This window comes from Poeciliopsis prolifica, unplaced genomic scaffold (assembly GCF_027474105.1).
Source record: "Poeciliopsis prolifica strain line A6 unplaced genomic scaffold, Auburn_PproV2 SCAFFOLD044, whole genome shotgun sequence".
Taxonomy (NCBI): Eukaryota; Metazoa; Chordata; class Actinopteri; order Cyprinodontiformes; family Poeciliidae; genus Poeciliopsis; species Poeciliopsis prolifica.
Genome location: NW_026562419.1, coordinates 2,938,759 through 3,005,000, shown reverse-complemented (window position 1 = coordinate 3,005,000; position 66,242 = coordinate 2,938,759). Strand labels below are relative to the sequence as shown.

At 43.5% G+C, this 66,242-nt stretch overlaps 6 protein-coding genes and 2 pseudogenes across 7 annotated transcripts; 7 read left to right on the top strand and 1 right to left on the bottom strand.

Moving 5' to 3' along the window:
• LOC129376595 (coiled-coil domain-containing protein 171-like) overlaps positions 1-7,647 on the bottom strand; it is a 13,934-nt pseudogene extending 6,287 nt beyond the window's left edge.
• A 503-nt stretch (positions 7,648-8,150) lies between these two features.
• Positions 8,151-11,606, top strand: LOC129376599 (WD repeat-containing protein 55-like). The gene is given in 5 exon segments (XM_055056194.1): positions 8,151-8,685; positions 9,173-9,279; positions 10,043-10,312; positions 10,381-10,656; positions 10,658-11,606. Coding segments are annotated over 5 exon segments (1,242 nt in total). The 5' UTR covers positions 8,151-8,154; the 3' UTR covers positions 10,716-11,606.
• A 1,060-nt stretch (positions 11,607-12,666) lies between these two features.
• LOC129376500 (hepatoma-derived growth factor-related protein 2-like) lies at positions 12,667-16,466 on the top strand. Its single transcript, XM_055056112.1, has 7 exons — positions 12,667-12,760; positions 13,456-13,570; positions 13,649-13,713; positions 13,791-13,926; positions 14,348-15,322; positions 15,417-15,572; positions 16,221-16,466. The coding sequence occupies exons 2-7, from the start codon at positions 13,487-13,489 to the stop codon at positions 16,464-16,466; spliced, it is 1,662 nt and encodes a 553-aa protein (XP_054912087.1). The 5' UTR covers positions 12,667-12,760; positions 13,456-13,486.
• A 601-nt stretch (positions 16,467-17,067) lies between these two features.
• Positions 17,068-18,171, top strand: LOC129376499 (uncharacterized). Its single transcript, XM_055056111.1, has 3 exons — positions 17,068-17,246; positions 17,886-17,974; positions 18,060-18,171. Exons 1-3 carry the CDS (start codon positions 17,079-17,081, stop codon positions 18,169-18,171), a joined length of 369 nt encoding a protein of 122 aa, XP_054912086.1. The 5' UTR covers positions 17,068-17,078.
• Positions 18,121-19,787, top strand: LOC129376774 (uncharacterized). The gene is made up of 2 exons (XM_055056343.1): positions 18,121-19,181; positions 19,276-19,787. Exon 1 carries the CDS (start codon positions 18,215-18,217, stop codon positions 19,022-19,024), a length of 810 nt encoding a protein of 269 aa, XP_054912318.1. The 5' UTR covers positions 18,121-18,214; the 3' UTR covers positions 19,025-19,181; positions 19,276-19,787.
• A 3,826-nt stretch (positions 19,788-23,613) lies between these two features.
• Positions 23,614-27,198, top strand: LOC129376432 (uncharacterized). The gene is made up of 3 exons (XM_055056070.1): positions 23,614-23,680; positions 25,429-25,791; positions 25,862-27,198. The coding sequence occupies exons 1-3, from the start codon at positions 23,614-23,616 to the stop codon at positions 26,050-26,052; spliced, it is 621 nt and encodes a 206-aa protein (XP_054912045.1). The 3' UTR covers positions 26,053-27,198.
• Positions 27,199-41,589: 14,391 nt separating this feature from the next.
• On the top strand, positions 41,590-45,694 carry LOC129376593 (intraflagellar transport protein 46 homolog). 2 transcript variants are annotated; one of them, XM_055056189.1, is made up of 5 exons: positions 41,590-42,044; positions 42,429-42,724; positions 43,481-43,574; positions 43,834-43,965; positions 44,046-45,693. In XM_055056189.1, the coding sequence occupies exons 1-5, from the start codon at positions 41,916-41,918 to the stop codon at positions 44,397-44,399; spliced, it is 1,005 nt and encodes a 334-aa protein (XP_054912164.1). In that variant the 5' UTR covers positions 41,590-41,915; the 3' UTR covers positions 44,400-45,693. The 2 variants fall into 2 exon arrangements, with proteins under 2 accessions (XP_054912164.1, XP_054912165.1); XM_055056190.1 differs by having other exon boundaries at positions 41,962-42,075; positions 44,046-45,694.
• Positions 45,695-45,948: 254 nt separating this feature from the next.
• Positions 45,949-53,290, top strand: LOC129376594 (RPA-related protein RADX-like; annotated as a pseudogene).
• Positions 53,291-66,242: the final 12,952 nt, after the last annotated feature.

Here is a 66,242-nt window from a genome sequence, read left to right as displayed (position 1 = left end):
TTGATTTATTCCCACAGGTCTGGCTATGAATAATAAGAACTAAACTGAAACTAAACAATATTTAACTAATAATGAAAACAGCCAGCATATTGTAAACACTACCTGAATCAGACGAATTGAGGCTCATAATGAAATAAAACTGAACTCTAATGAGAAACCCTGAAGTATTCACAGCCTGCGAGGTGAACTGACCCTTCCGGGCCGCCGTACGCGGCGCTCCACACACGCAGACGCTGCCGCCGCTCCTCTCCAGCCGCAGCAGCACCTCGCTCTCCTTCCTCAGAGCCGTCCACCGGTTCACCGCCATCACGGCGCCCGCGCCGCTCCTCCACCTCCTCCTTGCCCTCCTTCCCCCTCTCCTCCTCTCCTCCTCCGTCCGCTCGCCGCCCAGCGCGTCGGCCAGCTTCCGGACCTCCAGCTCCAGCCGCTCCCGCTCGGCCAGCCGCCGGCCCAGGACCGCCTTCTGCTCGGACAGGGAGCACGCAGCCGCGGGCGTGCCTCAGGGCGCCCGCCAGCAGGGCGCAGGCCGCCGACAGGGACGACCACTCCCTCCGGCTCCGGGAGAGGTCAGAGGTCAGCGAGGAGCAGTGGCGCTCCAGGAGGAGACGCGGTCCCTGTGGGCGTCGCACTGAGAGCGACACATCTGCAGGAGACGACAAACAAGAGATTTATGATCAAATCAATATTCAGAACAATCAGATTATATCAGATGATTTCATTATTCTTATTGTTGTAGCTTCTAATTGATTTAATTAGTTTCTAATTTGTCCTAAAGTGTCAAGAAAACACAAATAAAATGTGTTATTATTCAAACATGACGTAATGGTGGGCATTTATTGTCACATTGTCATCACAATAATCAATAAATTAACTAATCGTATGATAAACTGAAATGAGCTCAATAATTTCCATTTGCATGAATTTAATGTTTTGCTCCTTTTGTTTTGGTTATTTTTATTTATTTTGTGTTTTTGTTGAACGTTGGAATTTAATCTGCGGTTTTTGTCATGTGATTTGGGTTTTTTATTCTAGGCTAACTGACGTTTTTAATTAGCAAAGTCAAATTAAACAACAAACCGCAGAGAAATGATGACTGAATGCAGCCAGAGATTCTCAGAATGAGCAAAAATTAAACTAAATGTTTGGTTGTACAATGTTTGCATTAATTACATTTCAGACTTCCTGGACACCAAAATTTGACCAACCTTGCAGAAAATCCTGCGTTAGCAAAAAGCAACGTCAACTTTCTTCCATCAATCAGATTTTTGGGCTGAAATAATTTTCAGATGAAAAGTTTCTGCTGCAGGGAGACTCAGCTGACTGCACATCAGCTTCATCACACCTCCTGTGTGTGTGTGTGTGCGTGTGTGTGTGTGTGTGGGGGTGTGTGCGTGTGTTACCTGCAGCTGGTTCTGCAGCTGGTTGACGGTGTGTGTGCTGCTGGCTCCATGTCTCCTCTCTCCTCTTCATGTTTTCCTGCAGGCTAGTCAACACACACTCCTGGCTGCGCTTCAGCTCGCACACACACACACTCTTCTTCTCACAAACACTCTGCAGGTGAGCGATCTGCACAGAGAAGAAGAAACCGAACTGTTGAGCTGAAACGGTGAAAAGAAGCAAGAGAAAATAATTTGGATCCGTTTTGTCTGGAATCCAGTTCCAGCTTCACCTTGTCCTTGGCCTGATGCAGGTCAGAGGTCATCTGCTCCACCTGCTCGCTGATGACATCACACAGCTCCCTCCAGGTGAAGTCTCCCAGAATGCCGTGGGGCGGCTGGGTGAGGACGCAGCCGGTCAGCAGGCGCTGGTTGAGGCGGTGCAGGAAGGCCAGGCGGACCTGAACACACAGAGAGTGAAAACTGATTCTGATGGAGCCGAGTTCAAAGGTCAGTCTGGTTTTAACAGGACCACACAAGAAAAAACTCACCAAAATAAAAGCACTCCACTTTAAATAATTTGGTGATTTTTTTTTAAATATTGATGAAAACGTGCTTGTTCCATTATTTAGGATTATTTATCCTAGAACACTGAAAAAATGTATTTTATAAATTATATAATGTGCAAATATAACAAACTCTTTTGCTGTATTATTAAAAATGTGTCGACTGAAACCGAGATCCTGTATCTTATCAGATCGGATCCGTTCCTCCACAGAAAGCGTTTCTCCGCAGGAAATGAAACCGTTCTTCCGCAGGAAGCAGAACCTTTCCTGTACAGGAAGCAGAAACCGTTTCTCCGCAGGAAGTGGAACCGTTTCTCCGCAGGAAGTGGAACCGTTCCTCTGCAGGAAGTGGAACCGTTGCTGAACACTAAGTGAATCACCGCTGACTCCTTGTTGAACTCCTCTCTCATCTGTCGGATCTCCTTTCTGCTCTCCTCCTTCACTGTCTGCAGCTCCTCCTGCAGCGCTGCGTTCTGCATCGACCAATCAGAGGCCTCGTCCTGCAGCTGGCCCAGCGCCTGCTGCACCTCCTGGTGGACAGGGAGAAAAGTTCATCTTTAGCCTAAATGTTTGTCGTCTCCCTGAAACTTTAAAATACGTCTAGATCAGTGAAGTCCAACCAAAATCTTTTAAATCAGACTGAAAATTAATATCATCTGATTTTAATCCTCATTTTGACTAAAGAACTGACATAATAATGACAATCTGTTGTATTAAGGTAATTAAACCCGTAAAATGGTTTGGACCATAATTTGTTGCTCCAGAACCTCGTTATGTGGTCCAGTCAGAACCGACACCAGCCTTACACCAATTTGTTTCTGCTGCTTTGAGGTCAGCTGCTGGAGCAGCTGGTTCTCCTGGTGGAGCTTCTGGGTCGCCGCCAGCAGATCCTGGACCTGAAGGAGAAACGGAGATCAGGTTTCTGGGAGGAAGGCGGCGGGTTGCTCTGAGTGGACCCGTTCCAGACCTGGAGGGTGGTTTCCTCCAGTCTGTGCTGCTTGGTGCTCAGAGTGACCGCCAGCAGCTGCAGGATCTCAGTCGGACTCGGTTTCCCATCATGCTTTGCAGGTTGTGCTGTGCTTTGAGCCGTGGTGCCGAGCAGGGAGGTGATCTGCTGCAGGAAGCTGTGGAAGGCATCCTCTGTTTCAGAACGCTGCGCTACCGCCTGAAAAGAGGAAAACATGGCCGCTTTAGAGCCAGGGGTTCCCAACATGGGGGTCGGGACCCCCATGGAGGACGCGAGACACCAGGTAGGGGGTCAGGTTGTCCAAACGTCTCCAATCTGCTCTCTGTTACCTGCTGCAGCAACAACTGCGTTTTGCCAAGTTGACTCTTCCCCTCCTCAAGCTGTTTGGAGAGGTCAGAGGTTGCCTTCCTCTCGGTTTCCAAGGCAACCGCCATCTCAGTCTTGCAGTGATTGAACTCTGTCTGCAGGCTGCATAAAGGCCAATGTGGAAAAAATGTTATGGAAATAAATATTTAACAGAAAGTAAAGGTGATAAACTGTTTAGAAATGAGGGATGACTGAGGACACCTAGCATAGCAGCATGTAGCCTAGCAACAAGTAGCATAGCAGCATGTAGCCTAGCAGCAAGCAGCGTAGCACCATGTAGCCTAGCAGCAAGTAACATAGCAGTGTGTAGCATAGCAGCAGACCCTTACAGGTGGTATAGCAGCATAACTAATTAGCGTAGCCTAGCAGAGTGGTTTGGCAACATAGCAGAGCGACACAGCATAGCAGCATAGCACAGTAGCGTAGTGGTGCCTCCATGCTGCGGCGCTCACCGCTCCAGAGCGTGGTCAGTGTGACCCCTCCTCTCCCTCTCCAGGCTGTAAGCTCTCTCCAGCTCTCTGAAGTGCGTTCGCAGCATCTCCAGGTTGCACTGCGCCTCCTTCTGGCTGGACTGCTCCACTGCTACCGCTGCCTCCAGGTCCCGAACCTGCAGCTAGGGGCCACACAGAGGCAGTCAGACAGATAGGACGTCTATAAACCTCTGCATATAGTCTCTATGTACTGGAGTCTGTAATTAATGAATCACATTTTAACCTGAAACCACAAAAGAAGCAACATTTTTAATTCAAAAACCATTTTTGCTATTATTATTCAGGCAGTAGTTTAAAGCTTTTTAAGCTGCTTGTTTTATTGTGTTTCATGTTTCTGTTGCTACCAGAGGAAACCTTTTCCTCAATGACTGACACCAGCAGTCGTTTAACCTTCTGACCTCCAGGTTGCTCCTGGACTCCAGGTGAGCCGTTCTCTCCGCCTCCATGTTCGCCTCCAGATGCTTCACCTTCTCCTCTGCGATCTGGAGGACACCAAACATGATCCTCCATCTTTGTCATCCTCCATCTGCAGAGCGGCAGGAAGCGTCGGTCCGCCTCACCTCCTTCTCCCTGCCGCTCCTCTCCTGCAGCGTCTTCAGCTCTTCGGCTAGCCGTCTGTTTTCCTCCGCCTCCTTCTGTCTCTCCCGCAGCAGGTCGGTCATTTTCCTCTCAGATGCCTCCACAGCCACCTGCTGGTCCTACAGAACAGAACCGACCGTCTGAACATAAGCAGCTAAATCCTGGATATTTTGGTCTCTACTAGAGTTACTTTTGTGGTTAAATTTTACGCCACAGCAGCTTCAAATGTTTTATGTTTCTGTCTCTTTGAGAGAATTTTCTGTTTAGAGCTAATGGTCTAAAAGTCAGTTCAGTTTTTGGTTTTCAGGGATTAGTAATGGTAGGAATGAAGTACATCCTTATGCAGACGACATCATGATTTAATATTATCTCTGTTGCCTGGATGTTGAGATGTTAACACCAACAATCTTCAGTCAGAGGCTTTTACAAATTTGCTGCAACACAATTTTTCCCAAGAAAACTGCAAAACAGAAGAAACATTGAGTTCCTTTAAATCAAGGCTAAAACTCACCAGTGTTATCTCTGATTAATAACTGGAACATTAACCAGCATATTCGACATGTTTTTGCTTTATAATTCAGATGAAGGCTTTGGATAAAATGCAACATTACTTGCTTGTTTCATAATTGCTGACTGCATTATGTTTTTATACCATAAAGCACTTTGAACCGACTTGTTCCTGAACAGCAGGACTGGTGTATTCTTCTTCTTCTACTACTACTACACTACTCAAAGTGGTTTGAGTTTCCTCTGCTTCCTGCACAGTGTGAGCTCTTTTTCTGACCTGGAGCAGTTGGTGCTGCTGCTGGTTTTCTGACCTGGAGCAGTTGGTGCTGCTGCTGGTTTTCTGACCTGGAGCAGTTGGTGCTGCTGCTGGTTTTCTGACCTGGAGCAGTTGGTGCTGCTGCTGGTTTTCTGACCTGGAGCAGTTGGTGCTGCTGCTGGTTTTCTGACCTGGAGCAGTTGGTGCAGCCGTTGATTTTCGGAGCTGAAGTTCTGGATCAGCTGGTCCCTTTCCTCCACCGCCTGCTGGTCGTCCTGCCTGGCCTGCTGGCTGACCTGCAGAGTTTTCCGCAGCTCTGCGATGGTCTGCTGCAGCTCTGCTGATTTCTCTGCAACATGAATAATAATAAACTGAACACAGTCAGAAGTGCTGCAGCATGTTTTCGATCATCTGAGCTGCAGAAGGTGTTGCTGTCCTCCACTTCTGTTCTCTTCCTTTGTTTGATTTGTTCACCTGTCAGAGCGGTTCTGTCCCGGTCGAGCTCGGCGACCCGGTTGCTCTCTCTGCGGCTGGCAGCGAGCTGGAACTGCAGCTTCGTTCGCTGAGCCTCACCGCGCTCCATGAAGGAGCGAAAACGGGCACCTCCGCCTGCAGGAAACACACCTGAATACACACACACACATAAACCAATAATATAAATGTACAAACCTGATATTCTGGTAAATCACTGGAGGAAATGGACCCAGTAGCAGAGAAGTGATGATGTATGTAGGCTAAATAACACCTACATGACCAACAATAAAATAAAATACTCAATTTTTTCCTATTTTTCTGCTTTTTAAATATTATTTTCACAGAAGGAACAGTAGAAATGATTTGTATAATAAGTTTTCATGGTGGCAGAGTTCAGTTTTTGCTGATCTGTTATTCTTATCTCGGCCACTGGAGGGCGCTGCAGCCTCACCTCCTGGTTGTGGCGCACTGAAAGCTTCAGATTCTCCTTCTCCAGCTGGTTGAGCCTCCATCTGAGCTCTCTGGACTCCTGGCTGATGTCCCTCCTCTCTGAGGACGCGCTCCTCTCCCTTACGGTCCTCTTCATCACTCCTCCTCCGGCTCCTTCCTCTTCTCCTCCTCTTCCTCTCTCGCCTCCTGAAGGAAACACAAAGCTTATATTACCTTATTGTATATCCATTTTTCAATGACTAAGTAAAAATATTTTCAGATCAATGTTTGCTTGAATTAACTTGAATTGATCAATTTCAAATTAATTTTTTAGGTATTTTTTTTTTCTTTTCATCTGTTTTAAACATCTTAATTTTAACAGCAGTTTGTTGTGTATTAATAAAGTCTGGGTTAATTTTGCCTTGGGGTCTTTGGTTCTCCTCTATGCTCTCTGGCTCCAGTCGGGCTTTCTGCTCCGATCTGCTGGTCTGCGCTGCATGTCTCCAACACAATTATTTTCCTTCTGCAGGCAAAATTTAAACAATAAGTGGAGTAAGTAGCGAAACTGTAAAAAAAAAAAAAAGTGAGATGCATAATGTTTTAAAAACCATCTCCACAGCAGGAGACTGTGTGCAGGCAGAAAAAACATACTGTAAAGTAATTAAACACAAATGGACTGCACAGCAAAAGGTCACAGGTTCAAATCCCAGCCTTATGCAACTTATAATTGTGCTATTATTGGTCTAAAATACATTTAAAATATAGATAAATCCTATTTATTGTAATCTGATTATCTAAAAGTCAAAATCAAAGTTCCCAGAGACACTTTGAATATAAAAATAATAATAAAATTGTCACTAACAGCGGGGTATTTAGATAGTTACGTTAACCTCCCTGTGGGACTGTACTATTTGTGTGTTTTTTGTCTGTTTTTCCCCTGGTGTGGTTAGTGATATCCAGGATGAACAGATCCAGTGGCCATCAGCTGAAATGCTCCAGTTTTCCCTCCCAGAGGACTGACTGACTCCATGTTTTTTTTTTTGACTGACTCCATGTTGATGTTGTTGCTGCAACCTCTGAGACCCAGACGGCACGGGATTGGCTGAGGCTGCCGTTACCTTGGCAACAGACTGCCAACTTCGAACGTCTCTCTGCAACGATCTCCATTTAAAAAACTGCGCTATAAGAATTAATCACTTTATAACTCTGGTTGTGGAATAGATATATTAAAAAGAGACTAATCTACTGAAGGTTTCTGATCCGCTGTTTAATTCGGCGATAATAACGAGTTTCAATGCGGTCGCCATTTTTACCTGAAGGCTAATCACTGCGCTCCTGAACGGTTCTATGTACCACGAATAAATCTCAACATGTTAACTTTAATAATAGCTTTTCTAACACTTCCAGTTGTAACATGACATCAAATAAATGTATATACTTGAATTAAGAAGTGGTGATAAGGTGAAGTGAAACGACAACACAAAGTTTTCGTGGATGTTTGGAACATTAAACCGCCTTTTTAGCTGCTATCGCCTTTTACAACCATAAACCGCCTCATGTCTATTAACATTAACGACACACATCATAACTCAGCCCCTGTAAGCCGTAAGAAACACTTACTGTAACATTCAGCTCGGGACGGTTGAAACTCACGCCATCTTTGGCGTCCTTACGTCATTTCCGTATGAACGCGTTCTTTGTCAGAGCGGCCAATCAGGCGCGACCAAATTGTTGCCTTGTTTGCTGGAGATTTAACAACTGAAAAGCCAAATAAACAGATCAAATATTAATTCATTGAAATTCCATCAAAACTTAAAACTACTTTAGTGGGAAAATAAATCTTGTTATAACTCATGAGGTAGCTTCAGACTAAAGTAAGAATAAAGTTGTATTTTGGAAATAATAATTATTGCAACTTTATTCTCCTGGTTGTGTGTTCTTCGTGTATACTCCGTGGTAGAAACAAAACAATAAATAGTAGACAAAACTTTTCAATGAAAACTTAAGGAATTTTACATTTTATCTGTTCATTTTTCTTTGCTTTAATGATGTTTTATTGTTGGTCACTAGAGGTCAGGATCAGGGGTTGTTCTCGGAAACGCTCCTATTTTTAACCGTAGAAGAAGACACAAAGCAAAACAACATGGCGGCCTCCGCACAGCACGTTGGACCCACTGCTGAGGAGGCAGACCCACCTGAATGTAACCGAACAGAACCGAATAAAGACCCCGGAACATCCGAATCAGAGTCGGAACGACTGGAGGAAGATGCGGAGGAGGAAGAGGAGCCTCCCGGCCCGAAGCTCCGGGAAACCCCACAGGACATCCAGCTGGAGGCCATCGCCAACACGGTGGCTCTGCACCCCAGCAGGGACATCTTGGTGTGCGGGGACGTGGACGGGGATGTGTACGCCTTCTCCTACTCCTGTATGGAGGGAGAGAACCGGGAGCTGTGGTCGTCCGGACACCACCTGAAGTCCTGCCGCCAGGTGCGCATCTCGGCGGACGGGCTGAAGCTGTACAGCGTGTCCCGCGACAGGGCCGTCCACCTGCTGGACATGGAGCGGGGGCAGCTGGTGTCCCGGATCCGGGGGGCCCACGGGGCTCCCATCAACAGCCTGCTGCTGGTAGACGAAAACATGCTGGCCACCGGAGACGATGGAGGCACCCTGAAGGTCTGGACATGGAAACTGGACAGAAAGGCTGGGGGGAAAAGTATTTACCCCCTGCAGATCTACTGTGTTCATGAAGGAGAGTTAAGATAAAAGGAAAGCAAGATGAGTCAGAATATTACCAGAAAAAAAGCATTCAAATACAAGAATAAGGTTGTAATAATTCAAGAATAAATTAATAAATACCAAATAAATTCATAATAGTAAAGTTATCTGGTAAAATAAAGTTATTATTTTACCAGAATAAAGGTAGAGTATTAGGAAAATGAAGTAAGGCTGCAATTATGTTAATAATCGATTATTGTATCAAGCATTGTGATAATTATTCTATTAATCAGATATAAAAATTGGCACCTGCAGATTTTTCATGCAACCATTTAAGCCTTTTTTCATACAATAGTAGAAATACATTAGAATATGCAAATAAAAAATAATTCATCGCTTTAAATAAGAAGATAAACATTTTATTGCGTAACATTTTCCTCTGCAGGTGTGGGATATGAGGAAGGGAACAGCCATCATGGAGATGAAAAACCATGAGGATTATATCAGCGACATAACTGTGGACCAGAACAAGAGGATTCTGCTCACTGCCAGGTAATTCGACGCTTATCTGGACCTGGATCGCAACTCCAGTAGTTTGATTTTTAAAAGTGTACAGTATATTCTGTTGTAGTTTTTCACAGTATCTTATTAATTTTGGGGCCTTTCCATAGCAATGCAGATACAATGCTCAAGTTAAAACATTTGCATAGTGCATGGAGTAAATCATTATTAGTCAACATGCTAATGATAACACTCATCATTGTTGTAGTTTTACGTAATAGTTACTCTATATGCTAATGATATAGCCTAATGCTAACCTTAGCCTGGAATAAGCATTCCAGCTAATTTTTAGTGAAGTAAATGGAGTAAGTGAAAGTAAGTCCACATGCTAGCTACAGAATGTAAGCTAACCATAACTTAGCTAATGTTAGCTTATATACTATATTTGCATAATAATGAGTAAGTCCATTTTGGTTAATATGCTAACGATATCCCACATTGTTGACTACATTTTAGCTAATATTAGCATTGTTGCTAATTTCAGCATCAGAATCCCTGGTGGGACACGCCCTTTTGAATTTCTTCAGAAAGTTAGAAGTTATTACTGTTATTAGTTTAATTGTTATCATTGTTAATACTGGTTTGTTTTAACACTTTAAGAACTTTTACTATGTGAATCTTATTTCTACTCTGGTCAGGTTTAGAACCAGGACAGATTAATGTAGGTGTTGCTGCTGGAGTTGTTTTTGGTTTCTCTGAATCTGTGAAAGCCTGATTATTATGCTGATGTCTGCTGTGACTGCCGGGTCCTCAGTGGGGATGGCACCATGGGCGTCTTCAACCTGAAGAGGCGGCGCTTTGAGCTGCTGTCGGAGTACCAGAGCGGCGATCTGACCTCGGTGGCGGTGATGAAGCGAGGGAAGAAGGTGGTCTGCGGCTCCAGCGAGGGAACCGTTTACATCTTCAACTGGAACGGCTTCGGCGCCACCAGCGACCGCTTCGCTCTGAAGGCGGAGTCGGTGGACTGCATCGCGCCCATTACAGAAAACATCATGTGCACGGCGTCCATGGACGGATACATCCGGTTAGTTGAGTTATTGCAAATCATCCTTTAAGGGTTTAACCATTAACATGGCCCCCGTCTCCTGTCAGAGCCATCAACCTTCTGCCCAACCGGGTCATCGGATGCATCGGGCAGCACGTTGGCGAACCCGTCGAAGAGATCGCCAAGTCCTGGGACTCCCGCTTCCTGGTCAGCTGTGCCCACGACCAGCTCATCAAGTTCTGGGACATTTCTGGTTTGCCCAAACTGAGCGTGGACGAATACCGCAAGAGGAAGAAGAAAGGTGGGCGGATGAAGTCGCTCACCAAGAAGGCCCTCGGCGACAATGACTTCTTCTCTGGACTTGTGGAGGAAACTGAGAAAAAAAGAAGAAGAAGAACAGGAGGAAGGTGATGACAGTGACAGCGACAGTGGGAGTGACTGAAACTCCCACTGCTTCATACTACAAGATGCTTCCTGTAGCTGTTTAATTCTGTGAAGACGGACCACGTTATATAATGTTTCTGCGCTGGCAGACATTTTGTTCAGAGCGTGGAGAACTCGTGAGCTGCTGCTTTGGTTCAGTCCAATAACTGAGTTAAATGCTGGGAAAAGAAATGACTTTAAACTTAATAAATATCTCTGCCAGATATTTATTAAGGTGACTCACGTTACGTTGTTCAACTCTGGTGAATCTTCATCTTGAAAACATCAGTACCAGTGTTGACCTTTATGCAAAAGAAAATAACACTGCCGTTATTCCAACAACTCAGAGGAGTTTGTTTTATTTTATGTTAGATAATCATAAAGTACTTCATAACCATAAAATGGAATTAAGATTATACATGTTTTCCAAAATATTTTACCAAATAAATCTGAAAAGTTTTGAGGTTTTTTTTTTTTATTTTAATCCCTCTGAGTCATAAAGTTGTTGAACTTCACTGTAAGTGTTTTGGTTATGTTCCTATCAGTTTTATCCATATAGAGCAGGGGGGTTAAAACTGAGGGGTGCGGGCCATTTTTGCCCTCTTAAATGATCTTTTGTGGCCCCCAACTGCAGAAACAACAGATTTGTTTATTTAACATTTTTAGTCAAGGGGAAATTATTACTGAGAGTATTTTCTTTCAATGAAAAATGTTAAGCATAAAAAAGTATTCATATTTTTCCAAACAAACTTTTGTTAGTAGAACCATGTAAATCCACAGACTTTAACTGAACGACTCTGGATTTTGCTGCACCCAAACCAGCTTATATTTAAAGTATTTAATTCAGCTGAATATAGCAACTGAGAACTAACTGTCAGTTAACCCCAAATAAATGTTTGGATCTCCTGCAGTTCTTGGATTCATGTCGGTTTCCTGCTGCGCTCTGATCTGTTGTAAGACGAAATTTCTGCCCTGTTCTGAAGAAAAGATTCTGAGGAAAAGTTTCTTTAAAAGTTTTTACAGCATGATAAAGATCTGCTTTGATCCATTTGTTTTCTCTGGTTTGGAATACTGAGTTAAAATTAGGGCTGCACCAATTACAGTTTTCTGGCCGATTACCCATCTTTTAAAAATCTTAACCTGCTCATTCCAATTTTGTTTGATACCGATTTTTGAAAAGTTGCTCAATATAGCAAAAATGCCATTGAGTTGGCAACAGTAGAGTCACTATTGTTAATTTTAAACTTGCAGACATAATTTGGAGTCTGTCAGTCAAACCTTCCTCACTAAAGAGCAAAAGAGGACAGTGGTTGATTCTCAGACCTTTCCCAAGATAGATAAGATCAGCTTCACATGCAAAAATCGACCGATTTCTCAAAACAAAGGTAAATTGTTGCCAACTTTTTAGAACTCAACTCAAAAGTTATAAAAAATGGTCAGACACACAAGGTTATGGAGAAGTACTGTTAATTCTTCACATTTAATCCTATAAACCAATACAAGGTGTAAAGTATGATGGGACCTCAGGATTCTCTGAGAAAAACTAATTCAAACAAAAATAGCATCACATTACGTTATTACTTCCTACGTTAAATTCCCCTCTATTGATAATTATCAATATCTAAAACTAGGCCAGATTAAAATATATGAGTTATGATTTAAAAATTCAGACTAAGACCTTGATTATACCAAAGAAAAAACAAAAGCAGATTTAAATCTTCCCTACCAGGATGAGAAAAACTAAACTATAAAATAACTGCAGCTGTAACAAGACGTGGCACTGATGAATAAACCAGAATGAAAAACAGTTGCTATTCTTATATGACTTTTCTATGTTTCATGGTTCCATACATTTTCTGAAGGTAGATAAAGAGTTTTTGATATGACTCAAACACCCCCACAGGTTGGTACCGTTGGTACGGTCCAGGATGGCGGGAAATACGTCAGCGACTACGTCACAGGAGTGAATGGGCCAATATGGCGGCGGGCGTCAGAATGTAGCTTCGCAACGGGACGATTTATTTAAACTACTGTTGATTCAAGAAGTTTGTCTTTTAGTTTCAGGTGAGAAAACGGAAATACGAACATTTTATAAAACCACAACGACATTACGAACCGTTTCCGTTCAGCCTGGCAGACAGTTAGCACGCCGCTAGCTAGCAGGGACGAGTGTATTTGTAAACAATGAGTGAACATGATGCAAAGCGAAACCTGCTGAGTTAGACTGAAAAGCTCCTCTAAAACTGAAGCCTGGGGGATGTTACAGCGAACACAGCTGTTTCCAGCGGTGTTTGGAAAACGTCTGCATCGGTTTGCTAACTGAAATGAAGACATTTTTAAGCTAATCCGTAAATATGTAAACAGAATAAGGTTAATATGATAATTAAGAGACAGGTGGTCAGGAAAAGCTGTCAATGTTCTGGAGCAGATCACAGGTAGAGAGCACACCTGGCAGCTAAACCCAGCAAAGTGATGTCACGTGTCTGATGTGTTCACATGGCCAAGGCTGAGGAAGCAGTGATGGACCAAACGTTCATTACTGCTGTTATTTCTGTAAACCTTCAGTTTTTGCTCCATTCATGCATGTTTCACTGTTTGGTTTAGGTTTGTTATTGGACCAGGTGGCAAAACAAGAAACATGATTTTAAATGGCAGAAATGTATTGAAGAAATCATTAGATTAAGAAATGGACATCACACAGCCTGCTTTTATGCCTGCCAGGAATCTGTGATCATCACTAACATCATATCTGTTTTCAGCTTTCCTTAAGTCACTTTCTGCAGCAGCAGGATGTCTGGAAAACTCAGTAACCCCCTGAAGGCCGGCGACCTGGTGTTCGCCAAGATGAAAGGCTTTCCTCATTGGCCGGCTCGGGTAAACAAGCAGACAACACACCCTTCATCACACACAGCTGCTCTGACCTGGGATGCTTTAACCCGTCTGTGTTTGTAGGTCTGTAAATCAGAGAACGGCTACAGGAAGCGAGTCCCTGTCTACTTTTTCGGGACCCATCAGATGTATGTTCTCCCAGCAGCCAATCAGGTTTGTCCCTCTGTGTGCGTCTTTAACCCGGCTGTGGTCGTTCTCTCCCCAGAGGCTCCGTCACGCCGGAGAACGTCGCTCCGTACGTCGGCAACAAGCTGAAGTACGGCAGCGGCGTCCGCATCAAAGGCTTCGCTGAGGGGATGTGGGAGATCCAGAACACGCCCGGCCTCGGCAGCAAACTCAAGGTGAGTTCAAACTTGTTTCTGCTTAAAATTTATTTATGACATTTATTTGATAGGTACAGAGAAACTAAATACACAAATCTGGAACAAACTTCCAGAAAACTGCAGAAATAAAACTCCAGCTGGTTAGATCTGCTTCTGAAAATAATAAATGAAACATTGAGCGAAATATTTGATGTGTAATGACGACACTTGACAGTTGTTTTTTTTCAGTTGACAGTCTGGTGTTTTATGAAGACATGACTATGTATGTTTGTGTTTTTATGACGTTTTATGAGCGCTACAGCTTTAGATAGGATGCTCCACTTGGGTGGACTGTAAAATGTTACTGGAATTGGTTTGGGTTTATTTAAAGTGTAATGAACTCAGAGATGGAAAAGAGGTTTAAAAGATTTTTACAGACTCTGTTGTATTTTCTCCACAGGTTCAATCGAAGATCTTCACTAAAAAAACACCAGCAAAACCAGCTTCTCCTTCTACTACACTCTCCAAATCTACTTCTGTGTCCTCCAGAAAAACTCCTGCAGCTAAAACTCCTGATGGAAAACCTAAAGGAGCTTCTGCTCCCACTAAGTCTGAGTGCAACACTAAGCCTGCTTCAAGCAGAAGCACCCCGAGTCGAGCTTCGGGTGAGAAAGAAAGTTCAGAGAGATCCACAAGAACCTCGTTTCGATCGGCTCCAGATAAAACAATCCAGACCAAACAAGATCTGGTCTCTTCCAGATTGACTTCTGATCAAGCTGTAGAAACAAAGAAAGATAAAGAAACACTAGACTGTATCACAACTACAAGATCCTCATCAAGGTCGGTTCAATCTGTAGAACCACAGCTAGATAACGAAACTCCAGATCATGTTGAGGCTATAAGAACCTCCTCTAGATTGTCTCCAGATGAAGACATGAACTCTGGACTGGGCAAAGAGTCTGCAGAACCTCCTGCAGCTGCAGTCAGGTTGCCTAAGTCCAATCCAAATGACTTCACACAGTTTACAGAGACTGCAGAGCATAGAGAGGTTAGATTAGAGTTAACCAGGCTGTCTTCTAATGAGACAGCAGAGTCCAGTCAGGGTGAAGACTCTGCAGATCAGACTGCAACCAGGTTAGCTCCAGATAAACCAACAGACTCCAAAGTGGAAAAAGAAACCGGAGATGACGATACCACATCGTCTAGATCAGTTCCAGTTAACACCACAGAGTCCAAACAGGGTAAAGAACCAGCAGAGCAGCCGGCTGCTACTAGAACCTCATCCAGATTAGCTCCAGAGAAACCAACGGGTCCAAAGCCGGATCAGGAAGCAGGAGAGGTCGCTGCGCCAACGAGAAGCAGGCGGTCGGCGAGCGCTGGGTCACTGGCAGAACCATCGACCCAAAAGGAAACTCCAGCTCAGACTAAAAGAGAGGTAAGAAACCAAAATAGTAGATCTAACAAGCTGACAGATCTGATATGTTCAGGTTCTGCTCAGCTGCAGTTTTTACAGTTTCATTTTTCCTCAGGTGAGATCAGGAAGAGCTTCTTCTGCCTCTGATGGAAAACCTGCAGCCGGATGGACAGGAAGCAAACCTCTGGCCAAGAAGGAAACGGCGAGCAGCGGCGAGCAGGAAGCGGCTGCAGGACGAGTTTCCACCCGGAGCAGAGCAACAGATTTAAAGGTGACCGCCGGGATTTCATGCTGCCAGCCTCACAAAAACTGTTTCCTCCTTTATAAATGCAGCTGCTGGTGCGATTTAAATAGTTAAAATAGAAAAAAAGAAAACCTCAATAAACACAATATGTACATTTTTATTTTATTGTTTTTATTTTGGACAGAAGGAAGCAAACTCATTGATTTTGATAGTTAAAGTTCAGCATCATCTGTTGATAGGGTTCACTTGTTAGCTCAGTAATGCTACACTCTGCTATCAGGTGCTATCGCTACGTGGGATAAGGCCTTCTCAGTGTTTGCTAAGTTACAGACACAACAACCAATAGCATGTTAACTGCCTGCGTTTGTTCTTCGCTGTCAATCTGAACACACTTCCTCTGCAGCACCTGCTGCTGGCAAAGCTGATCACCATGATTTTCTGTGCTGTTAGTTCAGAGCAAACCTGAGACCAATAGACCTGCAACAACTTGATTAGAGCAAATCAAAGGAGCTCTACTGTGGATGTTTCAAGATTTATGTTCGGAAATTTTTTTTTCCTCAAATGGAACCAAAACTTGGTCAAAACGGTTCACATCAGTTTTGTAAATCAGTTCCAGTAACAGTTTTTTTTTACTGATATCAGTGATTAAACATATTCGTTTTGTTTTCTTGGCAGTTCAGTGACATTCCTGACTTGCCGCCTCCCAGGAAGAGAGAAAAGATGCAAGAAAGCAAGAAATCCAGGCGGCCAAGAGGAAGAAAGAGGAGAAGAGAGAAACTGAGTCCGAGCAGCGAGGACAGGATGGAAGATCAGCCTGAGAGCAGAGCGTCGAAAAGAAAGATGGAGGAGGAGAAAACCGAGGAAGGAAGAGAAGTAAAGACGAGGAGGAGCAAGAAAGACAAAGACAGGAGAAAGAAATGAAGAGAATCAAGATGAGAAAGAAAACTCTGAGGGAATAAAGAAGAGGAAGGCTGACGAAGACAAAGACATCTGAGAAAACGAAGAAGACCAACAAGGACGGAGCAGAGGTGATGAACGAGAAACACGAAGGCAAAGAGAGAATGAAGGTCAGGAGGACGGAGGGAGAGAGGATTCATCTGAGACAAAGAGAGGAGAGAAGACCAGGACAAAACAGAGGGAATAAAAACAAAAAAAGAACAGAAGAAAACTGAAGGAACAAAGACAAAAAGAGCCGAGGAGGAAGAGAAACATCAAGAAAACCTGGAAGCAAAGAAGACGAGGAGCGAGGAGGAAACGGAGGAAAGACGAGCAAAAAAAAAAGAAGAGGAGAAAACGGAGAACAAAACCAGAAAAACTGAGAAACCCGAAGAGAAAACAGAAGACAGAGGAGAAGGTCAGGAGAGCAGAGAAAGAGAGAAAAGAGGAGGAGGAGGAACGAGTGAAGACCAGGAGAGGAGAGAGTAAGGAACTGAAGGACGACAAGAAAACCAAAGAGAGAAGGAAAAGAAAGAAAGAAGAGAAAGATAAACCAGAACCAAGTTTAGAGAAAACAAGAGCAGAAGACGACAAAAGATGCTGATGGGAGCGAAAGAGAAGAAGGTCCAGAAGAAAAGAAAACATAAGGGCATGGGAGAGGAGGAAGAAAAGAGAGGACAGCAGTCCGCAAGACGAGAGGAAGAGGAGGAGGTGAAGAAGAGACAAGATGGAGGGGAGGAGACGGCAGAGGAGAAGGAAGACGAGGTAAAAGCTGCAAACGCAGAAATGATTCTGGACATGAAATGAACTCCATACATTTACAAACAGACTCAAAGATGGAGAAAGATGAGAAGGAAGAAATGAAACTAGTGCAGCATTTCTGGACATGAATTTACCCCAAATTTACAAAAACAAAGAAGAGAAGGATGAGAAACAGAAACATGAAACATAAACGTCTTCCTTCCTTCAACAATTAAACCCTAAAAATCACCAAACTGAAAATATTCAATGTTTTCTTTTTCTCTATTACCTGCACAGCAAAAACTAAATCATGTCATATTTTTCATTGGCTCTAATATTTACAGTTATTTAAGTTTAATCATTTTTTAAGCCTATAAAATGTTTTTAGTTTATTCTCAGCAACAAAAGTAAGAATTTTCCTTCACAAGTTTCTCCGGATGTCAGTCTGCTCTTGAGGTCAAAATGATTGTGGCACAACTTGTTACAAAATAGAAATATAATAATAAAAATGAAAAGGCTAACTAATGAGCCGTTAATGACTTGCAGTCAGGGCCACACATAATTAATCCAAGGGCCACAAATGGCCCCCGAGCCACACGTTGGACACCTGTAAACATTCAACCTTTCTGATTTTGAACTCTTTGTGACTCTTTGAAACGACAGAGGCAGGATCAGCTGGCGGCGCGGAGGGACAGCTTGATCGAGTCGCTGAGGGATCTGCTGAAGACGAAGGAGATGACGAAGAGCTCCCAGTAAGGAAGACGAGTCGCTCTTCATCCGGCAGAACCGGTCCAGAGACGGACTAACTCCTCTCTGCTGGGTTTGTGTTTCCATCAGGGACGGAGGAAAGTCTGGCGACAGGAAGACGCCACCCAGAGGTGAGAGGAAAGACGAAAGGAGAGAAGACGGACAGAGGGGGGAAACTGTCCACCAGAAAGTCAACGACTGAGACGAAAGGAGAGAGACCGTCCAACCACAGGACAAGTTCAGACATGAAGACGGACGGACAGAAGGAAGAGAAGATGAATGAAAGCACCAGAAGAGACAAGATGGCCACCAGGAAGTCCACAGCTGAGAGGAAGAAGACAAATAAACGAGTGGAGAAGGATTCAAGGCAAAAGACGACGGTGGAGACAAAGGGGAGTGAAGACGGGACGGACAGAGGAACGAGGAAAACCACAGAGGACAAGACTGGTGGGAAGGAGGAAAAGATGTCTCCTGGAGGCTCGGCTGTGGAAGTGAAGAAAGATGGACAGAAGGTAGAAAAGGACGAGAGGAAAGAAGAAGACGAGACGAAGCAGCAGAAAGACGAGAGAAAGATAATTGGAAAGATCGTTAAAGCCAATCAGGGGACGAAGATCCATGTGAAGACCATGATGGGAGGACTGACCAAAGCTGCTGGAGAGGAGGAGGGGAAGAAGAAGAAAGAGGAGGATGGAGGGAGAAAGGAGGAGGCGAAAAAGACTTTAGAGACAGAAAAAACAGAGAAGGCAGCCAAGAAGTCTGATGCTAAAAACTCTGAGATGGAGGAGAAAAAGGGGAAAAAGGAAGAGCAGAAGAAGAACGAAGCTGAAGACAAAACGACAAGAAATCAGGAAGAGAAGAAGAACCCAGAAGGCAGGAGGGAAACAGAGGCGATGAGATTAACACGGGAAAAGAGGAAGAAACGTGACGGCGAATCTCAGGAAAGAAAAAGAGAGAACGAGATCACGGCGACTGGAGGAGAGCAAACAGCAGAAGAAGAACAAGGAAGAGAAGAAGAGCGGGGCCGACAGAGCGCAGGCTGCAGGTTTACGGACTGAATCTGCGGCGCCAGCGGAGGAGGACGGCGCCGACGGAGAGAGTCCCACCGGGACGGATCAGGGACAGCAGAAGAAGAACTGCAGTTCAACGCTGACGGACTCGACTCTGCACCGGATCAACGGAGACCTCCGCATCTCTCTGAAGACGGACAAACCCGTAACGATTTTACCAGAACAAACAAGTCGAATAAAAACTCAGACTGCTATAAAACTCCCGCCTGGTGACAGCAGTGTGGTGCTTCTGTCCCCAGGACATCAGGAAGTGTCTGTCGGCGCTGGACCAGCTCAGCATGCTGTACGTGACGTCAGAACACGTCCAGAGGCACAGCGAGCTCATCGCCACGCTCAGGAAGGTAAACCTGGGTCACACGACCGGCACAAACCACTCAGCTGTTAGCTGATAAACCAGGTGATATTATTGATTAGTTTTGTCTGTAAAGGGTCTGAATGTTGCAAACATGGCAGAAACTCTGATTTTAATGGTTTGAACACATTTGGTTTAGTTGGGATTTAATTTGTTTGGTTCAAAAAAGACCAAAGATTGTTTTCAGTCATCAGGTTCCATTTCAGCCCAGAAGCTAAAAGTTTACAGTTCTACCAACAATATCTCCTTAGTATTAAAAATGAGTGAAAACTGTCAAAAACACTTTTTTCTCTTTTTGTGGACAACTTTAGTTTGTGAATTAAAACTCTGAATGATGAAGAGCTTCTTCTTCTTTTTCGACCGTTTATCGCGATTCTTCGTTGTTTTCTGGTAAACCTGGAGTTTGTCCCTCTCCCTGCTGTGATCCGGTGGATCCCCAGATGCGGCACTACCGGGCCAGCCAGGCGTCATGGACAAGGCCTCCATGCTCTACAACCGCTTCAAGAACGCCTTCCTGGCGGGCGACGGCGAGGAGGTGGTGAGCGCCGCCTTCCTTCGCTCGCTGCTGCAGGAGAAGGAGCCGGAGGAGACGCAGCGGCTGAGGGACGAGGAGGAGGAGGAGGAAGAGGCGAGCGAAGGACAGGTGGACAAGCTGGAGGTAAAAGGTAATGAAACCAAATGATGTTAAAATGATCAAATATTAGAAGAATCTCAACTTCAAAACTGGTTGAAAATATAAAATCTTCTGAATATTTTACATGATTCTGTTTCTTTAATTTATAGGATATTTTTATTTCCTCGTGTTTTAATTATTTCTGATCTTTTATTTTTAATCATTTAATTTTTGAAATATGTGGCTGTTGTTAATAAATGCTACTATATTTACTGCCTTTATGCTTAATCTAATTGTTTATGATCACATTTTATTCAGATGAAATTTGTAAAATATCCACATTTTTTCTTTTTAATTAGAGATTTGCAGCATTTTATATAAATATGTAATTTATTGATTGTAAAATAGAAATGTTAATAAAAACAGATCAATTTTTCTGCTTTTTGTTTTAATCTTCAGTGGATTCCTCCTGAGATCAGAACCGTACCGGATCGGACCGAACCGGATCGGACTGAACCGGACCGTATTGGACCGTATTGGACCGGACCGGACTGAACCAGACCGAACCGGACCGGATCAGACCGGACCGGACCGCTCTGACCCGTCCACAGCAGCTGCTCTGGTCCCTGTTGCTGGACGTTCTGCTGTGTTTCTCATCCCAGTGGAAACTTGTGGCTCGTTTCCTTCTTAGTTTTTGGTTTGATCTGTGATTTCAGTCAGCAGCATTAATACTGATTTAAACTTTTAGTCTTTTTAATTAAACTTTAACTAAAACACTGAGTAACTTGTGCAAATTTTTACTTCCTGTGTAAAGTTCCTAATCTTAAACTCCTCTGGTGCATTCGGCCATCTTGCCCTCAGAGAAGGGGCTGATGGGAAACGTAGTTGTTTGATTTTATTTAAATAAATGTTGAATGAAACATGAAGCGTTAAATCCAGGCAGGATGTTGTAAAACCTACAGAACGGTGCTGCAGAGATGAGTCTGTGTTGTTTTTGTACAAATCTGGACTTTATTTTTTAAAGTTGCTGCTTCTTCACATGTTTTTATTTGTAAGTTTGTTAGTTTCCAGTAGCCTGTCTGGTACCGACTGCTGCAGCTGCTGCTGCTGCTGCAGCAGCTGCAGCTGCTGCTGTCTTGTAAATCTGTATTTTTCTGATGTTTTTCCACAAACGATTGCATTAAAGTCCTGATCAGGAGGCTGCAGCCTGGTTCTTACAGAACGTTTCCTCTTTAGTACAAAGTGTTGGTTTTAAGACGGTTTTGCTGAAACTGCTTCCAGCTTTCATCACAATATTAACCTGAAGTTAAAAATCATTAAAACTGCTGGCAGTTCAGAGTTTGTCTAATCAGAAATGATAAAACAATAGAAAAGCAGCACAAACCCGGTTTTTTATTTATTAATAAACCTATAATTATTAATAAACCTTCCAATGATCACAAGGCCGTCACTCTAATCTTTCAGGACCTTAACTATAAATAAGTAATTATTAATAATAAATAAGTAAAAATAACTAGGCCTCTTTCCATCCCAAGAAAAATGAATTTTTCCTAGATCAGCTTCAAAGCTGCACTTTCAAATATTTTAGATAAATTCTATGAAATATTCAGTAAATAGACAATAAATCCATAAGCTGAATGCTGAACTGCAAACGGTCGACTTATGAAAAGTTTTGACTGAAGGAATGTTGTTACAAACCCGAACGTTTACAGGAAAACTGCAGCATCGTGTTTTTGCTGCACTTCAGAATCAGATCATCATGAAGCGACGTTGTGAGGAAATTCATGTTTCATCATCCAGATGGAGAAACGGAGGGACAGAAAGTTCAGCGTTTGGCTGTGAGAACCAGAAATCGCTGGTCTGAGTCTCAGGATGTTTGACATGATGATGCGACAGGAGCAGAAAACGTTTGACCCAAATTCAACAATTACATGAATTTACAGGAGGCAGAAAAAAACCTTTTGATATTTATGGATAAAAAGAACAGTTCAGTTTGATTTTATGCAGTTTAAATAAATACGTTTCATATCATTCACCAGTATCTACACTAAAAATATTAAATGTTAATATATTATTTTTAAACTGGAAAGACTGGTAAAGTTTAGCTGAAGATATTTACACACAATTTGTCCCCAAAGTGTTTCTGTAAATCGAGTTTAATTCAGCGATTCTACAACAGAAAGAACATTTTCATTTCAATGTTCTAATTCTTATTTGCTTTTGTTTTGCTTGTTTGTGACGATGTTTGGAGATTTTTCACATTATTTCATGTTCAGCACAAGAATAAAAAAAAAGATAAAAGGAGCAAAAAAGAACCAGAGCTGAGAGAACCAGTGGCAAATTGTTTCTTTTATTTTTATTTAGCTGCTTATCTGCTCACACACCCAGAACTACATGAACACAGCAGAATAAAAGCTGCTGGACGAAGAGCTTCAGGAAAATGATCAGCTGGTCTATTGTGTGGTATTTTTTATTTTTATTTTTAAAGGCCTGCTTGCTGCCGTCAGTTCATAATGTTCTAAAAACTCTCAAACCTCATAAATAAATAAGTATTTTTTATATTTAGTCCAACTGAACTGAAGTTTCAGGCCTGAGACCAAAACCTGGAAGAAGAAAATCAAGTTTGACTCACCGGCTGCAGCAGCTGCACGGCGCCCTCTGCTGGTCACTTATGGAAACAACTGACCCATTCTTTTAAAATAAAGTCAAACAAAAATAAAAATAAACCCCCGTAGGAGATCAGATCGATGATCCTATGAAGGTGATGTTTAGCTTTCCTGTTTCCACCTGAGATAAAAACACAGTCCGCAGTGCTGACGTCATCGCTCAGGTAAACAAAAGCCTCCACCTGAAGGAGTGGCTCCTGCAAAACTGCCAGTTTATTTCACCACAGCTGTTACACACACACACACACACACACACACACACACACACACACACACACACACACACACACACACACACACACACACACACACTGTTGCCTTCACTGAACCACGGAGAAACCAATCCCTCCTTTAAAGTTCCTCCTTCAGGAGCCTAAAGACAGGAAATGTAGAGAAATTGATTATATTGAGGTTTTAACATTCAGTGAACAAATAAACATTATTTGTAACTCATTAAATTGAAATGCATAAGTTTTATTAGGGAGTTAATTGTATTTTATTCTATTTAAAGAGTTAAACTGTGAAAAATTACAAAAGTCTTTAATTCATTACTGAACATTTATCTCTATTATCTCAGTTATTTTGGAGCTGAAATGCGTTTCAGAAAAGATTTTTCAGGTTCATTATATTGTAATTTCAGAGTTTTGGGCGGACAGTGAAGGCAGCAGAAGCTCCGCCCCCTCGGCAGGTGTTATCCTCACCTGGTCCGGCTGGTTTCATCAGGCGGAGACAAGCTGCAGAAAGGTAAGAGTTACTGAAAACAACGATTGTTTTTCACTTTAAGGCTTTAATGTCTTTAGATCTGAGCTGATGATGCGTTCAGGAGCCAGGAGACACCTGTCTGACGTGTGTGTGTGTGTGTGTGTGTGTGTGTGTGTGTGTGTGTGTTGTGTGTGTGTGTGTGTGTGTGTGTGTGTGTGTGTGTGTGTGTGTGTGTGTCTTCAGGATGGCTCGCCTAACGCTTTTCCTCCTCCTGGTTTGGACCGGATCCCAGCTGGCTGGAGCTTTAGTCTGTGAGTCTCCAATTTTTTCTTATTAAACGTAAAAAACACGAAGTTTGAATCAGAAAATAAACGTTAATCAGAGGAGAACGCCACTGCTGCCCCTAGTGGTCAGAGCGTGTAACTGCAGCGGACACCGGAAATCCTGTATTGTTGTAAATGTTTATTCACTGCGTTACATTCAATCCATGTTTATAATCCATCATGAAATAGATTTAAAAATGATTATTTTTGATGATCCTGTATCTAAAAGTTTTTATTCTTTTCTTTATTTTATAAATAATCAGTTTTTTCAATAGGTTTTTTAATATGTAAATGTCATCAAAAGCTGAATTTCTGTTATGAGTTTTATCTCATAATTAATATTTTTTTCAATTAACCACAGTATCATGTCTTTGTTGTAATGTAATTTCATTTATATCCTGTTTACATTGAAACCTTTTTAATTTGACATCATGTTCATTAAGTTTATTAAGCAGGAGAGTTTTTATTGTTTCACTGTGGGACGTTGCTTATCTTTGCAGGACAGATTAGTTCATGGTTATAAAAGTAAACAGTGTGAACAGCAGAGAGATTTTGAGCATCAGGACTTTTTTCTATCAAAGAAAGAAATAACAGCGCAGCCTCAGAGGAGAAGGCTGCTAGATGTTTAATGATTACAGCTTCAATCTTTGGTATTAAACCTACAATATTCTGACATTTAAATGGAAGATAAAAACATTTCCTGAACTGGAGCATTAAAGCTCCTCTCTTCTTTTTCTGCTTGTGCATGTTGGTGAAGCTTCCTGTTTGTAGATTTAATCGTTTTTGCAGCATCGTTTCTCGCCTGCATGTTCCAGATTCCTCCACACATCGCTCTCCCTTCCAGCTGTAACCAGGGTTGAGCTCAACGATGTTTCAGGAGGAAAAAAACTACAAGCTTGTTCATCTGCAGCTGAAACCTCATCTGGTTGTTCACGAAACGATTTTCAATTTGAACTGAAAAGTGTGGCGTACGTTTTTGTTCCCTCCCCTCGGTCAACACTCTGCAGCTCCTCCTCTTGGGATTCTGAGCTTCTCTCCCCTTCCACACTCAGCTCCTTCAGACTAGCCAGCAGGAATTAGCAAACACCGAGAATCTGCTCCACTCATCATGGCAGCTGCTTCTCCGGTAAAACGGTTGTTAAAGAAAGAGCAGGAGTTTTTAAAGAGACAGTGGTCCAATTTCATCTAGTTAAATTACAGTTATTTTTCATATATATATAATTTTTATAATAACTGATGTTATCATAGTTACTTTACTATGCTATAAAATGTTGTATAAAACTGTCCCTTTAAAAGTTTTTCATTTCTGAATAATTTTTCTCTCAGTAGAATATTAAAACATTACTGAACAATTTATAACTATTCAAATACAAGTTGCATTTATTGATTATTATAAATGATGATGTTTAGAGACCATTTGCAGTAATATAATGTTAATGACATAATAATGCAACAACACGTAAATAAACTTTAAAATCTAATCAACATTTAATGCAGGAACTGAGAGACATTTCAAATATCCAAAATAAATAAAGCAATAGAAACATTAAATAAATGAATTATAAAATCTCCAAAAACAAAATTGTGTAGTTGAGACTAAAACTCCAAATTTAATTATTTTATGGACCAGAGATCAACAGTAAATTATAGGAATGATTGAGTTTGTTTGAATCTAAACTGTGACTGATTGATTGGTCTGTTGTTTACCCAGCATGCATTGTTTCTGTCTTCTGCAGTTGAGATCCACATCCGGGCGATCGAAGGTCGGCCCGTCACTCTGCCGTGCCGCGCGCCCGACGTGACGGGACCCATCAAATACCTGGAGTGGAGCCGGACCGACCAGAAGATGTCCTACATCATCCTGTACCAGGACCAGCACTTCCACCCGGACTTCCAGGACCGGGCCTTCCGGGAGCGAGCCGAGCTGCTGGACAAGGAGATGAAGGAGGGCCAGGTGTCTCTGGTGCTCAGGAACACCTCGGCGGCCGACAGCGGCGTGTACGAGTGCCGGGTGGTGCAGGCGCTGGGGACCCGCCAGAAGAGATCGGTTCTGAACGCTGAGCCCGACATGGTCATCAAGCTGAGAGTCAGTCCAGAACGTGAGTCTGGGCCGAACGCCTCGGATCTGATGGCCGGGGCTTTACTCTCACTGCTGGCTCTGATCTGCAGGTCAAATCCCTGACGCCGCCGCCGCCGACTCGCTGATCCTCAGGAGGTACCAGGAAGAAGACGGCGACGTCCAGCGGTACCTGGCCTTCCTGCTGCCGGTCGTCGCAGTGGCGGTTCCTCTGCTGGCCGTGACCACATGCAAGTTCTTCAGGTCTTTTCTGATGAAGAGCTACAGACCCGCCTCCAAGTGACCCGAGAGACGAACAACCAGGAGGAAATGCTGCTGACAACTTCCTGTTGGCTGTGGACTGGGACGCCCTGCGGCGCAAAAACTCCAAATATACCCGAGTATTTTTAGTCCAGTTTCTCTAAGTTCACCTGAAATAAGACAAAGTTAACTTAGCAGCTGTAATGAAGGGCGAGCGTCAGACTGACGGCACATTTAATGGACTTTTAGAGCAATTTAGAATAAAATATGTGATTATTTACTGAAAGTCATTTCATGACAACATTCATAAGGTTTCTTCATGTTCATAACAAGTGTCAGTCTTATGCACAGCCTTTTACAAAACAGCGCCACCTTCATGTCAGGAGGAGCAGAAGCAACGAGTTCAGAGACCAATCCTTTCGTTTCAGGTTGTTCATGTTGATGTTGGGGTTCAGTTGAAATTCGATGGTCTGTGAGAGTTAAATACATCAAGTGATCCTGAAAACGTTTGAGAAACTCTGATGTAAAATCTTGTTTTAACTCAATAATTTCTTAGAATTGATTTTATAATCTACTGATTCCCCTGGCAGATTATTTGTCTTATAAGTGAACTATGACTTTATCAATATTAAGGACTGACTGACCTAAAACAAGCTGCTGAAACGTTTCTTGTCAGTTAGTTTTGTCTTATTTCAGCTCTACTCGGATATTTGCACTAAAAATACTTGTTAAATTTGGTGTTTTTCAGTTCAGTCTGGGTTTTACTTGATGCTTTTTCCTACATTTGGTTCAGAGGTTCTTATACTGAACAATAAATAGACGGTTCTTTAATGATTCTGTCGTTCATGAAGATGATTGTACTGCTTCGGGTCGGTGATGGACGCAGGTCGTCGCTCTGCAATGCATTCTGGGAATATTGTGGCCTGACCAGCTGTGTTTTGATCAAATGTTTTTGCACTAAAATCAGGAGATTTTTAACTGTATCAGAAACACTTTTACTGTAATAATTGAGAGATAATTGTTTTTATTGTTGGAGAAGTGATGCCCTGTGATTTGGCATTAAGAGGTTTTTAAACCGGTGTAACAGAGTTTTCTTTAAGTGGACCAAATGTTGTACTTGTCCAGACGGTGTTTTCAGAGCTGCTATTGAGCGATTTCAGTTTCAAACCATTAAAATATGTAGGTCTCATCCTGGTTTGGTGTTTTTTAACATGTTCCTGTCGGCAGCAGGAGCCTCCAGCCTGCCAGCAGACTTCCTGTTCCCAGAGGATGTTGTGTGTCGGATCATGTCGATGTGAATGAGAGCAAACTGACTCCATCAGAACCGGGATAATCTCCGGGTTTAGTGGATTTAGTGAAACGTCTGATTGGATGACCAGACCTCAGGGATAAAAACCTCATGATGTTGAAGCATCTTAACGATGGAAACATGAACTTATTGAAGCGAGACAAAGTTAAAAAATGTTTGTTCATATTTCTGGTGTCTGCTGGTTACTGTTGGGATCTTAACACATTAATACTTTACCTGAAACTGAAGCCTGGCTCAGGAGCTGCAGCTAGCTTAGCCTCCAACGTAGCATGAAGCTCCAGTGTAATGATCCCATTCATTATGGTGGCGTTCCACAGGGTTTTCTGTTTGGTCCCCTGATGTTTGCCTTTGATTTTTCTTCCTTTTGGTCCTAAATCAATTAATTAAAGGTAAAACAATTTCATATTTACGTTTTAAAATTGCTGTACTGATCATTTTTCCACTATATTTGTCATTTAAGAATCAGATTTATTGACCAAATTCTGATCAAAATCAACAAATTTGACTCCTGCCCACAAACCGTATCGATGCGGCTTCTGCAAAACCAAATCAACTAAAGTCAGAGTTTCTTTCTTTGTTAAAATAAGATGAATTAAAACAGTTTTTCATTCTAACGGATTTGTAGTTTTGAAAGGTTTTTTTCTTGAGTTCTTGAGTTTTCATCTTCTAATGCAAAAAAACCTTCATTTCTTTAATGTACTTTTGTTGAAGCTGTTGGATTTAGACATCATTGTATTTTTTACTCTCTTTGTTGGCTTTAAAGTAAAAGCTTTTTTGATTCATTCATTGTTTTCTGCAGAAATATGAACTTCATCACATCCAGGAGTTTAAACCACTCTGGAATTAAACCCAGAGAAACCTGCAGCACATAAAAACCCTCCTGATTCTTTGCTCCAGTTTTGTGGTTTTGGAAAAACCACAGAGAGTTTGAGACCTTGGCAGCTGGTCTGTTTCACTCGGAGGTTTTACTGCAGAGCATCACAAGATGATCGTCTTCTTGATGATTTCTTCATCTCAGATCCTTCTGATCCTCCTCCATGCTGACCCGGAGTGGCTGTGGTGACCAAACAGTGCAGGGTGGTGCATGCAACACTAATCACTCCATGCTCTGTTCACCTGTACTGGAAGAACATGATTGGACTCTGAGCCTTTCAGAGGAGAGGAAACTCCTGCAGCTCATCTTCTGACCCAGTTATCAATCAGATCCTTTTATTTTACAGGCTGACAAGTTTGAGAATCTCTGATTTCAAAGTTTTATTGGCAAAGGGAACATTCACAAACATTTCAACAGAAACTTTATTCTTGAGGAAAATGTCAAACTTTTATAGAAAAGTGAAAAAACTAAATTTGAAAATGTAAATAAACCAAAACAGACTGAAGTCAGACTGGATCAGTGAAAACAGGAGCAGAGAGTGACGGCATCGTCTCTTCAATTCAGAAATGATGCTCTGTGATGACATCATAATCATCATCCAATCCCTGATCAGCCTGGGTTGGAGGAGCTGCTGCCATGGAAACGGAGAGGTCACATCCCGGAGGTCAAGAAAGGTGAAGCATGACAACAGGAAATGGCCTGACAATCAAAAGCAAAGTGCTACCTTCAGCTCTCTGACGGTGCAAAGACCTCAGCAGCAGCAGAGTGGAGATGCAGTACGGACAGAAGACCAGCAGGTGGCAGAGCAGCCTGATGTTCCTGGAGGCCGAGGCAGGAGCTGTGGGGGGAGTTTCTCTAGTGGGACCAACAGTCACTGTGGGCTTTCCTGCACAGAGTTCATCAATTCTGGGGTCAGAGGTCAAGTTTACCTGGACAGTAAGTTGAGCTGATTGGTTCTGAACACCAACAGACTCTAATCACTGGTTTCACCATCTTCTACCCTCCAGTTTGGTTTTCTTAGATAATCTCAGTTTTACTGTGGAAACATATTTCATGTTTAGAGTCGGTGACAATTCAATGTATCCAACTGATGAAGGACAGAACAGAAATGTCTTTAGGAACCGTGATGGATAGATCTATGTTCAAAAGAGAAGCTGATGACCCCTGACCTTTGACAGAGACCCTGCTGGATGGAGACTCTCCAGAACCGCTGATGCTACATTTATAGAGGCCTTCATCAGAGCTGGAAACATGGAGGAGGGTCATGCTGCCTGCTGATCCATCACCAATGAAGGAGCCATCTTTATAGAAAGCAGCTGGGAGGTTGTGGGTTGGATTCCTTGCTCTGCAGCTCAGAGTGACGTCATCTCCCTCCATCACAGGGAGGACAGGACTCTGCAGGATCACTGATCCTTTCAACACAGAGACAAACTACAGCATTTCATCCATTTCCACACAGCAACACTAACTCCACAGTCTGATCTTACCAGAGACAGAGAGCTGGATGCTGCAGCTGCTGCAGCTGCTGCTGCTGCTGCTGCTGCTGCTGCTGCTGCTGCTGCTGCTGCTGCTGCTGCTGCTGGAGGATCCATTGATGGACTCACACCAGTACAGACCAGTGTCATGTTTGTAGAGGCTGCTAATGTCACACTTAGATCTATTTAACTTCCCCCATCCATCTCCACATGGCTTCCTGGTCGTGTTTCTCCTCACTGTCCATCCAGCTGATCTGTTTTCATCCTCACAGATCAGAGTCACTGATTCATATTCAAAGAACTGGGATCTGCTGGGACTCACAGTCAGATGAACTGAAATAATAAAACATTTCATTAGTTCCAGCAACAGGATCCAGTCTAGATCTAGAGTTATCAGAATCAGGTTGTAACCTTGGTTTGTTGAGCGGCTCAGCAGAGAGATCAGAGCTGCAGAGAAATGACTCTCAGGTTAGTTGGAGCTTTAATCAGCTCTGCTGTGGGAAGCAGCAGTGATCGTCTCTCAACATTTGCACACATCCAGCAGATGGACTCACCCAGCAGCCTGTGGACAGATGTTCCCTCCATTCTGCAGCTGGATCCAATGAGACCAGCAGCAGTTTGACTCGCTGAGAACAAACTCTTCCTCTTCCTGGATCTCTGCGTCTCTTTTAGTCGACCACAAAGTTTTTGCTAAACATTTTGAACATTAATAAAAACGTTTCTTGATCACATCTTGATGCTCAACTTAAAGACTTTTAACTTCAGTTTCCTGATTGTCAAATCATCTCAAACTTCTGCATCTTTTATTTGGTTTAAACTTTTGCTCTTGTTTCTTTTCTCTCATCTTGTTGCTTCAGATCATTTTGTTGCATCTGAGAGGAAACCAAAGAGCAGAGAGGACTGAGAGTGTGAAGCCACACAGTTCATTTATTCTCTGACCTCAGATCATCAAGCAGCAGCATGGAGGAAACATCTCTACTGAGGCTGATCTGTAAGTTAACGACTCATTTTACTCTGCTGACTTTATGGAGGACAAACTACAAGCTGATCTGAGATTCTCTGCAGCTCTGATCTCTCTGCTGAGATGCAGCTCAACTCATCTGACTGTGAGTCCCAGCAGATCCCAGTTCTTTGAATATGAATCAGTGACTCTGATCTGTGAGGATGAAAACAGATCAGCTGGATGGACAGTGAGGAGAAACACCAGCAGAGAGACCAGGAAGCCATGTGGATGGATGGGGAGAAAATGATGGTTCTACTTGTAACATGACCTTCATTCTCCAGAGGGACACTGGTCTATACTGGTGTGAGTACATCCTCGGATCCTGCAGCTGCAGCATCAGCATCAGCAGCAGCAGCAGCAGCAGCATCAGCAGCAGCAGCAGCAGCTGCAGCAGCTGCAGCATCCAGCTCTCTGTCTCTGGTAAGATCAGACTGTGGAGTTAGTGTTGCTGTGTGGAAATGGATGAAATGCTGTAGTTTGTCTCTGTGTTGAAAGGATCAGTGATCCTGCAGAGTCCTGTCCTCCCTGTGATGGAGGGAGATGACGTCACTCTGATCTGCAGAGCAAGGAATCCAACCCACAACCTCCCAGCTGCTTTCTATAAAGATGGCTCCTTCATTGGTGATGGATCAGCAGGCAGCATGACCCTCCTCCATGTTTCCAGCTCTGATGAAGGCCTCTATAAATGTAGCATCAGCGGTTCTGGAGAGTCTCCATCCAGGAGGGTCTCTGTCAAAGGTCAGGGGTCAGCAGCTTCTCTTTAGTTGTGCAACATGTTTTATTCATCATGTCTGAATCCTTCGTTCTTCTTGTTGGCGTTTAAACAGACTATAGAATAAATGCTTTCCCAATTCTCTGCAAATAAACAGAAAAACAAACAAATGTGTTGTTTTTATTGTACTAATTAGTGTGAATTACATTTAACAAACTCGTCAAATTAACCGTCAGTTTTATCTATAAATGTTGATCAGGTTGGATTCTCTCTGCAGGAAAACCACCAACTGAAGCCCCGCCCATGAATGAAGCCCCGCCCATCACCGAAGCCCCGCCCACAACTGAAGCCCCGCCCACTTGCTCACCTTCCCCTCTCCTCATCGTCACTCTGCTCTGCCACCTGGTGGTCATGTTCCTGTTCTTCATCTGCAGTTTCCTCTTGGGTTTTCATCTGGACTCAGAGCCAAAGGTAAAACCCTGAATCATTTCCTGACCTGATGATCCAACCAATCACTGACTGACTGAAGGTTTTCACTGGTTCTGCTTTTATTATATTATATTTGCTTTATTAATGTCTCTTATTATCCAGTCTCCTGAATTAGTTGCATTCATGGTAATAAATGTGTTTTTCTTTAACTTCCTCTGAATACAGGAAGTGACCCGTCACCGTGTGTGAAGATGACTCCGCCCCCCCAGGCTGAGCTGGTACCACATGATGATGATGATGATGATGATGATGATGATGATGACGTCACCACAGAGTATCACTTCTGAACAGTTTCATCCTGATCTGCTGCAAATTTCATCTTGTTCTTGGAAAATTGTTTTAATGGATGAATAATTAAAACCTCATAATGAATAAAACTCAAGATCTTTAATTCCATCAACAGTTTTATTAAAACTCCACAAACATTGAGGAAAAGACAATGAAACCCAATTTAGAGTAAAAGAGGAACAAAGTGAAACTCTGATGTTGATCCTCTGTGATTTTCTTCATCATCCTGTAAAAGTCTTTCCTCCAGTCTCACATCAGACTCTCCAGCCAAACACATGATGGCGTCAATGTTTCCTGGTTCTGATGAAGGTTCTGTTCTTTTCCACCCAGTGAGGCAGGAAAGGAGGAACTGAATGACAACCAGAACCTAGAATGGCAGTTTGGGAACCCGACCCACAGAATGAACCGGATTCAGTTTTACTGAGTTTTTATGACATTTTTAAAGCTGCAGGTTCTCTGGGTTTTTACTCTGACTTGTTCCACTAGAGCTGAATGATAAATATGTTTTTGTTTTATGTTTCTAAGGTTTTCAGAAAAGGCAGATTTTAGTGATGAACCAGTTAAAATCATTCAGACTCAAAGCTGCAGAGCTTTGGGTTGTTGAACAGGCAGGAAACTGAGGTTAAATGGTTTCAAGGTAACAGGAAGTGGTCAAGAAAACTCAGACATGTTTTATCATCCTTCCTGCTGAAGCTTTAGCTGTTCAGACACAGCTCTAAAGTTTCTCTATCATGTCCATCCAGTGGCTGGAATGGATCAGCAGCAGCAGAAACAGAAGAGATGAACTTAATTCATCACAGATGAGGAAAACATTTGGCCCCATATTGTGGATGGATATTCAGAAACTGACGGCCTAAAGACAGTCTATGAGTTTCACGGTTGTTTAAAACACAGAAAAGTGTTTCTACTGAAAGATAAATATCTGTAGAGACGATTAACATTCAAGGAGATTTCTACAGTGAACTCACAAGCTGACGTTTTTAAACCTGAATGTTTTCTTGCAGGATCTTTTCATTGAGTCCAAATGTTGTCAAATGATGCTGAAGACAGAAACTCTGGTCTGAACCTGCTGGAAACTCTGGTTATTTAAAGCAACACGAATGAATTGAGCTGATCTGAAGCAACAAGATAAGAGAAAAAACAAGAGCAAAAGTTTAAACCAAATAAAAGATGCAGAAGTTTGAGATGATTTGACAATCAGGAAACTGAAGTTAAAAGTCTTTAAGTTGAGCATCAAGATGTGATCAAGAAACGTTTTTATTAATGTTCAAAATGTTTAGCAAAAACTTTGTGGTCGACTAAAAGAGACGCAGAGATCCAGGAAGAGGAAGAGTTTGTTCTCAGCGAGTCAACTGCTGCTGGTCTCATTGGATCCAGCTGCAGAATGGAGGGAACATCTGTCCACAGGCTGCTGGGTGAGTCCATCTGCTGGATGTGTGCAAATGTTGAGAGACGATCACTGCTGCTTCCCACAGCAGAGCTGATTAAAGCTCCAACTAACCTGAGAGTCATTTCTCTGCAGCTCTGATCTCTCTGCTGAGCCGCTCAACAAACCAAGGTTACAACCTGATTCTGATAACTCTAGATCTAGACTGGATCCTGTTGCTGGAACTAATGAAATGTTTTATTATTTCAGTTCATCTGACTGTGAGTCCCAGCAGATCCCAGTTCTTCATGAGAGAATCAGTGACTCTGATCTGTGAGGATGAAAACAGATCAGCTGGATGGACAGTGAGGAGAAACACCAGCAGAGAGACCAGGAAGCCATGTGGAGATGGATGGGGAGAAACTGATGGTTCTACCTGTAACATGACCTACATTCTCCAGAAGGATACTGGTCTGTACTGGTGTGAGTCTGGATCCTCCAGCAGCAGCAGCAGCAGCTGCAGCAGCAGCAGCAGCAGCAGCAGCTGCAGCATCCAGCTCTCTGTCTCTGGTAAGATCAGACTGTGGAGTTAGTGTTGCTGTGTGGAAATGGATGAAATGCTGTAGTTTGTCTCTGTGTTGAAAGGATCAGTGATCCTGCAGAGTCCTGTCCTCCCTGTGATGGAGGGAGATGACGTCACTCTGATCTGCAGAGCAAGGAATCCAACCCACAACCTCCCAGCTGCTTTCTATAAAGATGGCTCCTTCATTGGTGATGGATCAGCAGGCAGCATGACCCTCCTCCATGTTTCCAGCTCTGATGAAGGCCTCTATAAATGTAGCATCAGCGGTTCTGGAGAGTCTCCATCCAGGAGGGTCTCTGTCAAAGGTCAGGGTCAGCAGCTTCTGTTTAACATGTATATCACTACAACTCTGTCTCTGGATATTTAGTTTTCTTCCAATGATCTGAACTCTCTATAATTGTTCTATCAACAGTTTTTCTAGCGTCTAAATGTCAAATATTGATTTGAATCTTTGAGACAAATTATCAGAATATTCATGTTGCTTTGTCATCAATGAGAAGCTTCATCTTCTATGGCTGATGATGTTTAAATTTAATGCATCTTGTTTTCTGAAATCATATTAAAATGTGTTTGTAACAAGACTGTAACAGATACAAGAATAAATGCTTTGTTCTCTGCTAACTGAACTGATCAAACACAGTTTAATGTTTTATTTGTGTTCCAGTGATCAGTGTGAATAATAACTAATGAATTCATCAGTCAGACACAAACATTCCTTCAGTTTTATCTATAAATGTTGATCAGGTTGGATTCTCTCTGCAGAAAAACCACCAACCACAACCCTTCCCATCACTAAAGCCCCGCCCACTCCTGAAGCCCCGCCCACAACTGAAGCCCCGCCCACTTGCTCACCTTCCCCTCTCCTCATCATCACTCTGCTCTGCCACCTGGTGGTCATGTTCCTGTTCTTCATCTGCTGTTTCCTCTTGGGGTTTTCATCTGGACTCAGAGCCAAAGGTAAAACCCTGAATCATTTCCTGACCTGATGATCCAACCAATCACTGACTGACTGAAGGTTTTCACTGGTTCTGCTTTTATTATATATTATATTTGCTTTATAAATGTCTCTTATTATCCAGTCTCCTGAATTAGTTGCATTCATGGTAATAAATGTGTTTTTCTTTAACTTCCTCTGAATACAGGAAGTGACCCGTCACCGTGTGTGAAGATGACTCCGCCCCCCCAGGCTGAGCTGGTACCACATGATGATGATGATGATGATGATGATGATGATGACGTCACCACAGAGTATCACTTCTGAACAGTTTCATCCTGATTTGCTGCAAATTTCTTCTTGTTCTTGGAAAATTGTTTTAATGGATGAATAATTAAAACCTCATAATGAATAAAACTCAAGATCTTTTTTAATTCCATCAACAGTTTTATTAAAACTCCACAAACATTAAGGAAAACAATGAAACCCAATTTAGAGTAAAAGAGGAACAAAGTGAAACTCTGATGTTGATCCTCTGTGATTTTCTTCATCATCCTGTAAAAGTCTTTCCTCCAGTCTCACATCAGACTCTCCAGCCAAACACATGATGGCGTCAATGTTTCCTGGTTCTGATGAAGGTTCTGTTCTTTTCCACCCAGTGAGGCAGGAAAGGAGGAACTGAATGACAACCAGAACCTAGAATGGCAGTTTGGGAACCCGACCCACAGAATGAACCGGATTCAGTTTTACTGAGTTTTTATGACATTTTTAAAGCTGCAGGTTCTCTGGGTTTTTACTCTGACTTGTTCCACTAGAGCTGAATGATAAATATGTCCTGCAGTTCCTGAGAAGATGAACAAGGCTTCGGGTTCAGGTGTGGATTTAAAGTGAAGAGTCGTTGATGAACATCAACGTTACATCCAACCTGGAGATGTTGATGATCAGCTTGATGACAAACTGATTATTTTAGGATTCTGCATCCTAAAAACTCTGATGAGCTTTTCATCAGTGTGATGTTCACTTCCCTGTCTGGTCTGTGCTAAAACGCTGAGAGGCATTCAGTGATGCTTATGGTCTGGATTATGCTCATCGGTTTCATAATGACAGTTGCAGCTTCAGAACCAACAGGCCTGTAGCTGTGGCAGACAATCCTTGATGCTGTGGTGAACTGAGGAAATCAAACTCATGTCATCAAGCCAGGGAGAAAAATGATCTTTAAACTGAATATAATCAAAGGTTGTAATTCAGTGACAAACTGTAATTTGAACCTTAGTGCAATGCCTAAAGCATTCATCTTCATTGATGATGGACATGGCAGAGAAAACGTCTGGACTGGATCCAGAGCAGAAACTGAATCTATAAACCTCCTGGAAACACATTGTAAGAGCCAAATAATCTAAATGAGCATTACCTGTGGCACAGCTGTGACAGTTAATGGTGGGTGTGTCGTAAGTGGGCGTGACTGTCACTTAGTATGAATGAGAGCCGTACTGACGTGCTGGTTCACTATGTAGAAGGAAACGGGTGCGCCGGGCGGAGGGTCATAATTTCTGTTGACCGTGTTAAATATAGTTTATTGTTAGCATCATTATGATTTAGCCTGGTCAGCATGTGTCAGTTTTAAAGTCTGAAGTATTTAAGATGATATATGAAATAAATTGATGGTAACAACAACAAAGGAGCCACTGGAAGTTATTGGAACACGCGTCATGACAGCTACAACCTGCCCAGTTAACCCTGTGCGACCTTCTATATTATTGTTAGTTTTTACCGCACAATTACACAGGAAACAATCTGACCATGTTTATAAGCAGAAATTATTATTTTAAAGAAGCTTTTCCATGAGTTTCATGGTTATTTCTCCATGTTTGCCCAGAAAAGTGTTTCTACTGCACAATAAATGTCTGTATCTGATCAACATTCAAGGAGATTTCCACAATGAACTCACAAGCCGATGTTTTCAAACCTGAATGTTTTCCAGCTGGATCTTTTCATTGAGGCCAAATGTTGTCAAATGATGCTGAAGACAGAAGCTCTGGTTATTTAAAGCAACATGCAAGAATTCAGTTGTACTGACCAATTTCTGAGTGAAGGAAGGTGAGAATATATTTTTGCAGTTGTTCCCAAAATCTTTATTTGGCTTCAATAAAACAATGAGAATGAAATATTTTTTAAATTCTCTGTTCAACTGGGAGCGATCAGAGAGGAGCAGCTGCTCATACAGCATCTATAATAAAATCTCTTGATTTCACAAGTGATGCTCTGTGGTGACATCATCATAGTCACTGTCCAATCCCTGCTCAGTCTGGCTGGGTGGGGTCATCACCATGGAGACTGAAGAGTCACTTCCTGCAGTCACAGGAAGTTAAAAAAATAAAGATAAATTCTGACTTCAGGTCAGTGAATGTTTCAGTGTTTCACCTTTGACTCTGTGTCGACATAAAGACACCAGGAGGAGAGTGGAGACGCAGTACGGACAGAAGACCAGCAGGTGGCAGAGCAGCCTGACCAGGAGGGAGGGAGGAGGTGGAGAAGTGGGCGGAGCTAAAGTTGAAGGTTTTTCGACAGAGAAAATCTGATCAGTTCAATGTTGGAGAGAAAATGTTTTGATCTGAACCTGACGTTCCTGACCTCTGACCTTTGACAGAGACCCTGCTGGATGGAGACTCTCCAGAACCGCTGATGCTACATTTATAGAGGCCTTCATCAGAGCTGGAAACATGGAGGAGGGTCATGCTGCCTGCTGATCCATCACCAATGAAGGAGCCATCTTTATAGAAAGCAGCTGGGAGGTTGTGGGTTGGATTCCTTGCTCTGCAGCTCAGAGTGACGTCATCTCCCTCCATCACAGGGAGGACAGGACTCTGCAGGATCACTGATCCTTTCAACACAGAGACAAACTACAGCATTTCATCCATTTCCACACAGCAACACTAACTCCACAGTCTGATCTTACCAGAGACAGAGAGCTGGATGCTGCTGCTGCAGCTGCTGCTGCTGCTGCTGCTGCTGCTGCTGCTGCTGCTGCTGCTGCTGCTGCTGCTGCTGCTGCTGCTGGACGATCCAGACTCACACCAGTACAGACCAGTATCATGTTTGTAGAGGCTGCTGATGTTACATGTAGATCTATTTAATTTGCCCCATCCATCTCCACATGGCTTCCTGGTCTCTCTGCTGGTGTTTCTCCTCACTGTCCATCCAGCTGATCTGTTTTCATCCTCACAGATCAGAGTCACTGATTCTCCTCTGAAGAACTGGGATCTGCTGGGATTCACAGTCAGATGAGTTGAGCTGCAGCTCAGCAGAGAGATCAGAGCTGCAGAGAATCTCAGATCAGCTTGCAGTTTGTCCTCCATAAAGTCAGCAGAGTAAAATGAGTCGTTAACTTACAGATCAGCCTCAGTAGAGATGTTTCCTCCATGCTGCTGCTTGATGATCTGAGGTCAGAGAATAAATGAACTGTGTGGCTTCACACTCTCAGTCCTCTCTGCTCTTTGGTTTCCTCTCAGATGCAACAAAAATGATCTGAAGCAACAAGATGAGAGAAAAGAAACAAGAGCAAAAGTTTAAACCAAATAAAAGATGCAGAAGTTTGAGATGATTTGACAATCAGGAAACTGAAGTTAAAAGTCTTTAAGTTGAGCATCAAGATGTGATCAAGAAACGTTTTTATTAATGTTCAAAATGTTCAGCAAAAACTTTGTGGTCGAGAGGCAAGAGGAAGAGAGCGAGTCAAACTGCTGCTGGTCTCATTGGATCCAGCTGCAGAATGGAGGGAACATCTGTCCACAGGCTGCTGGGTGAGTCCATCTGCTGGATGTGTGCAAATGTTGAGAGACGATCACTGCTGCTTCCCACAGCAGAGCTGATTAAAGCTCCAACTAACCTGAGAGTCATTTCTCTGCAGCTCTGATCTCTCTGCTGAGCCGCTCAACAAACCAAGGTTACAACCTGATTCTGATAACTCTAGATCTAGACTGGATCCTGTTGCTGGAACTAATGAAAGGTTTTATTATTTCAGTTCATCTGACTGTGAGTCCCAGCAGATCCCAGTTCTTCATGAGAGAATCAGTGACTCTGATCTGTGAGGATGAAAACAGATCAGCTGGATGGACAGTGAGGAGAAACACCAGCAGAGAGACCAGGAAGCCATGTGGAGATGGATGGGGAGAAACTGATGGTTCTACCTGTAACATGACCTACATTCTCCAGAAGGATACTGGTCTGTACTGGTGTGAGTCTGGATCCTCCAGCAGCAGCAGCAGCAGCAGCAGCTGCTGCAGCATCCAGCTCTCTGTCTCTGGTAAGATCAGACTGTGGAGTTAGTGTTGCTGTGTGGAAATGGATGAAATGCTGTAGTTTGTCTCTGTGTTGAAAGGATCAGTGATCCTGCAGAGTCCTGTCCTCCCTGTGATGGAGGGAGATGACGTCACTCTGAGCTGCAGAGCAAGGAATCCAACCCACAACCTCCCAGCTGCTTTCTATAAAGATGGCTCCTTCATTGGTGATGGATCAGCAGGCAGCATGACCCTCCTCCATGTTTCCAGCTCTGATGAAGGCCTCTATAAATGTAGCATCAGCGGTTCTGGAGAGTCTCCATCCAGCAGGGTCTCTGTCAAAGGTCAGAGGTCAGCTGCTTCTATTTAGTTTTGCAACATGTTTTATTCATCATGTCTGAATCCCTAATTCCTCTTGTTGGCGTTAAAACAGATTATAGAATAAATACTTTCCCAATTCTTTGCAAATAGAAAAAACAAATATATAATTTTTATTCTACTAATTAGTGTGAATTACATTTGACAAACTATGAGCCCTCAGTTTCATCTATAAATTTTGAATTGATCGGGTTGGATTCTCTCTGCAGAAAATTCAACAACCAAAGCCCTGCCAGTTTGTGTGGCTCCGCCCACAGCCGGAGGTCCGCCCACTCATGAAGCCCCGCCCACAACTGAAGCCCCGCCCACTTGCTCACCTTCCCCTCTCCTCATCATCACTCTGCTCTGCCACCTGGTGGTCATGTTCCTGTTCTTCATCTGCAGTTTCCTCTTGGGGTTTTCATCTGACTCAGAGCCAAAGGTAAAACCCTGAATCATTTCCTGACCTGATGATCCAACCAATCACTGACTGACTGAAGGTTTTCACTGGTTCTGCTTTTATTATATATTATATTTGCTTTATTAATGTCTCTTATTATCCAGTCTCCTGAATTAGTTGCATTCATGGTAATAAATGTGTTTTTCTTTAACTTCCTCTGAATACAGGAAGTGACCCGTCACCGTGTGTGAAGATGACTCCGCCCCCCCAGGCTGAGCTGGTAGCACATGATGATGATGATGATGATGATGACGTCACCACAGAGTATCACTTCTGAACCAGACAGTCTCATCCTGCCTCTGTCTTCCTCTTCATTTTCTGGGAACATTGCTTTAAGGCTTCTATTTTTTTTTTTTTAAAACTAATTTGTTTAAACTGTAATCTTCAACTTTGGAATAAAATGTGGAGTTAATGTTTAAGTTTGTTCTTTAAATATTCACAGGGAATGATACTAAAGCAAATCTCAAAGGTGAAGCAACTTGATTAGTCAGATTATGTGAAAACTGAAACTGAGCTAAATGAACCTTAAACTGCATAAAACCCTGATGTGCAGAAACAAAGGCACATGTTTAATAAGGAAGCTGAAGATGCATAGCAACAACATGAACTCTGAAGTCAGGCTGTTCTCACCTCTGGTACAGTTTGTGTTTTCTGGTTTTGAAACGGTCTGACTTCCTCTGACGCAGTTTGTGGCAAACTTAGTCATCTTTGGGTCAAAGATGAACTTTTATAAAGGGACTTCCCAAAGCTAGGTATATAGGATTATTGTGTAGCACAATCAAGTTACAATGTTGTCTTCAGATGTTAGAAAAAAAGTTATATTTTTATGTTTACATCTCAACTATAACTTAGAAGAAATCTGATGTCATTATTTAATGCCTTGAAATTAGGCTTCTGTCTCTTTAAGAAGCTCCTGCTATTACTGAAACTCTGCCTTCAGAAAGTCATCACAACACAGCTCCTCTATTAACCCTTTAACATGTTTATCAGAGGTTCACTGAGAAGTAGCTCAGCAGACGTTTAGTCCAACAAGGTGTTTGAACGATGCCTTGTTGTTAATCTGGAGGAGACGAGTGTGGGAGGAGCTACGCCTCGGAGATGGAGCTCGGTTGACCCAGGTGTATTGAACAGTTGAATGGTTGTCCTGGAGATTAGAGGATTTCTCAAACATGCATGAAAATATCAAGGTAACACTCCAGGTATGTTTTTGATGAGAGAATAATATTATAACATGATGTAGAGTTCCAAAAAGTTGATTTTACATAATATCTAAGAGATTGGACTGTCTTTGGACTCAGAACCCAAACCAACATTTTTCAACTATATATTTGGGGCTACATTTGCAAAACGTTAGTGAGTTGTTGATTATGCCTTTCCGGGTTCTGAACGCCTGATTCCTCCTCCAGACCAGTAGGTGGCGCTGATGCTCCACGTCATCTGCTGCCTACCCTCTTCTGTTGCTAGGATACGGTACATTCCTCAGTTGCTTGGTAACTGCTGTAACACGAAGCGTTTGTTGGAAGATAAACAGATTCAAACTGCAGTCAGGCGACTATTTTCAGTCTCCAAACGATGAATTTGAAGTCTTCGCTGCGCTTTTACTTGGTTACTTTGTGGTTTTAGTCGTTTAAAAGCCGATTTACGAGCTGCTGGTAGCGGCTAGCTCCGTTAGCTCGGGCTAAAGCTCCGCTAGTTCTGTTAGCTTTCGGGACATCAGGGTTGAAGCTGAAGCTGCTGTGACCCAGGTACCATCCGAACCTCCTCACGCAGCTGTGTCTCATGGAGCGGACTGACCGGGGAAAGGACCCCCAGCTGCTGAGGAACCAACCCTACGACGAGAGTCTGGACGTGGAGGACGGAGAGGAGGTACCGAGTGTCTACAGCCCGACTCCCCGAGGACAGAGACAGGTACCCGGCCACAGCCTGCTGAGCCCCGCTGGTCAGTCTGGAAGCCGGGAGAATAAAACTCGGGAGTTTCAGGCTCAGAAAAGATTAATTTTATTATTTCCCCTCTAGAAAATTGTGCAAAATATAAATATTCAGCTTTAACAATTTATTTTTATATTTGTTTTTAACAGATAAAGTAATAAAATATGTTTCCTCAGTTTTTGACTACTTGAAATAATTCACAGATTAATGTAGTTTTTTCTAAACATCAATAAAGGGACCCCCCCTCCCCAGCCCTGCCCCTCTTAGATTAGGGTTTTCTACTTCCTGATGACCTTTGAGCTGATTCTCAGGGGTCAGAGGTCAGACTGCTTCTCTCTGACCTCCATGTTTTCCTCCTGTCAGACCGAGTGGAGCAGCAAGAAGGTTCTTGGCATCATGTCCAGCAGCAGCAGGAACCAGCTGGATGAGGAGCACAGAGCTGTGAGGGCCACAGAGCCGCTGCGGCTGAAGCCAGGGCCCGGTCTGACCCAGGAGGACGAGGACGAGGAAGAAGAGGAGGACTCCGATGAGGATGAGTCTGATGAAGATGACGATGACGATGAGCCCACTGAAACTCTGGAGGGAGTGTACGACCCTGCAGACTACTCCAACCTGCCGGTCACCTCTGAGATCAGAGAGTTATTCCAGTACATCACCCGGTAACCAGAGACACACACCTCAGTCCATCAGAACCATGTAGAACCAACAGAACCTTTGGTTCTGGCAAGGACCTGAATTCCACTGTAGAAGGTTCTGAACATCTGTCCAACTCAGTCAAAGCCGGACGGGTTGGTTCTGATAATATGGACTTAGTCCAATCAGTATGAAATCAATGTTTTATAATGTAAAATAGTCAGCATGCTAATTACAGCCCACATGCTATAGACTATATTTTGAACTTGAATGAGCTAAAAATTAATTAAAATGTGAAGGTTAGCTAAACAGCTTTCCTTAGCATATTAGTCACTAATAGTTACTTACTCTGTTCTGTTTACTATATAGAATTATTACATACATTTTAGCTTCAAGGCTAACGTTAGCATGAGTGCTAATGCTAGCATGATGACACCAGTAGGATGTGGGTTTCAGCAGAATGTTGACATTGACTCACTCTGTTCTACATGTAATGGACCTGGGCTTTTTCTCAGTGCATTTGCAGTTGAAGCTACAGGTTCTGGTTTCTGCGCTCTATGCTTGAAAGAGTCCAGTTGGTTCTGATCTGGATGTGATGTGTTATTGTTATATAATGGATCAGAACCATCTGGTTCTCCTGCAGCTTCACAGGTTAATGATGTAGAACTGAAAAGGTTATTTCAGGGAGTCCAGAATCAGTCCAGCATCAGAGTTCTGCAGGTTCTACATGCTGCACTGGGTCAGAACATCTGGATCTGACACATGGGTCAATTTCCTCTCAGGTATTCTCCTCCGAACCAAGAACTGGACCTCTGCCTCAAGCCCTTCATCCCGGACTTCATCCCTGCTGTTGGAGACATCGACGCCTTCCTAAAGGTACCAAACACTGGGAGCCGGGTCAGAACCAGGCCTTCTATTCATTTTTTAAATGGTTTTAGAACCGCAGTCCAGTGTGTTCTGAACCGGTCCTGGACAGAACCCCAGCTGTTCTCTATAAACTCTAAGAACCACAGTTGGTTCTGTTTGTTCTAAGGTTGCTGGAAAACGAACCCTGATTCAGAACTGGGTCTAAATCAAAACTTCAGAACCGTCTCAACTGGGTTGCCCTGATCTGAAATGTGTGTGGTGTGTTCAGGTACCGAGGCCGGATGGAAAACCAGACAACTTGGGCCTACTGGTTCTGGATGAGCCCAGTGTGAAGCAGTCGGACCCGACGGTTCTGTCTCTGTGGCTGTCGGAGGAAACCAAACAGCACGGAACCACAGAGGTACACACACCTGCACACACCTGCAGGCTCCAGGGTCCGGTCCGGTACCATCAGAACCCCGCTCTGTCTCCCCGCTGCAGCTGAAGAAGGTTCCGAGCGTGGCGGGCCCGCGGACCAACCCCCGGGCCGTGGACAGCTGGGTGGACAGCATCAGCGCGCTGCACCGGTCCAAGCCGCCGGCCAGCGTGCGGTACAGCAGAACCATGCCGGACCTGGACAGCCTGATGCAGGAGTGGCCCCCAGAGGTGGAGGAGCTGCTGGGGGCCCTGCAGCTGCCGCCGGCCCGCCTGGCCTGCAGCCTGCCGCAGTACGCAGACCTGGTCTGCAGCCTGCTGGACATCCCCGTCCACGGAACCAGGGTCCAGAGCCTGCACCTGCTCTTCAGCCTCTACCTGGAGTTCAGAGACTCCCAGCACTTCACCAGCCGAGTGTAGGCAGAGGTCAGAGGTCAGGGGCCTTAGTGCTGCATGGGTTCGGATGACTGAGGGGTTCTGGTTTCAGATTATTTCTCTGGTTCTGTTGTCAAATAAAGGGAGAGAGCAGGAGAACCGTACAGAACCAAGTGGTTCTGGTCATTTTACATCCAGCAGCTGGTTCTGGTTCCAGAGAGAAACAGTTTATGAAGTGAAACATGAACTCTGACCTGCCTGCAGCTGGCATCTGAGTCTCGGACGTCCCAGTGGCAGCGAATGCATCACCTCTTCTCCAACATGTCGACCTGAATCCAGACCATGGCAGGTGATCAGCATCAGTTTTACATTCAGGAAGTCTGACTTCATTTCCTGAAGCTTTGGAGGAGTGGAACCAGAACCCGGTCAGAACCACCAGCAGGGATGAAGGAGCAGAACCAGAGAAATCGTTGTGACTCCTGTTAATAATTAAACGTGTTAAATAAAACCTGAACTCTACCGACGGTCGGGTTCTGCAGAGTTCTGCTCAGGCAGAGACGCAGCGCAGTCCTGAACCTTAAAGGACTTCTGGGTCACTTTTTATTTTCCAAATAAATTACAACAATAATTACAACTGTATTTCAATATTTTAATGAGAATGCAGCTGAACTCAAGTCATTGTAGATATGATCCTTATTGAAAAGAAGGAAAACAACTTTCTGTCATTTTCAGCAAGATGGTTTCTGTTTACTTTTTTAGTAAACAGTTCAATAAGAATAAGATCCTTGTCACTTCATGAGGAACAGGTGAGTTTAGTTTATGATTAAAAGTAACACAATACCAGCAAAGAGAGAGCAGCTAATCAAAGACTGAGATAGAAGAAAAATGATTTTTATTTTAAGACAACAAACAACACAGAACCAGAACAACAGGAAACAGACGAGAGAAGAACAGCAGAACAATCAGGTGAGGAGGGACAGAAAGTGGCTCAGAGATCCTGGGAGGTGAGAACCAGAAACCACATGCTAGCCTTGTAATAAACATTTAAAATAATGTTTCACTGAAGCTTCAACATGATGCATGTATGCAGTAAAAAAATCACAACGATCACACAAATATTTCCATCAGTCTGAAACTTTATAACCTGAGGAGTAAATGAAAAATGGGAAAAATGATAAAATGTTTTTATTCTCAGAATGACAATATTATCACTAAAAATTAAATTACAGTCAATATTAAACCATTAACACACTAATACAACACATTAACAGAAATTAAACACAGCTAATTATTTAAAACAGACAATTAAGTGATTGTTTTGTTGAATAAAGATTTAATTTTACTAAATGATGTCTGTCTATTTTATCATGTTTCTCCTTTTCTTCACTGAAACACAGCAGGAGTTTCAGTTCATACACGATTTTAGCCCAGGAAGCAAAGAAATAAAAAGGAATGTTTTAATATATAATTATAATATATGTTTTATAAAATATTAATTAGAAGACGTAATTTTATTTCTCCATAAAGGAATCATTTCCACTCAGGAATAATTTCTCCATCTGTAGGCTCCACGGATGTCAGTTAGCCTCGATTTCCCACAATGCACCTCTCTGGAATTGACAGGGCTAACATGGCGGCCGACGGCTGCATCTTTCACAGGACCCTGGCCAGGTCCAGACCCGCTCCGAACCAGGTCAGAACCCAGAGTTCTGTTGTTACCGGTACCGTCCCGATGAGCTGAACGGGAGCAACAGCGGCTGTTAGCGGCTTCCGAACCGCCTTTGTGAGCCAATCCTCCTCCACCGGACTCCACTCAGAACCAGCTGCTTTAAGGCGGTTCCGCTTATCAACAACAGCAGCGGTTCTGTGGAGTTCAGTTTGGTTCGGGTTCTTATGAAACGCACCCAGACCTTCAGTTCGGCTGTTTATTAGCAGCTGATTAGCTGTAGCTGGTTCGGTTCTGATGGATTTTAACCGGTGCAGCGCAGGTAGATGATGTTTTGTGAATCTGACAGGTCAGGTTCTGATCACTTCAGAACTGTTAAAATAAAGAACCTTGAGATTGATCAGTTCATCCCGAATTAACTCTGTGGTCCTTATAACGCAGCTATTTTATTAAAAGATCAGTAAAATTATTAATTAATGAAAATAATGCTGGTTGGCTTCAATTTCAATATTTCCTAAGCAGGTTTAGAATGGGAAATATAATCCCTGAGTGCTGTCCTTTCTACTTAGTCTATTTGTTAACGTCAAAAAAATAATAAAATCTGACATAAGTTATTTATGCTCTGAAAGCTTTATTTTGCTGCCCCTGATTGGTTCCGATCCCTAATTGGACCAGATGAGCGATTCGGACCTGTGATCAAAATGAGATAAAATGGACCAATCACCTGCTGGCGCATCTTATTTAGTAAAATCATGTTCCTTGCATCCAGACTGGAAACTGCATTTTAATGGGGGATCAGTCACCCTGTTGTAGATGGTTCTGTCTGTGTTCTCCTCCATATCTCTTTGTTTTTTTCCCCTTCTGCTTGTCTTGCAGGCGTCTTCGTCCTCTCCAGTTGTCTGCAGGGAGTCCCTGCATGTTGTGGACATTCGTCGTTACAGCAGAGACCCGGCGTCCGCCATCTACTTCCCCCAGGCAGTCCTGAGTGGTGAGATGGACAGAGACAAGGCAGACACAGTGTCCTCTAACCTCTGTGACCTTCATCTGTCCTCTGTCTCCAGGTGAGGACCTGTATGACGTGACGCTGACAGACGGTGACTGCCGCCTCCAGGTGACTCTGGACCCCGGTCTGAACCGGCTGGTGGAGAGGCGGGTCCTGAAGCCGGGGTCCACGCTCCGTAACGCTGCCTTCATCCCGGCCCTGAGCGCCCAACTCCCAGAATGCCCTGGGGCCTCTGCAGACAGAGACAGGTGAGTGCAGCCAGGTGAGACGCTGTGTGGTGATGTCATGAGAGGAATTGACCGAGGCTCCGCCCCCTGCAGCTACAGGCTGGTGGGCGTTCAGGTTGACCATCATGATGAGGAGGAGGAGGAGGAGGGAGTCAGGAGGTCTGAGGCGGACTGGGACTCTCTGCCCTGGTTCGGACCATCAGAACCAGCAGGTGAGAACCAGCAGAACCAGTATCCAAACGTTTTAAAGCAAGTGTCCTGAAGAAGCTTATTTCCAATGGGAATGATTTCCAAGAATTATTTATGTTTATGATGTGATGAATGCTTCGGCATGCAGAAAATGTTGATGTTATTTATTGTAGGTCCAAATATTTAAAATGGTTTTGCAAAGTTGTTCTATTAAACTGAAGGCGTCTAGTTTTCAAATTCTTATTGAAAAGTTTATTGTCGGTTATAAAAGCAGGATTTGCGTCACTTTCTTTCAAAATGCTGGCAAATTTAATGAATTACTAGAAACTGGTTTGGTTGTCAGATTTTGAGTAAAACTCTGGATTAATTTGCTTCTATTAATTAGAAAAGTAATTAATAGAAGACTACTTTGTGTTATATTTAATCATTTCCATTGCAAGAAAATGATAAATTATTTTTAACTCTGATAAAAAATAAAAGGTGTATCAGTATTAACCTGCTTTTAAGAGGCCACAAAATGTGAGTCTGTGCGCCACGAATGGCCCCTGGGCCACACTTTGGACACCCCTGCAGCAGAATCATGAGTTTTTCCTGCCGTCTGATTGGTTTATGGCGGTCAGGTGCGCTGCTTCCTCTCAGAGCCAGCAGGAGCGTCTTCCTCCCTCTGTGGAATAACGTGGACTACAGCGGCGAGGAATGGACGGAGGCTCCGCCCACTGACAGCCTGGAGGAGGAGGAGGAGCAGGAGGAAGGTGGGGGCCAATCACAGCGCAGGCTCATCAGGGGAGTTACTAATTGATCCCTCACATCACCTGTGTGTGTTGCCAGGACGACAGCCGTCTGTTACCGTGTCCGAGCTGCGGGAACGCTTCCGGTCCGGTCGCCGCAGCGTCACCAGGGGCGCCATCCAGCATCAGCTGATCGTACGCATCATCAACAAGTCCCACCTGATGTACTACGGCAGGACAGACAGGAACTGTGAATGCCCATATAAGGTCAGTGGGAAACGCACAGTGTGAAGCTCGGTGGAGGACGTGTGATGCTGTGGGCCGATTTTCATCTGCAAAGCTGCGAATGAATCCGTCCAGAAAGAAACCTTCAGATGAAACCCTGAGCAGCTCCCGCTCCCCTCGGCCCGCAGCATCACCCCTCCACCGCCGTGCCCTACCGCTGTCTCCATGTGTGCTGCAGGCCGTGCTGCAGGCCTGCGACCGGACAGGAAGTGTGTGTGTGGTGCTGTGGAACAGTGTGTGTGTCAGCTGGTACCGCCGCCTGGAGCTCGGTGACATCATCAGCCTGCGACGCTTCCGGGTCAAACAGCACTACCCGGCAGAGGTCGACGACATCGGTACGAGGAACTCTGGACTTCCTGTGGAGTCGGAAACATTTTCAGCGCACTGCAAAAAACTAAATGTGTTTTATTGTGGTAACTAGTGGAAATACCTGGTACCTGTGAAATAAGAAAACTAACCGACAAGAAGCTTTTCAGAAAAAACGAACATTTCCCAGGTTGTAGGTGAAGTTCACTTTGTCCTCCACCGAGTTTCACCAACCTGATCCAGAACAGCTGAATGTGGGATTGGAGGTGGAGGGGTGATGATGTGGGCTCTTTGGACCAGGTTCTGCAGTCGTGACCCGGCCCGTCTTTGTTGCAGAGATCAGTGTGAACAGCAGGAACCCGGCAGCTCAGCTCTGCGTCGTCTCCGAGTCGTCCGTCTCACCTGAGAGCGTCCCGCCTGCGCCGTCATACAGCTTCTACAACAGGTCTGTCCCCGTCTGTCCCCGTCTGTCCCGGTCCAGACCGCCCGCTGACCCGCCTGTCCTGTCATCCGATGCAACCAGCAAGGACTTCCTGGAGCGTCGTCACGGCGCCCTGTGTGATGTCATCGGCCTGCTGACCTTCGCCGGGCGGTCGGAGCGAGTCCGGAGTAAAGGTGAGACAGAGATGTGACCCGGTCGTCTTCGGGCCTTTTGGGTTATCATCCCCAAACCTGATGTCAGGTACGACAAAGTCAGATTTAGTCTGAAATATTTATTTTTAAAATTTTCAGCTTTTATTCTGTTTTTCAATAATCTGAGAGTCTGTCTTGTTGTCATGGAGTCGTCTGTGAACTCTGAACTTTAGTGGAGTTAAACCGTCACTAAAAACATGTTAGACGACGTGAAGTGGACGACAGTGCAGGGCATTCTGGGTAAATATGACCAAAACAAACATGCTAGTCTCATGTTGAGGTCTGCGGCTAAAAACTCCAACACTCCATCTGGGTTCACGTCTCATGAAGAAGGAAGTTACGCTCAGTGTCTTCTTCAGATCATTGCCTTCAGTGGTTTTTGTGCAGCGCCTCCACAGGCGGGAAGGGGAACAGCTTTCTGAAAGGGTGTTAGGAACCACAGCATCTAGACATGTTGAAACCTTGACCCCAGTCAGACTGAATCTACTGGATTATCAGGTTTTTGAACATGGATCTTTTTTCTTGGTACATTTAGCAAAAAAACGAAACTGATGTTTTTTATTATATTTTGTTTTGTTTGTTCCTGGTCTCATGTTTCTGTTTCATCACATCACTTCCTGTTCACATCAGATGGTCGAGGGGCGGGGCTTCTGGAGTACCGCTGGCTCCAATTGGAGGACGGCAGCAGCGAGCAGCCAATCATGGTGAAGCTGTTCTCCACGTCGCAGCCCGAGACGCAGCTGAAGCTCCATCCATGTAGGTGAGCCTGGCAGCAGCTGCAGCAGCAGCAGCAGCAGCAGCAGCCCAGATGTTCCTGCTCTGTCTGCAGTGTCCGTGGTGGTCTGCACCCGCCTCCGGCCCGTCACAACCCACCAGAACCCCGGCTGGCTCTACCTCACCAACACCACCTACACACAGGTGTACTGCACAGGTAAGCCTCACCCTGCCGTTTCCTCTCCTGCTCCAGCCCGACCTCTGACCTGCTCTGATGGGCCGGCAGGGCAGGGTCACCACCCCCGGATGAGCTACCGGCGGCTGCAGCCGGTCTGGAGCTTCCTGCGGTGGCTGAGGGGCCAGGAGGACCAGCAGGTGCTGAGCAGGGCTCTGATTGGAGGATTCTTCATCTTCCCGCCTCCGCCCGTTCCTTGGAAACGCTCATGAGGGAGAGGAGAGGTGAGAGAGATGAGAGAGATGAGAGAGATGAGAGAGATGAGTAAAATAAAGTACTTTCAGGAGTATTTCCACTCTGATGTACTTTTATTAAAACGTTTGTAAAACTTTTATTAAAACGTTTGTAAAACTTTTATTTTAACGTTTGTAAAACTTTTATTTTAGCGTTTGTAAAACTTTTATTTTAGCGTTTGAATCCCGGCGCCGTCAGGATGGTGAAACGTTTATTGACATTTTTTTCATCTTTTCAAACTTTAATTTCTGCCTTTCTGGAGGAAAATGTACTTTTGTTGGATAATCGTTTCTTACTCTGAATAATTTTGAGTTAATGATTATAGAAACATTAGAAAAATGTTTCTTTTGCCTGATTTAGTTGTTTATAAAATTATTTTCATTTTCATCTTTAAAATCTTTAAAATAACATAATTTAATCTTTGATGCTTTGATCTCTCAAGTCGCCGTTTTTAGTTAAAATAAGTTCAAATAGTTTTTTCTCCTCACCTCTGCTGCTCGGTTCTGGTTCTGGTTCTGGTGTCCAGGTGAGATCGGGTTCCTGCAGGGGGCGGAGCTTCAGAGGGAGCTGGAGCGGCTCTGTTACCGGGAGCGACGCACCTTCTGCCTCCAGGCGACCGTTTCCATGGTTACCTACAGCCGCGCGGGAGAGGTGAGGCCGATCGGACCCGGTTCTGACCCGGTTCTGATCCGGTTCTGATCCGGTTCTGATCCGATCGGACCCGGTTCTAACCCGGTTCTGATCGGTTTTGACCCGGTTCTGACCCGGTTCTGACCCGGTTCTGATCCGGTTTTGACCCGGTTCTGACCCGGTTCTAATCCGGTTCTGACTCGGTTCTGACCCGGTTCAGGCCCGGTTCTGACCGGTTCTGGTCCAATCCTGACCCGGTCGGACCCGATGGGACCCGGTTCTGACCCGGTTTTGACCCGGTTCTGACCCGTTTCTGTCGTCCCCAGGAGGACCGCTGTTTGTTCTGGACGGACCGGCCGTCGTCCTCGCCGTGTCCGCCGTCGTCCTCGCCGTTCTGCCCGACGTCTCCGTCCTCGTCCCTCAGCGCGTCCACGCCGCGTCCCGCCGGCGCGCCACGGTGAGACGGCCGGACTCGGGGGGGACGTCTCCTCACGAGGACCGGTCTCAGGTCTCTGGGTTTGTCCCCGCAGGGGTCCGGCAGGAGGAGGAAGCTGCTGATGCCGGAGACGCCCAGCAAGAGGTCAGAGGTCACAGAGGACGCCTGTCTGTCTCAGTGTCTCTCTGATGGACGTGTTCTGTCTCCACAGGCGTCCTCTGCTCGCCGTCCAGCATGAACCCAACAGGACAGGTGAGGCGGTCGGGTTCTGGTTCTGTTCGCTCCGTACGGTCAGCAGGTCCAACGGGTCAGAACGCAGTCACTGGAAACATGGTGGAGAAAGAGTCTTCATGAGATTAAACCGGGTCAGAACCGGCTAACTGGTCAGAACCGGTTGGGTTGGAGTGGGTCAGTCTGTTCTGTGTTAACGGTCAGAACTGATCCGGACCTTCCTGGGCTTCCAGAACCAGAGATATTTCCTGTCGTTTGGGTCGTCAGGGTTGTAGGAGTTTTGGTTCAGCCAGCTGAGCAGCAGTGCTCAGCGGTTCCAGGGTTCTGTGGGGACCGGTTCCGGTTCTGGCTTTTGGTCCAGAACCGGATCAGGACCGTGTGGACCCGTCTCTGTGCAGTGATCCTGTTGAAGCCTCCATGGAGTTCGTGGTTCCCGCGGTGAAGAAGATGATGATGATGATGATGATGATGATGATGAATCATCCTTCGCCGCCGCCCGCCCTCCCCCCGACATTCCCACCCGTCGCCATGGAAACCTTGCCCACTGCACTTCGACTACAGTCACAGGAGGAGCAGGCTGCTGCCGTGGCGATGGGAGGCGGGGCCAGCGCAGAGAGCTTTGGCTCCGCCCCCAGAGACTACTAAACCGTGAGGCTGAGAGGTACCGACCCGCAGGGGAGACGCCGGTCAGAACCCGGGACGGACCCGGGTCAGAACCCGGGTCAGAACCGGTTCTGACTGTCTCTGGTTCTCCCTCAGCTCTGTCTGACGGCCTGACGATCGACGCCGTCTTCCTGCCTCACCTGTCCTCCGCCTCGCATCGCCACGCCAACACCTGGACCTCCATCCTGTCCCAGGGATCCTTCTCCTCACACACACCGCCGCCGACTCCAGGTGAGGCCAGAGGTCCGGTTTCAGAGGAGGACCAGAACCAGGAACTCAGCTGGAGCAGAAACACTTCAACATGTTTTCACTCCAGCAAAAGAGCAAAAGTCCAAGAAAATGATGACATCATCAATATTTAAAAATTACATCAGCAGAAAAAATATAAAGTTATGTGGAAATTTAGAATTTTGAAGATCAAAATAAACAAAATAAAACTTTCCAGATCCGTTTGTTTCAGTTTGTTGTGCCTGAAATTTTTATCCAAGTCAAAGTAAAAAATACTAAAATGACTTTAGTCAACAAAGTTGCTCTATAAATGTAACCAGTTTTACCCAGCCGGCCTCTGGGGGCGTCAAGCTGACCTCTCTCTCTCTCTCAGCTGACCTGATCGCCATGGCGCCGCCAGCTGGCCAATCAGAGGCTGGTCTGCGTCCTGGAGGCGTGTCACCTGGGCGGAGCCAGAACCGAGCTGGTTCTGAGTCGCGGTTTCCACCTGAAGGACTGACTGACACCTGCTGGTTCCTCCCAGCGACCCAGAAGAAACCAACAAGAACTTTTTCAATAAACATCAGAACCAAACGCATCCAGTGGTTGTCATGGAGACCGGAGCTGACGGGGGTCATGGTCTCGGTTCTGGTCCGACCCGTGTCCCACCATATCTGTTCCCCAGGGAAACACAAACATACAACAAGAGGCTCCAGGAAGTAGAATTTATTTATTGGGTTCAGTTTATTTAAGTGGCTCCAATTTAATGGACTTTTGTAAAAATTAATTTTACTCATTTTAATCCTGGTCACCAATCAAAGGATTTTCATTTCATTGACAATAGAAACCAGAAGAACTGATTCATCTGTGTGTTTGAACTGTTTTTGATTATAAAGTGCCAAATAAGTTTTACTTGAGTTTTCATGACTTTCTGTGTTTAAGAAAAGTAAAAAGTTAACATTTAGTTCTGAGCCGATTCTCCCTGCAGGAAAGAATCAACTGAACTTCTATAGATCCATGGAGAGAAAAGAATCAGATAAAGAATCAGATAAAAGAATCACATAAAGAATCGATAAAGAATCACAAAGAATCAGATAAAGAATCAGATAAAGAATCACAAAGAATCACATAAAGAATCAGATAAAGAATCACATAAAGAATCACATAAAGAATCACATAAAGAATCAGATAAAGAATCAGATAAAGAATCACATAAAGAATCAGATAAAGAATCAGATAAAGAATCAGATAAAGAATCAGATAAAGAATCAGATAAAGAATCAGATAAAGAATCAGATAAAGAATCACATAAAGAATCACATAAAGAATCAGATAAAGAATCAGATAAAGAATCACAAAGAATCACATAAAGAATCAGATAAAGAATCACATAAAGAATCACATAAAGAATCAGATAAAGAATCAGATAAAGAATCACAAAGAATCACATAAAGAATCACATAAAGAATCAGATAAAGAATCACATAAAGAATCACATAAAGAATCACATAAAGAATCAGATAAAGAATTAGATAACAGATGAATTGACAGCAAATGATGCAAACTGGAGAGTAGTAGGAGAAAATAGCAGAGTGAGGAAAACTGGTTAGGTTTTCCTCCAGCATATAGTTCAAGTTAATCTAACAAGTTTAGAACGAGAAGAACGAGACGTACCGCTGGCACCAGCTGGGACCACTGGGACCAGCTGGACCACTGGGACCACCGGCACCAGCTGGGACCACACCTGGACCAGCTGGACCACTGGGACCACCGGCACCAGCTGGGACCACTGGGACCAGCTGGGACCACTGGGACCAGCTGGGACCACTGGGACCAGCTGGGACCACCGGCACCAGCTGGGACCACCGGGACCAGCTGGGACCACTGGGACCACCGGCACCAGCTGGGACCACTGGGACCAGCTGGGACCACTGGGACCAGCTGGGACCACTGGGACCACCGGCACCAGCTGAGACCACTGGGACCACCGGGACCACTGGGACCACTGGGACCACTGGGACCAGCTGGGACCACTGGGACCACCGGCACCAGCTGGGACCACTGGGACCACCGGCACCAGCTGGGACCACTGGGACCAGCTGGGACCACTGGGACCAGCTGGGACCACCGGCACCAGCTGGGACCACCGGGACCAGCTGGGACCACTGGGACCACCGGCACCAGCTGGGACCACTGGGACCAGCTGGGACCACTGGGACCAGCTGGGACCACTGGGACCACCGGCACCAGCTGGGACCACTGGGACCAGCTGGGACCACTGGGACCAGCTGGGACCACTGGGACCACTGGGACCACTGGGACCAGCTGGGACCACTGGGACCACTGGGACCAGCTGGGACCACTGGGGATGTCTGGTGTTTCCCCACTGGGGTCACGTTATGGTCCCACCAGATGCTGGTTCTGGACTGGCCCAGTCTCTCTGTTAAAAGCTTTTATTTTCGGTCCTGTCTGTGTGATGCATTTTAATAATCATGGAGCTTTTCCAATCATATTTGACTGATTTAACTGATGAAAATGTTGTTCTAGTTATTCAGGGGCCCATAAAGCACATTTATATTGATTGCTCTGAAACATAGAATATAATGAACTTTATTGACGGGAAGCTCTGATCCGTCTTCAGGAAGCGTCTGATTTTATCTGTTCAGACACAAAACTGACAGCTGATGCTTACTGAGCGATACTGTAGCTTTAAATGTACTGAACTAAACAACAGTCACAAAACGTGTTTCATAGAAACACACAGCTGATGTGTTTCTATGACGACGGGACCACACATCCCACAGCATCACCTTAATGATGCTAATGCTAATGCTAATGCTAATAGCGTCGGAGCACAGCTGCAGATTTTTGTTGCTTTTAGTTGAACCTTTTACTGAGGCTTCAAAGAGACGCTGAAACTGTTTAGAGAAGATTTTAGGAGAGAAACGTTTTAAAACAATGAAACTAAAAGTTACAGAAGAAGTTTGAGTTGGTTTGACAATCAGGAAACTGAAGTTAAAAGAGTTTAAGCTGTTAGCAACAAAATATGGTCAAGAAAAGTTAGAGACGTTTTATTTTGTGGTCGACTAAAAAAAGCCAAAGTGTCTCATAAAGAGGAAGAGGAAGAGTTTGTTCTCAGCGAGTCAAACTGCTGCTGGTCTCATTGGATCCAGCTGCAGAATGGAGGGAACATCTGTCCACAGGCTGCTGGGTGAGTCCATCTGCTGGATGTGTGCAAATGTTGAGAGACGATCACTGCTGCTTCCCACAGCAGAGCTGATTAAAGCTCCAACTAACCTGAGAGTCATTTCTCTGCAGCTCTGATCTCTCTGCTGAGCCGCTCAACAAACCAAGGTTACAACCTGATTCTGATAACTCTAGATCTAGACTGGATCCTGTTGCTGGAACTAATGAAAGGTTTTATTATTTCAGTTCATCTGACTGTGAGTCCCAGCAGATCCCAGTTCTTTGAAGGAGAATCAGTGACTCTGATCTGTGAGGATGAAAACAGATCAGCTGGATGGACAGTGAGGAGAAACACCAGCACAGGGAATCAGTGTATGGAGGGATTTGGTAAACCATCTGGTTCTACCTGTAACATGATCATGTACCCATCAGACACTGGTCTGTACTGGTGTGAGTCCAGATCCTCCAGCAGCAGCAGCTGCAGCAGCAGCAGCAGCAGCAGCAGCTGCAGCATCCAGCTCTCTGTCTCTGGTAAGATCAGACTGTGGAGTTAGTGTTGCTGTGTGGAAATGGATGAAATGCTGTAGTTTGTCTCTGTGTTGAAAGGATCAGTGATCCTGCAGAGTCCTGTCCTCCCTGTGATGGAGGGAGATGACGTCACTCTGAGCTGCAGAGCAAGGAATCCAACCCACAACCTCCCAGCTGCTTTCTATAAAGATGGCTCCTTCATTGGTGATGGATCAGCAGGCAGCATGACCCTCCTCCATGTTTCCAGCTCTGATGAAGGCCTCTAAATGTAGCATCAGCGGTTCTGGAGAGTCTCCATCCAGCAGGGTCTCTGTCAAAGGTCAGAGGTCAGCAGCTTCTGTTTAACATGTATATCACTGTAACTCTGTCTCTGGATATTTAGTTTTCTTCCAATGATCTGAACTTTCTATAATTGTTCTATAAACAGTTTTTTTAAAAATGTGTTTGTAACAAGATTGTAACAGATGCTAGAATAAATGCTTTGTTCTCTGCTAACTGAACTGATCAAACACAGTTTAATGTTTTATTTGTGTTCCAGTGATCAGTGTGAATAATAACTAATGAATTCATCAGTCAGACACAAACATTCCTTCAGTTTCATCTATAAATGTTGATCAGGTTGGATTCTCTCTGCAGGAAAACCACCAACCAGAGCCCCGCCCACCACTGAAGCCCCGCCCATCACTGAAGCCCCGCCAATCACTGAAGCCCGCCCACTTCATCCTCCCCTCTCCTCATCATCACTCTGCTCTGCCACCTGGTGGTCATGTTCCTGTTCTTCATCTGCAGTTTCCTCTTGGAGTTTTCATCTGGACTCAGAGCCAAAGGTAAAACCCTGAATCATTTCCTGACCTGATGATCCAACCAATCACTGACTGACTGAAGGTTTTCACTGGTTCTGATTTTATTATATATTATATTTGCTTTATAAATGTCTCTTATTATCCAGTCTCCTGAATTAGTTGCATTTATGGTAATAAATGTGTTTTTCTTTAACTTCCTCAACACAGGAAGTGACCCGTCACCGTGTGTGAAGATGACTCCGCCCCCCCAGGATGAGCTGGTACCACATGATGATGATGATGATGATGATGATGACGTCACCACAGAGTATCACTTCTGATCCAAACAATCTCATCCTGATCTGCTGCTGTTTTTTTCTTCTGCTTTGCTTTCTGAAAAATTGATTTATTATCTGAATAAATAAAACTTTATGAATAAATGAAACTGATGATGTTATTTTAATTCCATTATGATGACGCCATGAATCATAGCACTCTGCATTTTTATCAGTTATTTTAAAATCAGCATTAGATATTAAAATATATTTTAATATTTTGTTTTAGTTACATTAAAGTATATTAAATATGAGACAGAAAATCAGTGAAACAATGAAGCTCCTTTTCTTCATCTCCATCTTTGTTGTCTTACTGCCATTTGCAGAAATAAATCACTCATAAACAACCAATCAGTCTTGATGCTGTCAGTCACTCTTGTGTACGTGCTGCTCACACCCTCCTCACTGTAGCTCGTGTCCCGCAGCAGAACCTGCAATGAATTAGCAGGTCGTTAGCCTCACCACTGATGACGGCGGCTAACGATTATAGCTTCATCATTGATCCGCTGCAGCCATAATTAAGCAAAATGAATTAGATTACGTCAAAATGCAGTTTCTATATATTTTTATTGAGTTGAGCAACAACTTGAACAGAAGATTCTTCACTGAACTTTCACTTTTACTTGAGTTACAACTTTATGAAGCTTCTTTGGTCACATTTTGTTTCCATCAAACATGTTTTCACCAAATGATACTCCAGTGTGAGACCTCCTGTTTACACCAGCTTTGTTGTGTTTATGTTATTTTCTGTCTGGAGATTAATTAAAGACACAACAAACAAATATTTCACTCAGTTCTAACTAATATTCATCAGTTCCTGTAAGTATTAATTTCAAATTATCTGTATAACTAAAGTCTTTTTTATAAAATAAATAATTTTATTTTGAATAATTTATTTCAAATATCTGAATTTATATTATTGTCTGTCTGATTGCATAATTTTTAAACATTAAACAGCTGTCCAAATACTATGGCAAGCCAATTTAACATATAATCAAAAGCCACGCCTCTCTGTTATTCCTAGTTAAGATGCAAATTACAGAAGTTCAACTAATCAAAAAATGTTCTTGCTATTAAAAACTTAAACAAAACTATTATGAATTAATATTATATCTTAGGATACTTAGAAATGTATTTTTGTCCAGAACTAAAGCAGAGATATCTGGAATAGTATTTTGATTTCATTTGATCAATGAGTTTCTCCTCATCAGGTCTCAGATTCGATTTTCCAAAGTATTTGCGGAAACACAAAAACCTGAACAGAAAATATGACGTGATATTTACAGGAAGAACAACATTTAAAATAACCAAACTGTTCACATATCGTGGTTATTTTTGCAACACAGAGTTGCACATATTCATGTTCAGGCTGAATAATAAATGCTAAAACGGCTTGCCCTAGTTATTTTCCCTGTGTTCCCTGTTGTTTTTCCGTTCCCTTATTTTCCCAGATTGTTGCAGAGAGGCAGAAGTTTCTCCGGCTTCCCTGGATTTTCTTTGTTCTGGTTGTAAGTGGTTCCTGTTTTTACTTCTTTCCGCGGCTGAAGAATAATTTTTATTTGACGTGTCAGAGTTTTGTTTGGCCTCAGTGGGTCAGTTTGCTGGACACGGCTGGGCTGGATCAGGTCAAAGGTCATGCTGTTTACAGTTTCTCCTGTGGGTTTGAATCTCTGTGGTGGATTTTCCTGAGGTTGTTGCAGTTTTCCAGTGAATGGTGGTTCATTGTTGTGTTATTGTGATGCAGATTGTTCTGATTTGTGTTGACAGTTTCTGTTCTTTGTTTTTAATTGTAACGTTTTGAGCTGAAACTGTGAAACAGAAACTGGTTTTTAGTTCTTCAGTGTGTGAATATTTCTAGCTTGGATGGTTTTCAGTTTATGGCCTCTGGCCCTCTGACCTCTGAAGTTGCGCAACAAGTAAAATCTAGAAGAGCTGAAAAACAGGGGATTAACCCTTTAATGGACCTAATGGACCTTCCTAATTCTGTTTCTGGTTCATTTCTGGTTCTCTTGTAGTTTCTGAGTCGTAAAACCAGAAATGAAGATGATGATGGTTTTGGTCTCTTTTCCTCGTCTTGGTTTGCTCCTATATGTCTGAAATGTAAAGACGCTGATATATTACAACCTCCTGTGCATCCTGACCTCTGACGCTCTCTGCAGATTATATGGAGGAACAAAAGTGACTAACTTAGAATATACAGAATATACAGATAACAGACAGGAATCTGATTCCTACCTCTACGGCCAAAACATTAATCAACACGTCGCATCTTTACTGATGAAAAAATCACTTTTTAAAGGATTTCGTCTCTATTGGAGAGTATTTGAAAGTTTTCATTCTGGTTGTTGCATCATCTGGGTTCCTGTGTGACATCATCCTGATCGGTCCAATCAGAACGTCTCTTCTGACTCCAGTCGCTTCTCTGCAAACATTGCTACAAATCTGTACCATAACTTTTCCAAATGCAGTTGTTTGCATGCTAGCAAGAATGACAGACCAATGACTGGTTTGTATTTTCAGGAAAGAGGCGGGTCCAACAGAACCCGGCAGCGGTGGATCAGAAAGTGACGCCATGATGGAAGCATCACCTCAATATCTGCTCTGTAAGAACAAAACCTGAATACCGAGGAAAAGATCAAAACATCCAACTGAGTTCAGATCAGATGAAGAAAAGGTTTCTCTGCTGTAATTCTGGCAAACATGAAACTGCTGAAAATAATGAAAATAAAGAATAATGATGCAGAAACCAACGTGAAGAATAAACAGCCTGCAAATGCAGTCAGAATAATGACACACATGTGATGTCATCAACATTAATACAGTTAAAATGTGTGATTGTAAAATTCTCATGTAGTTTTAGATGTTAAATTGAAACCAATGACTTTATTTTTCCTCAGTTTCCTGTCTGCTGATTTGCTGCATAACAACTGAAGGTTGGTTCACGTCTATTATGACTCTAGGAAACATTTGGGAAAGGAAAAGTAAGCACAATGAAGCTGACGTAGAACCATGACATTATTAACAACAATAAAAATCACTTTTCAGTCTCTGCAGTTCATCTGACTGTGAGTCCCAGCAGATCCCAGTTCTTTGAATTTGAATCAGTGACTCTGATCTGTGAGGATGAAAACAGATCAGATGGATGGACAGTGAGGAGTAACACGACCAGAGGAGTTGGGAAGCGATGTGGAGATGAGTGGGGAGAAGCAGCTGGATCTACCTGTAACATCACCTTGTTCACATTTGATACTGGTCTGTACTGGTGTGAGTCTGGATCCTCCAACAGCAGCTGCAGCAGCAGCAGCAGCTGCAGCAGCAGCAGCGCAGCATCCAGCTCTCTGTCTCTGGTAAGATCAGACTGTGGAGTTAGTGTTGCTGTGTGGAAATGGATGAAATGCTGTAGTTTGTCTCTGTGTTGAAAGGATCAGTGATCCTGCAGAGTCCTGTCCTCCCTGTGATGGAGGGAGATGACGTCACTCTGAGCTGCAGAGCAAGGAATCCAACCCACAACCTCCCAGCTGCTTTCTATAAAGATGGCTCCTTCATTGGTGATGGATCAGCAGGCAGCATGACCCTCCTCCATGTTTCCAGCTCTGATGAAGGCCTCTATAAATGTAGCATCAGCGGTTCTGGAGAGTCTCCATCCAGCAGGTCTCTGTCAAAGGTTAGGAACTTATACTAAATCCATCCACCATCAGTAAATCAATCAATCAGTCAATCAATGTGTCTATCAGTCAGCTAACATGTTCCTCCTTGCATTCAGCCTCCAACAGCACGGTCTCTGACTGAGCGTCTGGCCTCTCAGGCGCAGAAACTGGAGGACAAACCTGAAGACGTTTCTTAGAAGTTTCTCCTGCAAAGTGAAACAAATATTATCATTATGATGTTGTGACAATGTTGGTTTGAAATATAAATGCATGCATTAGTTAGTTCTGCCCAGGCACACAAATCTCTGAACAAACAAAGAAATAAACTTTAGTCCTGGTTTTATTCAGAACTCTGCAGACGGAACCTGATAATCACAGGTTCCCCAAGACGGCTGTCAAAACTCTGAGACTGTCTGGTTCCTCCGAAGAAAAGAAGGGAAACGATCCAGAGCTGGGAGTCGCAGCCTCATGGTTTCAGACTTTGACTGAGCCGTCTGATCGGCTGAGCCCACCGATCCACCAGAGGGTGCTGTTTCCTGGCAGAAATAACGACCGAAGACAATCAGTTTCAGTGTTTTTGGATATTTTTCTGCCTTATTTCAGAAAGGAGCAGCTCTCACATGCTGCAGCTAAAGCTAACAGTTTGAACTTTTAAAACTTCATTCCACAGAGAGTTTTTATTACCTACAGTCTGGTTGAAATTAGATCATCTCTGTTATGGATATTTTCCTTCACTTTCACACCACAAACCTAAAAACATTCATTAATGTCCCATTTTAGATCTGAGCTCATTGTGGCTAAAGATTAAAGAATTAAAGTAATATTTAATGTGTTTAGAGCATAAACAGCTAATTATCACATTTTCATGTTATTGAATGATCAATTATTATGATAATGAAGAATCAATTATCATAAAGGTCATTGATTTATAAAAAATATATCTTTTATTCAAAGTTTAACCTTTTACAATATTTACCAACTTTGTCAGTTTTTCTAAACTAATTCTGAATTAATTTGGATTTAATTGGCTTCACCAACAAAACTCTTGAATATTCTGACATATTCATGCTGAGTTTAACACATTCAGTTGTTTATTTGTTTTAGTTTTTATATTTTTACTGCTTTTAGCTGCAGTGGTTTTAGTTTTCTTCTCATTTTATCTTTTTCTCAGTGTTACTCGTCGCCTGTTTGTTGAATAAAGTATTTGACTGTAAAGTTGAATTTTATTCTGTTAATAAACTCATATATTTGAAAGAAGTTGTATTTATTTATTCATTGCACATATTGTTGCTCATATAACCCCAGTGCTGAACTTCTACCATCATCTATCATTTTAAAACAAATATTTACGAACAACAACAGAGACTGAAATATTTTTATGTTTTCTTGAAAGTGAGCGAAACCAAAACTTTGAGTTTGATTTACATTTATTCATAAAATAAACTTTGATCAGCACAACAATGGTTGTTTTTGCTTTAATTTTCATGTTTAGTTATATTTAGGAATTAAAACCCGAAATTCATTCATAATTAAATCAGAGCTGAATGCAGAACTCTGTTACCAAATTTAGTTTTCAATCTTTTCATCAACATGTTTCCTTACAAGTGGAAACAAAATAAAGTATTACAATAATAAGATGTAGTTATGCTATAATCTATTTATGTAATAATGTTAGTAAAGAAAATATTTTTTTGATTTTAACATTTTAATTTGATTTATCACCCAAACAAGAAATAAAAATCAATATGAAGTAATGATGTCTGGAATTAAACGTCTTTAAAATCAAAGCGTCAAAAGAAACTTTAGGGTGAAAATATGGATGGCGGCATCTAGTGGTGGAGAAAAGTGAGTGCACGCACAAACCCAGCAATAAGAAACTAAAGGACCCCGGAACATAACATGATAGATGGAGAGCTGGTAGCACATCTTCCCTCTCAGAAGAGGAAGTAGTGACTGAGAGAGGACAGAGTGAAGGAAGGGGGGGAAATGACAGTTTCTATGACTACGGGACCACACATCCCACAGCATCACCTTAAAGAGTCAATGCTAATGCTAATGCTAATAGCGTCGGAGCACAGCTGCAGATTTTTGTTGCTTTTAGTTGAACTTTTTACTGAGGCTTCAAAGAGACGCTGAAACTGTTTAGAGAAGATTTTAGGAGAGAAACGTTTTAAAAAAGAAACTAAAAGTTACAGAAGAAGTTTGAGTTGGTTTGACAATCAGGAAACTGAAGTTAAAAGAGTTTAAGCTGTTAGCAACAAAATGTGTTTGAGAAAAGTTAGAGACGTTTTATTTTGTGGTCGACTAAAAAAAGCCAAAGTGTCTCATAAAGAGGAAGAGGAAGAGTTTGTTCTCAGCGAGTCAAACTGCTGCTGGTCTCATTGGATCCAGCTGCAGAATGGAGGGAACATCTGTCCACAGGCTGCTGGGTGAGTCCATCTGCTGGATGTGTGCAAATGTTGAGAGACGATCACTGCTGCTTCCCACAGCAGAGCTGATTAAAGCTCCAACTAACCTGAGAGTCATTTCTCTGCAGCTCTGATCTCTCTGCTGAGCCGCTCAACAAACCAAGGTTACAACCTGATTCTGATAACTCTAGATCTAGACTGGATCCTGTTGCTGGAACTAATGAAATGTTTTATTATTTCAGTTTTATTTTTGAGTCCCAGCAGATCCCAGTTCTTTGAAGAGAATCAGTGACTCTGATCTGTGAGGATGAAAACAGATCAGCTGGTTGGACAGTGAGGAGAAACACCAGCACAGGGAACAGTGTGGAGGGATTTGGTAAAATTGTTTACCTGTAACATGATCAGCATCAGACACTGGTCTGTACTGGTGTGAGTCCAGATCCTCCAGCAGCAGCAGCAGCAGCTGCTCAGCAGCAGCAGCAGCAGCTGCAGCATCCAGCTCTCTGTCTCTGGTAAGATCAGACTGTGGAGTTAGTGTTGCTGTGTGGAAATGGATGAAATGCTGTAGTTTGTCTCTGTGTTGAAAGGATCAGTGATCCTGCAGAGTCCTGTCCTCCCTGTGATGGAGGGAGATGACGTCACTCTGAGCTGCAGAGCAAGGAATCCAACCCACAACCTCCCAGCTGCTTTCTATAAAGATGGCTCCTTCATTGGTGATGGATCAGCAGGCAGCATGACCTCCTCCATGTTTCCAGCTCTGATGAAGGCCTCTATAAATGTAGCATCAGCGGTTCTGGAGAGTCTCCATCCAGCAGGGTCTCTGTCAAAGGTCAGGGGTCAGCAGCTTCTGTTTAACATTATATCACTGTAACTCTGTCTCTGGATATTTAGTTTTCTTCCAATGATCTGAACTTTCTATAATTGTTCTATAAACAGTTTTTCTAGCATCTAAATGTCAAATATTGATTTGAATCTTTGATACAAATTATCAGAATATTCATGTTGCTTTGTCATCAATGAGAAGCTTCATCTTCTATGGCTGATGATGTTTAAATTTAATGCATCTTATTTTCTGAAATCATATTAAAATGTGTTTGTAACAAGATTGTAACAGATGCTAGAATAAATGCTTTGTTCTCTGCTAACTGAACTGATCAAACACAGTTTAATGTTTTATTTGTGTTCCAGTGATCAGTGTGAATAATAACTAATGAATTCATCAGTCAGACACAAACATTCCTTCAGTTTCATCTATAAATGTTGATCAGGTTGGATTCTCTCTGCAGGAAAACCACCAACCAGAGCCCCGCCCACCACTGAAGCCCCGCCCATCACTGAAGCCCCGCCCATCACTGAAGCCCCGCCCACTTGCTCACCTTCCCCTCTCCTCATCATCACTCTGCTCTGCCACCTGGTGGTCATGTTCCTGTTCTTCATCTGCTGTTTCCTCTTGGGGTTTTCATCTGGACTCAGAGCCAAAGGTAAAACCCTGAATCATTTCCTGACCTGATGATCCAACCAATCACTGACTGACTGAAGGTTTTCACTGGTTCTGCTTTTATTATATATTATATTTGCTTTATAATGTCTCTATTATCCAGTCTCCTGAATTAGTTGCATTCATGGTAATAAATGTTTTTTCTTGAACTTCCTCTCAATACAGGAAGTGACCCGTCACCGTGTGTGAAGATGACTCCGCCCCCCCAGGCTGAGCTGGTACCACATGATGATGATGATGATGACGTCACCACGGAGTATCACTTCTGATCCAAACAATCTCATCCTGATCTGCTGCTTTTTTTTTCCTGCTTTGCTTTCTGAAAAAATTTTTATTATCTGAATAAATAAAACTTTATAAATAAATGAAACCGATTATATTATCTTAATTTCTTCTATCCAAAAATATTATAAAGTCACACCCAGCAATTTCTAACAAAACATTTCTTAAATCTGAAGTTGGTAGCTTTAATATTAAAAACACATTTTTATATATTTGTGAAAACTGTCACTCTGTGCTGACAGTGAAATATGAGACAAATAATCTATAAAAAGATGGATCTCCTCTGGCTCCATCTGGTGGTCCTGCTGCCACCAGCAGAAATACAACCCTCCCAGTCAGAAACAACCAATCAGAGCCAGGAGGAGAGTCTTAGTACTGTCAATCAACTTGTGTATGTGCTGCTCAGTCCCTCCTTGTTGCTCTCTGCTGCACTACGGCTCCTGTCCCACAGCAGAGCTTGTGATGAACGTTCAGCTAGTTAGCATGACCACCTATGACAGTTTTCCATTTAACAGTTTGTTTTTCTGCCTTTAGCACAGCTGCTGCCAATCAACAATCTTCAGTTTGTACATGGATTTAACAACCAGCAGCATGTAAACGAAGGTGATTGACACCCTGTAAGCCTTACATCATGTTCTCACTTTGTCCTGTTATAAAGTCAGAACTTTATAAAACCTGGAGTGTTGAAAACATCTGAACTTTGGATCTGCTGAGTTCATCATAGGAAACTTCTCAGTGAAACTCTGGTGAAAGGGTGAAAAAGGGTCCATGAGAAACCATGTGACAACTTCCTGAAGGCTGAGAGTCAGAGAGAGACTGAGCTTCTTAAAGAGAC

Excerpts from the sequence above, each read along its gene's own strand:
- LOC129376774 (XM_055056343.1), top strand. The coding sequence starts at position 18,215 with ATGAAGACGGACGGACAGAAGGAAGAGAAGATGAATGAAAGCACCAGA.
- LOC129376499 (XM_055056111.1), top strand. The coding sequence starts at position 17,079 with ATGCTGATGGGAGCGAAAGAGAAGAAGGTCCAGAAGAAAAGAAAACAT. Across the intron at positions 17,247-17,885 it reads CAGAGGAGAAGGAAGACGAG|AGGCAGGATCAGCTGGCGGC; the intron begins GTAAAAGCTGCA and ends TTGAAACGACAG. Across the intron at positions 17,975-18,059 it reads GAGATGACGAAGAGCTCCCA|GGACGGAGGAAAGTCTGGCG; the intron begins GTAAGGAAGACG and ends TGTTTCCATCAG.
- LOC129376432 (XM_055056070.1), top strand. The coding sequence starts at position 23,614 with ATGGCTCGCCTAACGCTTTTCCTCCTCCTGGTTTGGACCGGATCCCAG. Across the intron at positions 23,681-25,428 it reads GCTGGCTGGAGCTTTAGTCT|TTGAGATCCACATCCGGGCG; the intron begins GTGAGTCTCCAA and ends TGTCTTCTGCAG. Across the intron at positions 25,792-25,861 it reads GCTGAGAGTCAGTCCAGAAC|GTCAAATCCCTGACGCCGCC; the intron begins GTGAGTCTGGGC and ends TCTGATCTGCAG.
- LOC129376500 (XM_055056112.1), top strand. The coding sequence starts at position 13,487 with ATGTCTGGAAAACTCAGTAACCCCCTGAAGGCCGGCGACCTGGTGTTC. Across the intron at positions 13,714-13,790 it reads TTTTTCGGGACCCATCAGAT|AGGCTCCGTCACGCCGGAGA; the intron begins GTATGTTCTCCC and ends TTCTCTCCCCAG. Across the intron at positions 13,927-14,347 it reads GCCTCGGCAGCAAACTCAAG|GTTCAATCGAAGATCTTCAC; the intron begins GTGAGTTCAAAC and ends TTTTCTCCACAG.
- LOC129376593 (XM_055056189.1), top strand. The coding sequence starts at position 41,916 with ATGGAGCGGACTGACCGGGGAAAGGACCCCCAGCTGCTGAGGAACCAA. Across the intron at positions 42,045-42,428 it reads CTCCCCGAGGACAGAGACAG|ACCGAGTGGAGCAGCAAGAA; the intron begins GTACCCGGCCAC and ends TCCTCCTGTCAG. Across the intron at positions 43,966-44,045 it reads AACAGCACGGAACCACAGAG|CTGAAGAAGGTTCCGAGCGT; the intron begins GTACACACACCT and ends TCCCCGCTGCAG.